The 60,773-nt window shown below is 34.2% G+C and overlaps 5 protein-coding genes across 12 annotated transcripts; 1 reads left to right on the forward strand and 4 right to left on the reverse strand.

Moving 5' to 3' along the window:
* The first annotated feature begins 1,392 nt into the window (after positions 1-1,392).
* On the forward strand, positions 1,393-3,846 carry LOC110637518 (probable WRKY transcription factor 53). 2 transcript variants are annotated; one of them, XM_058139586.1, is made up of 4 exons: positions 1,393-1,487; positions 1,782-2,134; positions 2,262-2,390; positions 2,987-3,846. In XM_058139586.1, the coding sequence occupies exons 2-4, from the start codon at positions 1,809-1,811 to the stop codon at positions 3,624-3,626; spliced, it is 1,095 nt and encodes a 364-aa protein (XP_057995569.1). In that variant the 5' UTR covers positions 1,393-1,487; positions 1,782-1,808; the 3' UTR covers positions 3,627-3,846. The 2 variants fall into 2 exon arrangements, with proteins under 2 accessions (XP_057995569.1, XP_057995568.1); XM_058139585.1 differs by lacking the exon at positions 1,393-1,487 and adding an exon at positions 1,494-1,706.
* Positions 3,847-7,034: 3,188 nt separating this feature from the next.
* On the reverse strand, positions 7,035-10,434 carry LOC110637519 (transcription factor SPEECHLESS). Its single transcript, XM_021787659.2, has 3 exons — positions 9,568-10,434; positions 8,248-8,778; positions 7,035-7,409 (listed from the first exon to the last, which is right to left on the reverse strand). Exons 1-3 carry the CDS (start codon positions 9,973-9,975, stop codon positions 7,344-7,346), a joined length of 1,005 nt encoding a protein of 334 aa, XP_021643351.1. The 5' UTR covers positions 9,976-10,434; the 3' UTR covers positions 7,035-7,343.
* Positions 10,435-17,070: 6,636 nt separating this feature from the next.
* LOC110637511 (dihydrofolate synthetase) lies at positions 17,071-23,741 on the reverse strand. Of its 7 annotated transcripts, none has more exons than XM_021787651.2 (11): positions 23,713-23,741; positions 22,958-23,261; positions 22,759-22,856; positions 22,441-22,591; positions 21,899-21,961; positions 21,526-21,687; positions 20,923-21,114; positions 20,644-20,743; positions 18,176-18,307; positions 17,888-18,019; positions 17,071-17,542 (listed from the first exon to the last, which is right to left on the reverse strand). In XM_021787651.2, the coding sequence occupies exons 2-11, from the start codon at positions 23,255-23,257 to the stop codon at positions 17,190-17,192; spliced, it is 1,683 nt and encodes a 560-aa protein (XP_021643343.2). In that variant the 5' UTR covers positions 23,258-23,261; positions 23,713-23,741; the 3' UTR covers positions 17,071-17,189. The 7 variants fall into 7 exon arrangements, with proteins under 7 accessions (XP_021643343.2, XP_021643337.2, XP_021643342.2 ...); XM_021787645.2 differs by having other exon boundaries at positions 22,958-23,595; positions 23,713-23,733; XM_021787650.2 differs by having other exon boundaries at positions 23,708-23,732.
* Positions 23,742-26,579: 2,838 nt separating this feature from the next.
* Positions 26,580-31,139, reverse strand: LOC110637524 (mitochondrial carrier protein MTM1). Its single transcript, XM_021787668.2, has 10 exons — positions 30,766-31,139; positions 30,425-30,514; positions 30,177-30,305; positions 29,812-29,871; positions 29,546-29,716; positions 29,235-29,334; positions 28,516-28,607; positions 28,227-28,376; positions 27,872-27,930; positions 26,580-27,195 (listed from the first exon to the last, which is right to left on the reverse strand). Exons 1-10 carry the CDS (start codon positions 31,018-31,020, stop codon positions 27,063-27,065), a joined length of 1,239 nt encoding a protein of 412 aa, XP_021643360.2. The 5' UTR covers positions 31,021-31,139; the 3' UTR covers positions 26,580-27,062.
* Positions 31,140-38,212: 7,073 nt separating this feature from the next.
* Positions 38,213-38,698, reverse strand: LOC131175481 (uncharacterized). The gene has a single exon (XM_058139895.1). The coding sequence runs from the start codon at positions 38,696-38,698 to the stop codon at positions 38,213-38,215; it is 486 nt and encodes a 161-aa protein (XP_057995878.1).
* Between the last annotated feature and the right edge of the window lie 22,075 nt (positions 38,699-60,773).

Below are 60,773 nucleotides of genomic sequence, written 5' to 3' on the forward strand. Positions count from 1 at the left end.
TTTTAGAGAATTATTAACATCATCTAGTGAAATACTATCTTTCCCATATAACAAAGTATCAATAAAAGTCTCATAGGAGAGTGGCAGAGAACATAACACAATAAGGGCCTAATCCTTACTATCAATCTCAATATCAATATTCTTCAGGTCCATAATGATTCAATTAAATTCATCCAAATATTCTTTGATAGACGTGCCTTTGCTCATTCTCAGATTATAAAGCCTTTTCTTCAAATACAGGCTGTTGGTCAATGATTTGGAAAAGTACAACTCCTCCAATTTCTTCCATGCTGCAGATGCTGAGCTTTCACCAGTAATTTCACGTAGGACATTATCAGTTACACTCATAAAAATTTCACTCAAGTCTCTCTCATTCATATTAGCCTTCTCCGCCTCTTTCATACCTTCTGGAAAGTTATTCTCGATTGCCTTCCATAGACTTTGTAGGATCAAGAAAGATTTGATTTTAATCTTTGATAGGCTGAAACTCGATCCACCATCAAACTTCTCCATCTCATACTTTGTTATAGATGACACCATCTGTAAACCCTAGATTTTACGCACAAAGTTCTGATACCAGTTTGTTATAACAGGCACACAAATCTAAGGTATACACACAAATCGCACAATCACACAGTATAGAAAATAGAAGAAGAATAATACAAGATTTAACGTGGTTCAACCGTAAGGTTTATATCTACGGGCAAGGTAAGAGAAAAAATTTCATCATGATGAAAAGACTAAGATACAATTACTCAAAACTCTCAAACCCTAATCCCAGTATGTTTTCTGAATATCTCACAACTCTACTGCAAATGATAGAATATTACAATATTTATACCGGTACATACCGCGAGGGCATTGCCCCCTTATCCCCAAAGAGATCAGTGGTGGGCTTCGAGTCCAGGCATATCGGCTTGTACCCTTCGCTACCACTACAAATCTCACTTTTTATCCCAATCGGGTTACAGTATAAAACTTTCGGGTTGGGTCATAATTTGGATCTATGAAAAATATATCTAAATATTGAAGTCATAAAAAATAACAATAATAATAATAATAATAATAATAATAATAATAATAATAATAATTAAATGTATAGAAGATAATTTTTGAAAACATATATTAAATGTAAAAAAATACATTTTAAAATTTATTTAGAAACAGATTAGTCAGAAATATGTATAAAAAATAATTTATATATATGGTAACACATCACAAAATGTAAAAGCATTAAGGAGAACAAAAATGGACATAGATAGGAAGTTGAAATGGTCAGCAATTGGACTTTCCTCAGCCTTTGAACCATGCACATTTCCTACGACCAAAGACCGGTCTTAATTCTGGAAAAAAAAAAAAACCAGTGTGATATTTTTCTCGGTCAAACATCTCTGTTATGCCTTTCCCTGGTCCCTCCCACCTTTCTTCATTCATCAAAAAGAGGGTTTCCTTTAAAATCCCACGCCACCTTCTCCTTCATTCCTCAGGTTCTCAATCCTATTATTTCTTTTGCAATTTCAAACCCCAAGAAACTCAGATTATTACTATGTTTGTTATCTTTTGTTATTTTGGTCTTTTTTAGTTAATCCATTTTCCTTCATTAGCTTCCAAAATTTTCCACTTTTAGAAGAGCTTCTCATCATTTATATATATACTTGCTTTTTCATATCACAATATGATCTTTATCTAGTCTCGTGATTTATAAGGTTGAAAATTTGCACCCTATATTTCAGAACTTTTCAGCAACTTTATTACCCTGATCAAATCATTGATTGGTGTAGGCCTTTTCTGGGTGTATTTGTATAAAAATGGAGAACATGGGGGATTGGGAGCAAAAGACTCTTGTAAACGAACTAACGCTAGGGAGAGAGTTAGCAAGGCAACTCCAAATCCACCTCAACGTCCCATCATCTTCTCGAGAAACCCGTGAAATGTTGGTCCAGAAGATCCAAGCTTCTTATGAAAAGGCACTTTCGATGCTAAATTTGAGCAGCTCAATAACAGAGCCAAATCCCAGAGGATCGGTAGCCATTGGATTGTCTGAGTCCCCGCATTCCCTTAGTGGAAGTCCCCGGAGTGAAGACTCTGACCGGGACTTCAAGGACCTCGACCCTAAAGATGGGTCTAGGAAAAGGTGCATACTTTTTTTTTCTTTTGACCAGCAAAGGTGCATACATGTTGCATTGTTAGTGTTTTATTCTAACTTTGGCTGGGCTCTATCTAAATTGCGGGTGCCGTGTTTTTGAATGCTAATTCTGCAGGAAAGGCACGCCAAGGTGGACACAACAAGTGCGAGTTAGCCCAGCGATGGGACTAGAAGGGTCTCTTGATGATGGCTTTAGCTGGAGAAAATATGGCCAGAAGGGCATACTTGGAGCTAAATATCCAAGGTGCGCTTATTATTTCCATTTAGGGATATCGAATGCATAGTATTTAGTGCAATACAAGTTTTTTGTAACAAGGGTATGCATAAGAAATGTTAGGGAAAAGCTAAAAACATACCATAATACTAACCATCTAAGCAGCAGCTAGCATACTAGAAACGATCTCCTCAAGTTGCTTGCTATATACTTTGAATATTGGTGCCTGAAAAGGAACTTATTGTAATATATGAGAAATCGATAATTGCACTTAAATGTTTCCGTAGTTTCTTCTTGTGGCTATTAACTAGACTACGGTTCTCTCCCAAGCCGTAACACCCTCTCTAGACTTTACTGCATGCCATTAATTAATCCAGGGTTCTAACCTAATAATGGCCACAGAAAAATGCATACCAAGAATTTAATCTTAAAATCCAATAAGAAATTTTCCGTTTAGTAATACCTACATTAATCCACGCATCTATCCCAACTGTCACGATATCGACGATACAATTTCGTCACAAATTATGCTCCTTATCATTATCCTTCTGCTTATAATTAATTATTGTATCACCCATAAAATACCTCTCTGCTCATAACAAAAGAATATAAATTTGCATCTGCAGGGGCTATTATAGGTGCACTCATCGAATTGTCCAAGGATGTTTGGCAACAAAGCAAGTGCAACGATCAGATGAAGACCCTACCATCTTCGACATTACCTACCGTGGAAGGCACACTTGCACCCAAGCCTCCCATATGCTCCCTCCTTCACAGCCACTCGAGAATCAGGAACGAATAAATACCGGTATGGAGCCCCAGCCACCCCAACAAAATCTACAACAACAATCGCAAGATCTCTTGTTGAACTATCGTTCGGGCCTTAAAGTCATAACCGAAGGATTGGACTCGCATCAGCAATCAGTTATTCCTCCCTTTCACTTCCCTTCTGCATCAAATGTTAAGGTAGAAAACCAAGTGTTTCCGCCTTCTATGGTGGAAAAGAGCTTCATGGGGAATTATTCTCCCTCTTTCCTATCTCCTTCGACGTCCGGAACACACTATTTCTCTGCATCTTCAAGTGGGATGTACCAGTACAGCTTTGGAGGGAATCAGAATTTTCGGACTTCTGCTGAGTCTGAGCTGACTGACAAAATATCTGCTGCCACTTCAACTACCGACTCTCCCACTGTTGGTTTGGACCCATTTAGCAATGTAGAATTTGATCCAAACTTCACATTTGACAACTCAGGATTCCTTTCATAGTTCCATGCTCAGCTTGGGAATCAAGTAAAGTGAAGATACCTAAAGCATCTGATCAGCAACTTGCACCCTGGTGGATAGTGAAAAATTGTCTTAACAAAGAAATAGACGAGTTAGTTGATTTGTTGGCCAAGAAATTTTTTCTTCGGCGGTTTTGAATAAAAGCATGTTGCAACAGGTTTTGAGTTTTTTTAATTTTTAATTAGGATTTTTTTTGTCTGGTCTATCAGATATATGGTGAAATTCATTTATTAATATTTAAGTATCACATATTTATATATTAAATCTATAATAAGCCGAGTCAAAACAAAAATTTTTCAATTAATTGGTGTCCATTATAATAGTTCCACTTGTTTTCATGCCGTACGTGAAGGGTAACTCATATCAATGTCCTACGTGCATACTTTGATTTGTAATTTCTTGTCAATTTTCTGTTAAAATTTTTCGTGATCTCAAATTTGAAACTTCATAGTTCATTATTGTATGATTAAGTAGTCTATTCTAAGCATTTCCACTCATTTTATTTTTCTTTTGGGGGCATGTTAACTTGCCTTGCAAGGCTGAGATAATTCTATATAGATTATTAAAGAAATAAGCCATAAAATTTATTATAACTACTCTGATAATAAATATATTTTAAAATTAAATAAAATTTTGAGTATCAATATAATTTTCTCTCCCTAGCTTCTCTCTACAAAACAAGAAAAAAAAAAAGGCCATAAATTGCTTCGGGATTTAAAGGTTTTACAAGTTTAGGTTTTATGATAATGCATCAAATGGCTGTACATACCACTTCTTGAAATTTGGGGGCGAAAAGAAAATAAGAAGAAGAGAATTTATGTGGTTGAGTTGTTGAGAGCCTTGAAGATATATATATATCACTAAAATGTAAATCATCCATTTATATAAATATCAATTAATTGATAGATCAGTGAATTATTGGGTCAAGGTGAATTTAAACCAATACAGTCTGTTTCTTTAATCAATCAAATCAATAATTAAAATTTATAATTTTTATAATTAATGACAGGTAAATCACTCTTATTGTCAGTTTACAAAATTGTAAATGAAATTTTCATTTCATACTGCTCTCGTTAAATTCTTTCTGAAGCGATTGAATTTATTAATTTTGTTAATTAATTTTATAATTTTCTTATAATCACGTGAATTTCAATAGCACTATTAAGACTTTCCTTTAATTTATATTTTATACATTATAATATTGTTATGCCGGTCCAGAACTAGTAGGTCCAAAAAAGGCAGCGAGAAGTGCCCCTTGGATTCGCCAACATCTACATCAGGAGACAAAACATTCTAGGGGTTTCACTATAGTCAACGACTTTGGGGTTCATTATCCAGCGAGATTGTTTAGTACATTTAGTGTATATTCAACGAAAAACTTTTTGGTTTTGTGTAAAATAATTCTCTTCATTTCGGAGCCGTTATTAACTGTTTTTTTTTTTAAATATAAATTTATTTTATTATTAAAAATTATAAAATAAATTCGTTTAGATGGGATTGACACTTAGAAACTGAGAATCAATCAGTCTCTTTAAAGTTCCACTTGCATGCCTAAATTCTACTCTCATGGATCATGGTTGGAGTTGTGCATCACAGATAAAAGACTGTAAGTGAAGCTTTACATCTCATATATAAGCTTTTGCAATACTTCTCTATCCTCAGGAATCAAAGATCTCTAATCAAACTACAGTTGATGAGAGGAAAGAAGGAAAGGGATCTGGAGCAGACTTACCGGCAGCCCCTCCCCTTAAGGTTTGAAGCTTGAAAATTTTAGTTATTAATTTATTATCAGTGTTTTAATAATTTAAAAATAAGATGAAGCATATCTTCATTATAATATTTTAAATTCAAATTTAAATCAGAATTAATATTTAATTTATAAAACTTAAATTAATTATGAGCCATTTTTTAATTTTTAGATTCCTATTTATGTATTTTGGAGTATTTAATTAATTATATATTGGATCAATTAAAAAACTGTTATATGATAAAATGATTATTAAATCTTTTAATATAAAAAATAATTAAATACATATTAAATAATATGTTAATATTTGGATATATAATTAATTTAGGTCTTATTTAATTGGGATAAGTAAGTTAGGAAATTTTAAATTTTTAGTGTAAAAAATTGACTTGTTTAATTTGAAATAATTGTACACTTTTTGGATAATGAAAGATATTTTTTTCATTATTTGTCAGGAAATAAGTTATTTACCGTAAATTAAATAATTACTTCTTAAGAAATAGAATTTTCAAAAATTATTTATTTGAACAGATATGAAAATAATAATAAAAAAAATTGAATTCATCTGTCCATTGCTCATATTGCCAAACAAGGTCTTAAATATTGATAACAATATATATATATATATATATATATATATATATATATACTGGGAAAGGTACCCACGTGTTTCATCCACAGAAGGCCGGAGCCCAAATAACATTGTCGTCAAGTGATGGCATTCCCACTTGTGTATAGCGTTTCCTTCGACTAAGATTCTTGGACCTGAAAATTAATATCCTTATTAGTGGTTAGGACCAAGGCCCTCTCCTTCAAATCTTGAAGTGATAGCTTAGTGAACCCACATTTTCAGACCCACTTGCATGGTCCATCAAGGTCTTAAACATGAACCAGAACTACAATAAATGGAAACAATTTCACCTGTGGTCCAGGCCCCGCTAAGCGCTCTCTTTCATTCTAGTTTGTCTGCCATTTCCCCCTGGCCACCTGAGGTTACAGGGGACCATTAGTGGTCCATATTGCCCTAAATATGATGTCCATTCAATTCAAGTTTTCGAAATTATAAATTAAGGAATAGAAATTGAAGAAAACCGAATTGGAATGATTTGAAACTCGGAGCAAGTTCTTTCAAAAGTTGCAAGTAAGTTATGGTAAGTTGAATAGAGTAGTAGATGGTTGAACTGTAAGTTTTGGTTAGTGGTCCATTTGGTTGCTTCTTGCATGCTTCCTTCCTTCAAACATGCCACTTCTGAATACTTTGAAGGACCCATCTAAAATTTGTACGGAAATTTAAACCTAATTTATTGATCGATGTACTACAGTTGGTTGCATGGATGATCATAAGATACAAAAGATGATTTGCCTAGGGAGGTGGGTGTATGACATTAGGTTTCTGATTCCCATGGCATTTAATTTGAGAGTACCCGTATTTCTATCAAGTCATTGAGTAGTTTTATGTCTTTCAAATTCATATATATATATAGAGAGAGAGAGAGATTCAAATGTGAGTTTTCCATTAATTAACTAATAGTGATAAAATTTAGTAAAAGGAAATTATATATTATGTTTAGCTTAATAAGCAATAATATTAATTATCCTAAATAATATTTGCAAAAGCCTCTTTGCTAAAGAGAATATATAAATTGGACTGAGAAATTAGAAATTGAATTCATACATTAATTTAAATAAAACTTAAGAAATTGAGAATGCTCAATTACAAAGGATTATATTACCCTAGCTACTAGCTAGCTAACTACTTACTACATGGCTTGTCAAAAAAAAAAACTTACTACAGGTCATGAGACTGATCTACAATAACGCTTGTTAATAGGAATGCTGGTAAATGCCTCCCTATATTTCTTTATTACTACATGCATGCATCTTTAGAGCTAAAGAGAGAAATTAAAAGGGGTTTTTAGGTTCGGATTTGAAGGTTGAATTAAACCTACTAATTAGCAGAATGTTTGCTGGATTTGTTGAGCGAGCTCCTCTGCACTAAGTTGGCATTCAATTCCAATCTGCTAAAAGAAAGAAGAATTAATAATGGTCCAGTTAAATAAATCTAATTAGAGGAAAATAGAAAAGAAAAAAAAAAAAAACTTCTTACTGAATTTAAAACTCAATCAAGAGATATTAACCTGCCAAATATCCTAAAGAAAAAACTTTCACAGACAATAATGGAGTTATGGTTGTCGAGAGATCAAGCAAGCTACAATATTTCTATTTCTAATTTGCTCTTTTTTTTATATATAAGCAATCAATTTTATTAAAAAAGATGAGAAAAAAATTAACATTAGAGTTCGCATTAAATCCTGAGTAGCAAACCTCCCCAGGAATATTTCTACATTACATACAGATGCATCCTTGTAGTTAATAAGTGGGCTAGTCACTTGCTAATTAATTATGCCAAAAAAAGGGAAAATTCTATCTCATGGAAAATGAGATGATCATTTCATCAGTGAAAACCCCGCATGGCGTTGTTCTTCTATATATATGTGTGTGTGTGTGTGTGTGTGTGTGTGTGTGTGTGTGCGTGCTTGTGTGTACTTCTGGTCAGTTGGTTTAAAGGCAAAATTTGAACATGAAAGAAAAGGGCAAATGTAAGAGAAAAGCATGTCTGTCTACCTAAAATTTAAGAGACTTGCTTGGGCCACACTAATTTAATTTGTTGCACAGAATTTAAGTAAGAATTTAATATGCACAATTCTTTTTCTTTTTAAATTATCTCCTTTTTTATTTTACTCCGAAAATTATTAAAAGAGATGAAATTGTTAGGGCTTGAATGCAGATACTCCACCCACGTATATGACCAATACGTAAAGAATGTGTAATCTGGCATGTTTCTTCAAGTGTTACCTTGATGGTGAAGGATTTAAGCATGGTCTCGTCTACAGTGTTCATGCTCACTTGAAGGATCTCTAGCGAGAGATCTTCCAGGGCAGAAATGATCTTCACAGCTTGACCAGGAATCCTGGGAGATACTGTTTTCAATAGAACGTTTGGGCCAGAGAATTTAACCTCCACAGCGGCAATGGCAGACTTGGAATTTGCAACCAGTTCGTTGATATTGTCATTTATGGAGGAAGAAGACGAAGTTGGAGATGGTTCCAGCGAACTGACCATGGTGGGGGAGAGGTAGCCTTGCTGTAACCTAGGTCTGTAGGGGCTGCCTGGTTGTGGGGTTCTTGGGCTTATAGGTAAATTGAGTCTAGGACTCAGTGGTGGTTTTCTAGGGCTAAGTGGTGAGGGTCTTGGACTTGAGACTAGCCTAGGGCTAAGTACTTCACTGTAAACTTTTCTTTGCTTCTTGGCCTCAAGGGATTGTAGAACTTGCTGCAACTCATTGATGTAATCAACAACACCTCCAATTATTGATGCTTGGTCTCCCTAATCCATGATAGAAGAGGGAAATAAAGGGAAAATTAATAACATAAAAACTTGATTTAATCATCATGGAATATTTTTTTTAAAGAAAAGGAAAATGAATTTCAAGTTTCAATTTAAGGGATTCAAGTTTTGAACCATCGTTAACAAGAGGTGAGAGGTCTACCCAAATAGAACTTGGCCCAAAATATATCTTTACAAAAAATAAAGACGAGAAGAGGAAGACATAGCAGGCAAAGAAACATTTTTTCCTTATGCTTTTTCGGTGAAAGAAAATTATTTCACTGGTAACTTGATCAAAAAATTATGTTATTGACAAAACACTGATATACATAGTTGGCACTGGGAATTATTTTGGAAACAAAGTCGAGAGACCATCAAGCAAACTATAATAAATGGAAGAAATTAAATTCATGTAGAGGAAAAAAAACAAAAATCGATAATACCTGTAATGGGTAATATTAAGAAGGGCCATTATAGTTTATAGAGTTGGATTGAAGCCATAAATAGCTCCTTCCCTTTTTTTTTTTTTTGGGAACTCTTTTTGTTCTCTACTCTTCTGCAATTAGCCATAAGATCGAGTCTATATGTAATACCAAAAGAAGAGTAAATTAAGAGAAAAGCTTCTATATCCACATACATATACCCTTCTCCAAAAGGAAAAGAAAAAGTTTCAAGTTGAAATTCTTAGGTATGTTTCACGGTAAACTATCTTGGTGAAGTTGAGAGGCCTGGAAAATAAGCTGAAGCAATTAATATACCTCAGGAAGAAGTAGAAATAAGAAGACTTACTCTCTTGACATAGAAGCATGGCATGAGTGATCTTAAGACAGACAAGTGCTCGTTCATTTGTTTTCTCCGGTTGCGCTCCACTGTAATATGAGACATCTTTTGTTGCCCGTCTGGGTTTACCACTTCCTCTGAAGAAGCTGCTGTGGTCTTTTGTCTCTTGCTCTTTGGAGAAGTTTCGATCTCAGTCTCAGACTCGAGCAGAGCACTAGAAGATGATGACTTCTGAGACACCAGCCTCGTCCTTTCTTCTCTTTTTTTTGAGCTTACAACAACTTCATCCGATGGTGTAACTGGGGGGAACTCGGTTACGCTATCTAAGCTCTCAAAAATAGCGAAGAGATCGTCTCCGTCCAAGTTAGTGTCGGCAAATTCAGGTTCTTCCAAAAAATCAGAAAAACTGTCACTCATTGTAAACCTCTTCTCTTTCTTTGTTTGCTTTATTTTCCTGGGTGATAGAAAAGTGCAGGTTAATGGGAGGGGAAGGGATCGGTGAAGTGGGAAAAAGACCCTGATGATGTACCAAAAAAAGTAAGAAATTGTCAAGATAAAGAAAAAAAATTCCAAAATAAGTATATAAGAGCTGGTTTGACGTGGTCTAAGCTATCACCATCAACTCTTTCCTAAGGGTGTTTCACATGAAGTTAGGTTGAACTTTGCCATTAGTTGCTGGGAAACTTTCGAGTATTCAGGGAGGCAGTGAGCACTGAAAACCAAGGTGATAGAAGCCACAAAGAGTACTGTGAATAATCGAAAACCCCGAAAATCAAAAGAGAGAGAGAGAGAGAGATGAGAGAGGAGTTTTATAAAGAAGGGGACGTCAACAAAGAACTAGGGAATTCGTATTGAAGAAATACTGGTGGGCTGATTACTATTCTTGTAGCCTATCATGTTCCGTGGAAAGCGAGAGGTATTTTCGTTTGCATTTAAGGACTGCCAACAATACGGATCGGATGCTTTTTTTTTTTTTAATGGAGTTCAGAATACACAGATGCTAATTAAATAAAATTTTAATATTTTCTGTGAGATGCATGACTAGTCTATTTATATATTTAATTTTTCTTAAAATTTATATTTACACTGTCTTTTTTGTTTTTTTTTTTTCTTAAACAAAGACTGCAGCTGAAAACTACACAATCCAGCAAGTTGATACATTATTCCACGTATGGAGAATATGCACACTGTTTAATTAATTGGTAAAATTTTTATATAAATCTTATAGATATAAGATACAATATATAAGATTTATATATTTAATAGGTGAATTTCATGCATTTTATATTTTGAGTTCATAATAAATCGAATTTAAATAAAAAAATTTTATTAATCGAGCTCATGATACAGTAATTTTATTTTATGCATATGCATTAATTAGTTATATTTAGAATTATTTTCAGTATTCATAAAACAGAAACGATTATCTATTTGTGAAAAAACAAAAGTTCTTGTAGATGAAAACTAATAATTTTCTTGACCAATTGTACGTTAATTTTGCTTTCAGGCACTCTTAAAGAAAATTAGGGGAAAAAAAAAAAAGAAGTAGTATAAAGTCAATACTGCTCACTGCTCAATGGCTCAACATAATTATATAATATAGTTAATTAGAGTTTGAACCCTTTGTTAATAGAGAAGATACTCCCTTTATTTATCAACTAGACTAAACTTTATTGATGGGTGTAGAAGAGCTAAGCTTAGTTTCATTAATATGGTGTCCTTTTTTATTGAGCAGTTGACAGCATAGTGCTTGCACTGTTGAAATTTTAAGTTTTTCATGACTTGAATTGAAGTTTTTTCAATAAATTGAAAATTTATAACTCGATCTACCCATTAATCAATTCAGTTTGAAATGATGTTTCAGGAGATCTGGAGATTGTAGTTTTGATGTTATTGTTAGGTTTAAAAAGAAGATGAGGGATTCTCAAATTTAAATGTGGTGTGTGTCAGATTGTAACTGACAATATGGGTTGTGGGTATTGGTTAGTATATTGATTGAGCCGCCTAGCCATATCTTGCACAATTGTAAAGCTGCATTTCTATGATCTATCAACAGGGCCCACTAACAATTGATGAATGAATTTCTTAGATATATCTTGCACAATTTTTCAATTGATGAATGCACTCATTAATATATACTATATGACATTTTATTTTTATAGTACTGTAAATTCTTCTTAAAAGTTTCAATGGCGTTCAATACAAGGAAATATATATATATATATATATATATATATATATATATATATATATATATATATATTTCAAATTAAAAAATAAGCGTTTACAATGTTTATAAGAGCTAGTACTTGAATCATTCTTTTATTATTTTATACTTTCATTTTATCTAAAGGATAGAATTTATTTGTTTGTTAAAAGAATTTGCAATTTATTTGGTTTACATTTAGGATCGTTAATAAATAGGTCAAAAAATTTTTATAAATATTAATATTTTGGGATAAAATTGATAAAGTTAAAAGAATATGATAAATTTTAAAGAACATGTAAAATTTGGATTTTTTTTTGTCAATAAGCCATTTAATTATTATTATTATTTTTTTTTCTTTAGAAGGCAGTGAAACAAATTTAAAGAGTAAGGAATGACATGATTTTAGAGCATATATAGGCTAGCTAGGGAGAAAGGAATCCGCCATGAATGCAATACAAGAAAGCCGTTTTATAAGATGCAAAGCTCAACAAGTGGAGAATGTTCTCAGGAAAAATCTCAGTACCAAGAATGCAGCTCCTATATGAAGTCTTTTCTCTTTTTACATACACAAGGAAACAGTTTTGAAGATCATTCCAAACGTAATCTCTCATTTAGTAAGTAATCTATTATATCTCTTTTTCTCAGAATAAACGATAAAAAATAAAATCTGTTTTCTTGTGTTTTGTTTTCCTTTTTCTGTCTCTGTTTTTTGATTATGCTGTTTTGCTTTTCTTTTAGTTTTGGGTATGTTAGTGTTCTTTCTTTGGCTTGCAGTGTGGTCTCCGTATGTTGGTTTCGTTAAATTCTGATTTTTTCACTTAATATGATTTTATAAATGAGTTTGCTGATGTATTTTAATTTAATATTCCTGTACTAAATTTTTTTTGAATTAATTATTAATGAAATATTTCACTTATAAAAAAAAGATAAAAATAAAATCTAATATATGGTGGAATATCATTTTGTTATTAGGCTTTTATTGAATATACATGCAATACTATAGGAAGAGAAAATTAAAAAAAAAAAAAGAAAGCTGGGTTGCTTTATCACAGCAATCCTGAAGACGTCGAAGTGGACAAATAAGTGAATTTGAGAGAGAGAGAGAGCTAAAAGTCGGAGAAGATGACGACGGAGGAGGGGGTACTGGTCTGCAACTTGTCTGATAGCGAGTTTGATATAATAATGTTATAAATTATAAACAAACAAAAGAAGGCTTTCAATGCGCAGACACGGCATCTCCGTGCCTACTATGATCATCAATATATATATGTGTGTGTGTGAATTTCAATTGTATGTCTTTTTTTTTTTTTTTTCTCAGTGGTTTTTGGGGGTCACCACCGTGGCAATACATGGCAGAGTGGAAAGAGTAATTGCGGATTCAGCATAGGAATGCGTTTCCATTTAAAGGGCAACCATTATTTCGTTTTTATCGCAATCAATTTTCCTTCTAATGAATACAACTTTTCCTTCTCACCTATCAATTTTCACATTTACCATCTTCAACCACCATCTCTCTCAGCAAGCCAAAAGAAAAAACCACCATCTCTCTCTCTCTCTCTCTCTCTCTCTCTCTCTCTCCATTGCTTTCTGTGCTTCTAGACTCACAGTTGCTAACGGGAATTTAGCTGAACCAAACTTAATCATAATGTAACTGTGTATATATGTTCCAGTTATCATGTACGTAGTTCTGTTGCTTGCTTTTTGTACTAGTCTCGAACCCAAAGTTTAAGTTTTCCAATGTTACAATTGCTAGAGATTCCGTTCTCCTCACATCCACAGGAGCTGACTTCAGGTGCTATTATGATGTATCAGCTTCAGCCTCCATATTAATCTCTCACTCTCATCATTATCTTTCCAAGGAACTTCTCTCTTTTGTTTAACCGGTTATTTTAACCTGCCTCCTACTCAATTGCATGTCAACCGTGGACAAGGTATATATATGGACATCAAATAAATGAATGATTGTCACATATTATGAGTGTTTTATACTTGATCAATGAATATATTACATGTATCCCTAAATGCGCTACACTTGTGATACATAATTGTTATTAATTTTTTTAGTGCGATGCTCTATATGTAGCAAAAATCTTTCCAACACATACAGGCTTCAGGTCTTACGTGAAATAGCAAAAGCCATGCAGCATTCCAGTTATTAGCTAGTATATTATCCTAGTGTAGCTCATCTAGCTGAACTGCATTTGACCATAGCTATATATATATATATATATATATATATATATATATATAGCTGAAAATGAAAGTTAAGCAGAAAGGATCCATTTCATTTTGGACAGATTCAAAAGAATTCATGATGGTTTTCTACACACCATCTAATAATCTTACTTGGATAATGGATGTTGTAGCCTGAACCAATTAATGATGGGTTATATTGAGTATCTTTATGTGCATAAATACATATAAAAGCAGGCAACTTCATATCATTTAAAGCATACTAGGCCATATATGTGAATGTGAATGTGGGACAAAATTTAAAAACAAATATTATCAGGAAAAAAAAAAAAAAAAGCAAGGAAGAAGAAGAAAAGAATTAATACGCTGGGACCTCCACAGCTTCATTTAATTGTCAATCTCTGAAACATCATTTACTAGCACCACGAAATATATGAGCAAAACATTACTCCACATTTACGTTCCTCATTCTCTCTCTCTCTCTCTCAGTACCCCCATGGACTCCGTCGTCTCATTCGTCGGTTATATATTGTCAAAATTATAGGCGCAGTCTCGGGACTTATGCAGCCGGAGCACCGATCGGACGGATGAATAAGCAAGAATTAATGGGGACCCACTAACTTGATTGCATTATAGATTTCTATGTCCCATTCTTGATGTCATGTCCCCATCCTGCCCTAGACCCGTTGGGGGGCTAGACTTTAGTGCAGCTCCCCCTTCCCACCCTCCATTTAATTCACTTTGTATGCAAAATCTTCTAGTGCTATCTATTGCTGGCCATTGAAGTAAGTGTCAAGCATATTGTTGTTTCACCAGGTCGACTTCATCATGGTCCCTAATTCAAGGGTCCTACTCCCCACAATGCAAATTCGTTTGTTTTTTTCTTTTTTTTTTTTTTTGTTTTGCCTTGCTAATATTATATATAATGAATTTTAGATATTAAGTTTATAAATTAACTATAATAGTAAATGGCTAAAATTCAAATGAAATTATGAAAACTGAAAAAGATCAAGAGTTAGCCTGATTCATAGATGGGATTACTTTCTAGCTAGTATCTATGTTATATTGGGTTCCATTTTAGTGGACAACACTTAGAAGAAGTAATTTGAATGCACAAATTATTCGTGGAGTGCTTTTTTCACTTGTCTAAAAAGATGATGAAATAGTTAAGGTGCATACAAAATTGGCCTAAATATTATTTAATTGTAAATGAAAAATATTTATCCATTAAATATAAAACCTGTTCAATAAGGCTTAATTTGATTTGGCCCGATTGTTGAAAACATATCACTGACAAATTCAAGTTTGAATTCCCACCCTAAATTCTCTTACTAAAAAAACAGCCAATAAGAAGTATAATAAATAGCAAAGGTGTGTTACCAATGACTGTTGGAAAAATGGAAGAAAAAGAGAAAACAATGACTTGAAATATATATATATATATATATATATATATATATATATATATATATATATATATATTCTTTATTACAAAGCAATGAACTGAGGAGCCCCTCAACATTGGTGCATGGAACCTCCCAATAGCAAGAAGTTGGAAATTTGGCGGCAAAGTTTCGAAGTCCCATCCCAGGACTAGCGTTGTTTTTTGACATTTTCACTCAATGGCACAAACTATAGTCACCCTGGTTAGCAAGTTTTCCCTCGTTATTTTGGACGCAGAGACAGGGTCTGGCCTGGCCCCTTTAAGGTGTGCCCACCATGGCAGAATAGTCTTTGTCGGAGTTTTGCATGGTTGAATTAATAAAATGGGACAAAGTTTGTTGAACCTATTTTCTCTCAAATGCGCAACATGCATGCGCCCTACACAAACGCCCATAACTATATGCTGCAAATGCGGAGAAAAGATGCCCACATGCATACACAGCTTCTCTCCAATACAGAACAAATTTTAGAGTCACTTGGCTTTTTGGTGATGCTGACCTATGAGCTTTTTGAATTGGTTGGCAAAATGTAAATGCTTTCATCTTCGGCTCCTGTAGGTCCACTTCTTGATTCAGGAATGTCTGGACATCTGGGACCTTTATATATATATATATATATATATCTTTTTTTTTAGACACATGCTAATTCAAATCACATTGATTTTTCCTTATTAAACTGCTTATTACTTGCCAAACTTTATGAAAATGGCATCATGAATTAATCACGGCTTATCATACAACGTGCCCGTTAAACACTTGAATTGCTCAGGCCCAAGAGACAGAAACAAGAAGTCCACCCACCCAGCCAGTGAAGAGAGGATATTCTTTGTCCTTTTTCGATATTCTTAATTTTTGTTCTTTCAATAAGCTTATGAGCATATTGTTTTTCCTCAGATATTAGAGTAAATTTTGTGGGAGAAGCAGAATGAGATTTTCTCAAATATTACTCTTTTAATGGAGGTGTTACGTTTCTTTTCGAGTGAACTGAGAAGAGAATTAAGCTTTATATCTGTGCACACAAATTGGAGATGGACTGCTCCATTCAGTTGTTTAATGACAATTCTTTATTTTCATTCCCCTGCCCTGGTTACACAGGCCACCATCTAGATAGCCCAACATTTTAATTCCAATATGTAGTTCTTGAATTTGGACCATGGACTGAATTCAAACCGTTCTTCATATTCATGCAGCCGTAACAATATCCTTCCATGTCTCTTTTTTCTGTGTTTGTAGAAAACATTCAAATGCAACTTGAATGACAATTTAATTTTTCAATTAATCATTAGATTAATAGCCATATAATTTAACTAACGACTTTTGATGTAATAATATTAAAATTATCATAAGACTATAAGGTTTCGTAAACCAAATCAACTAAAAATAGCTAAATAACTACTTTTAAAAGAGCTAAATAATTTAACTATTAATATCAATGATTTGATATCTACCACACACTCTTCCCCGGTTAATTAAAACAAAATCAATTTATAGTACGCAAATAGCAATCCAGACAATCCAATATGCCTTTTTTTTGAAAAAAAAAATGCAGGCGTGCAAGCAGGCTTCTCATCTCTGGTAAGTCGACCAAGCAGAACAGGGTTCACTTCACTTTTAATTATCCTAACTTTAATAAAAAAAAATAAAGTTTTTTATTTTTATTTTTTGAACTGAATAATAATTATAATGAATTGCAGAGAGATAAAAGCATCACTTCCATTTGACACACTTCTCGCTCAAAACAAATATTTAGAGGGGAAAAAATCGAAGACCAAAAAGTGCAAGACATTTTACACAAGGAGACGAGCTAATACTGATGATACAACATGCAGAGATCCTGTCACCACGAGAACACATGGGTGGTTCTCTGTTTTTCCTTTGAGAAACTCATTTGCAACTCTCAAGGAAACCCCTAATGATTTCTCAGCTGCTAATATGATTCTGCCATCTAGTTTCCTTGCAGGATAGACAAATCGATTCTTGAATAGTTCTTGGTACTCTGCCGTTCCATCATGAAGGGTATTGATGCCCAATTCTTCAGAAGCTTGTACCCAGTGGTCTCTCAACAAGGACGCCGTAGTTGTTCGGGATTTCCCTCCAGCAATGTCAGCTTCTGTTAGGAAGACAGCCTCTAATTGTTCATCTGGAAAAGGAGATGAATCCTAATCATAACATTCCAAAAAACTGCATGCTTGCTTCCCTACATTGGCAACACCCAACAAGGGTGTCCCAGATAAAGAATTGAGATGCCAAAGAGCTTGTCCATTCAGGAATAAATAGAATTTAGGTATCTGGTATGATATCATTTTAAATAGGAAAACCTATGGGAAGAAGAAAAAACATAAACACAAGAAATTAAAAGTTAAGAGCCCTCGACTAGGGTTGCATCCTGCACTTCTAGAGATTGACCAACTCGCTAGCATAACTCTTTCAGATTATGATTGTATGTTCTCAATTTTATTATTTAGACTGCTTCAGGGGACTATACCTAACAGAAATTCTCTTGCAAAAGCCCGATGGTCTTTGTCACTAGCCATTGCAACCACAAGCACCAATCGTGCCTCTGGAAATGCCATCCGTATTGTGTCAACCAAAGCTTTTGCAGATTCTTTAGTGTGAGCTGAAAAGGAATTTACAAATGCAATTAACATACAATATAATACCACCTAGGAGAACACGACTAAAGTGATAAAAATGGACCATAGAATTTACTATCTGGGGAAGGTTACACATTTAGGACATCAAGAAGAAGCAATAGCGGAAAATAAGAATTAACCTCCATCAAGCAGTATTGTAGCTCCAGGAAGTCCTAATACCTCAGCTTCTTTGGATGCTAGAAATTGACTTCTTCCAAGTAAGTAAGTGTTCTCTAAACCAACTCTAATAGATCCATCTGAAATTCCCCATCCTGTGCCATCCACAGAGTATGAAAAGAACTAAGTAGTAGTACACGTTAATAAAAAGCTTGCCTTGTCCATAAAGTATCCATTGGCAATTATTTACACCTAGCTGGACAGATTTATTTTCATCATCTCATAGTTTGCTCACAGTGCCAAATGAGCTAGGAAGCTCTTTTAAGGTAAATTCCGATTCAAAATGGAACAATAAAGGTCATTAACCTTGAATGGCCACTGCTAAAGTTCTAATAGTGGGCAATTTAAGGATAAAGCAGTATAAGCGTCAAATGACTAGGGCAGAAGGACCCCAATTATGTAGAAAAACCCAAATCAACCACTATTTTCCCAGTCATGTAGTTCTGTCCATTGTAATAGACTTCACATAAGTACCAAGGTCAAAGAAAACTTTGAGCTAAAGAATAGGCTAATAGAGATAAGCATCCTCCAGGACCTCCATCCAGAAGCAAAATTCAGATTGATTATCGATAGAATTCTTGAATGCTTCAACAGTTACAGTTCCAGAAAAACCGGATCCATTCTCAGGGTAGTCTTAAATGCAGTGCTATCAAGGCGAAAGGCGCTAGTAAGGCGACAGGGTACTCTGTCGCCTTAGAGGAGAGGTGAGGGGCGAGGCAAGAGCCTTTTTGAAGTGAGGCGCCCAGACATAGCATAGCCTAAATTATATATATATATATATATATATATATATATATATATATATGATCATTAAGAATAAACTGGTTAAAAGTATGATATTTCATATTAAAAGCGTGCGTGTGTACACACACACATACTTTTAACATAAAAATATCATACTTTTAACTAGTTTAATAAATAAAAATGCATACTTTTAACTAATTTATTCTTGATGGTGGCTTTATATATTGTCTTCAAGAAAAAAAAAAAAAAAAAGCATTCTCAAGGAGAAGAGGCAGAGTGTTGATAAACAAAAAAAATTGGGCAGCATAACGGCACGACACCATGAATTCAAGTGGTGAAAGAAGTATTTAAAAAAAAAAAAAAAAAAAAAAAAAAAAAAAAAAAAAAAACCCAAATGGGTGGGAGAAGGAGAAGATAGAAGGATGAAAAGCAAAAAATAAGTACCTGGATGCTTGGGAGTAATGGAGCTGACTCAAGAAGTAGAGATTTCATAGCTGGAATTGGAGTAAAAGATATATATATATATATATATATATATATATATATATATATATATATATATATATATGATCATTAAGAATAAACTGATTAAAAGTATGATATTTCATATTAAAAGTGTGCGTGTGTGTGTGTGCACACATACTTTTGACATAAAAATATCATACTTTTAACTAGTTTAATAAATAAAAATGCATACTTTTAACTAATTTATTCTTGATGGTGGCTTTATATATTGTCTTCAAGAAAAAAAAAAAAAAAAAAAAAAAGCATTCTCAAGGAGAAGAGGCAGAGTGTTGATAAACAAAAAAAATTGGGCAGCACAACAGCATGACACCATGAATTCAAGTGGTGAAAGAAGTATTTAAAAAAAAATAAATAAATAAAACCAAATCGGTGGGAGAAGGAGAAGATAGAAGGATGAAAAGCAAAAAATAAGTACCTGGATGCTTGGCAGTAATGGAGCTGACTCAAGAAGTAGAGATTTCATAGCTGGAATTGGAGTAAAAGAACATAGAAAACTTACCCGAGATAGTGAGATGTCATGGCTGGAGCTGGAGCTGGAGCAGAGGAAACACTAAAGAAAAAAGCAAATTTGAGCTTAAAATGAAAGAGGCGGTGCCTCTCTCGCCTCGGCGCCTAGGCGAGAGAGGCGCTCGCCTCTGTCAATCAAGGCGAGGCAGCGTCATCTCACCTCGCCTGATGCCTTTTTGCACCTTTAACAACACTGCTTAAATGTGATATAAGCATGGGAAAAGTAAGAGGAGTTAGTTAGCTATTTAGTTAATATCAGTAGTTATTTCTAAATACGAAGTCCTGCATTTGCTATTTATGAGCTGACTAGGAGTTATCATTTTTCTAAATAGGAAGTCCTTTACTGTATATATAGGGATTTTATGAGAATAAATTAAAAAAAAAAAGGGTTGAGCTCCTTAATGCTCATAGATCAGAAGGCTCTTTCTAAGGAGCCTTCACCATTTTGTTACCATACATGATAAAGAGAAGGGTAGGAAAACTAATAAACCTCAGTCAGGATTATACTTCAACTTCTGATTTCACCCTACAGCGCCCATGGATGCGATCTCAGACCAGAAGTTTTAACATCAACTATCAAATGAAAACTTCTGGTTTTACTTCAGAAAAGCTTAAAATAAAGCAAAATATAACAAACACGAAGATAAGAGTACACCTTGGTTGCGGACGCACAGTGCTGCACATGTTGCAGTAGCTGCATTTTGGAGTTGGTGACTTCCAAGCATGCGCATTTTCAAGTCAGATATCTCAATAAACTGCATACGTCAATATAATCATTATTTTGTAAAAACTTCAACATTGATAGATGAAAAAAGGCACAATTTACCAATGGCAATCTAACAAGATTAGAATAGATAAAGGTTTTAGTAATAGCGTTGAAAGAGTTAAAGATGTAAAAGCTTTAGGATGCCCAAGAAATAGTAATCTAACATACCAGATGGAAATCCCTCTCGACTTGAATCCTTATGTCACACAACTGGCATAGTCTACCATCAAACATCCTAAAGCCTTTAATGATAGTTTGGATTGCAGAATCAGATGCTGATATTACAGCAGCACGCATCAATGATGCCTTATTGCAAAGAATATGCTCAATATGAGGAAGAAAAGGCCCACCAAGTACTACCTGAAGATTCAAGCCACTTAAACACTGCAGAGTGTGATACAAACTAAAACAAAATAATGAAAAAGGTCCACAAGACCATTGAATTATGCAACAACAGAGTGATTTGCTCAATCAACAGTCAAAGATTTGCAAAATCTTTGCTACTCTAAGGTATGCACGAGTGAACACTATCTCATTGCTCTGCCACTTTAAGATACAGCATTTATTGATCTTATTATTTCAGTTATTTTATCAACCATAATATTTGGATGAGGAATACTAATAAGCCAAATTTGCTTCATCTACGAAAGCATTTATACATCAGGTTTTTATTAGCAAAAGCATGAGGGAGTTCCAAAAAAAGTATAAATATCAACAAGCTGCCACCAATTAAATCAGCACTAATTATAAGTGAGAGGAGAATCACCTAACTGGACGACCATGCTTAATTATTCCAGCCTTTGCCATTGCAATGCTTTCTAGAGAACCCCCCAGTGCCATCAAATGTTCCTGACCTATACTAGTAATGACTGATACAGCAAGTCCAGAACTACAAATTATATTTGTAGCATCTCGAGCACCTCCAAGACCAGCCTGTTACAAGAAAAAAAAATGTATTGACATTAAAAAGATACACAGGAGGAAAGCAGCCATCCAATTACAAATTAATATGAATGAAACATATCATATGACTTAACATTCCAAGAAGCACAATGATATCGCATGACACATTATTCAAATACAAAAACATTTACTTTAAAATATAATTACTAAAGAAGAAGACTAGGAAGAGAAAACTAATAACCTCAATAACTGCAATGTCAATATTCTCTTGAGCAAACAGGGAGAATGCAATGGCAGTAAGAACCTGAAAAATTAAGTTCAGATAATACATCATAAGACTGCATAAAGGAGAATTTCACATCATTCGCACGAGTCATTATGTATAAACTAAACCTGAAACACAACACAAAACGATCAACTTTCAAAGAATAAACTTCAAACTTAAACTATGTTATGGTTGTCACAATGACCACAAAATGCAGTATGAAATTAAATGAACGGAAAAATAAGTATGATAATTGCACATAAAGAAATTAAATACGCTAAGCAATCCAGGCCCAAGTCTTCAAGGGCAATTTGACATCTAATTAATGCATCAGTATGATAATTATTCCATTATGTGCTCCTTTTTAACTACAGTATTTACCTAATCTATCTCTTAGTCTCTTCAATAAAATAAATAAATAAATTTCCACCATAAAGGACAAAGGGGATGCAACCCAAGTACAAAAGACCAGACCTTTAAGCATTATAATAACAAAGAATGATTAGGCAAGTGGATACCTCAAAATGACTCAAACATCCATTTTCTAGTTGGATAGCCTCATCAAGCTTCTGCCTAATCTGATGGAAATGACAATTTAATGCCTTTGCTGACACCGGCTCACCAAATTTTCCCATTGCAATCCGCTCCCTTATAGTTATAATATGGGGGCTGCATATACAAAATGAAGTTTGTATGAACATAAAAAGCTGCAATAACACATGTAGTTGACTCCAAAATGCAACAAAAAATTTCTTTTACGCTTTTCATTACAATTCACTAAATTACGGTCCACGCACAAAACTAAAGAAAACGCAGGTGTGGTAGGAAGCTCATACCTAGAGTAACAACCAACTGAATAGCCTTCTGCCCGTAAGATGTTAGAGAGAAAGGCGGCAGTTGATCCTTTTCCTTTGGTCCCGGCAATGTGGATGGCCTGAGTTCAAAAGCAAAAAGAAATTGCTTCTTTTGTAAATAATTGAAAGCGGAGTCCAATGAAAGAAATGCAATATAAGCGGAAGGAAAAGAAACTGGAACCTTAAACTTCGACTGCGGATTCCCCAGACGGTCCATAAGCCGCCGCATGCGACCAAGATCAAAGCCATCGTCTGAGTCTGTACCCGCGTCCTTGGGAACGCCTGATTTCTCATAGTTCTTGAGAGAATCCAAGTAATCAATGAAGTCCTTGAGCTCTGGCTCCTCTCTGTACGAAGAGAATAACTGCTTAAACCCTAAACTCCATAGACTCAGAGTTCCTCCACCATTCGCATAGACCAAGGCTTCTCTCCTAGTGTAGGCAATGTATTGGCACTGGCTGAGCAGTTGTAGAAATCTCATCTTTCTGTTAGGGCATCGTTTTTGTTCATCAAATGAACAAATATCAAGGGTTAATAAGTTTAAATCACCTACCCCATAAATGGATTTTCTTTAGAATTACAGAGACTGGGCGCACAAGAGAATAATTATAGGGGAATTACAGCTAGGAAATGACTTTTAGCGACAGAAAAGCAAGTGCCTAATGTTCTGCTACAGAAACCGACCTTCAACGATTCAAAATCGCAGAAATTTTACCGCACTAATAATTCCATTGCTCAGAAATCCATAAGGTACAGAGTATGCATTTATTATCCTAAATCAAGAACTAGCATCTTTGTCCATGGAGGTCACGGCAACCACTAGAAATCAAGCAAATGCATCTCATCATCATCAACAAGCATACAACTAAAGCCAAAATCCACGGAAAGCAGGCTGTATACAGGCAAAAATCTATAATTAAAAGAAAAATACCGTACTTGAACGACAAGGAAGACTGACCGTCGTGGTCGACGAGAGGTAGATTGCAGCACGGGAGGGGGCGAGAAAGAGGCGGCTGTGGAGGGAAGGGGAAATAATTAAATTATTTTTTCATCCTTATATTATTATATAATAAATTAGAAGAACAGGAAAGGAAAAAGTCTAATCATCAACAGACCGAGTTATTATCAGCGAGTTACGAGTTAGGTGATTAGCTTGATGAGATAATTTTGTCTTATTTCAACTCGATTTTATAATAATTAAATATTATTTTTATTTAATAGTGTAATAAATGATGCAAGAAATTATCTAATAATCCATTCCATTAAAATGAAAAAGCTACATTTTATTTATATTTGTATATTTTAAAAATTTATAAAAGAAAAGAAGACTGTTAAAATTTAAATCTTAATTTTTTAAAGATATAAAACAGTGGTTCAATCACTGAACTATTGGGAAGACGTCCTTGAATAGGTTGCCAGATAGAACCAGCAATAGATATATATTCCTTAATCACCATTTAGCATGTAATTAAAAAGAAATTGAAGAAATAATAAGAACAGGCTGGTCTTTCATTTTCTTTTGTACACCACAGCTTGGATTTACAAGGAAACTTAAAAGGAAATTTGAAGGCCACATGGGTTTGTGGGTCCTCTAAAGTTGCGGGTAGACCCCACATTTTCACCGAGGGAATTTTATATATATATATATATATATATATATATATATATATATATATATATATATATATATATATATATTAATTATAGTAAAGGCTATAAATAACACAATGTCCTCTCATCAACAATATTCACCAGCAATCCACAACTCTAGCTGTCGTCTTCATTCTCCTATTAATTATATAATTTACTCACCTCTCTCACTTTATCCTTTTTCAGACACAGAAGAAATGGCCTTTTGTAGGTTTTCCTTTGGAGTTTTGGTCACCATTGCTGTTCTTTATGCCATTATCTTGCCTTTGGCTCATGCCCAATCCCCTGCTTCTGCTCCTTCCCCCACAAGCGACGGTAAGCCTTTATCTCTTCTTCCAATTACTACGTTAAAGAGGAAAAAAAGTTCAGATTTTTGGGGAAAAAAAAAAGTGAAATAGGAAATAGAAAAGCTAACCAAGAAGTGGTGGTTTTTTGGTAATTTTAAATGCAGGCACCACGATAGACCAAGGAATAGCATATGTTCTAATGCTAGTGGCATTGGTGCTCACATACCTTATTCACTGATTCAACCTTCAAAAATGGTCATAATTAGCTAGCTAGCTTCATTCGATTTTTGAGGTTATGGGTGTACGCCTAGCTATTTGGGCATTGCATTAACTCTGTACTTTTGATTTATTATATTAATTTTCTTATGATCATCTCCTTTTTTGTTTTATTTTTTTAATTTCTTCACTCATATTATCCTTTAATTAATTATTTAAAGTTTGGTTTTGCCATTTACTTTGTTATTATTTTTTAAAATAAATTTATTTTAAAAATTACATATAATAATAAATGGACTATTAAAGTTTATATATTCAACTTGTAGATTAATGGTTGAAAAACAAAAACAAAATAATGATTTCAAGTATTTATATAAAAAATTCTAATATATAATATAATTTCTCCACTTTCATGATATAATAATATTTGGAAAAATTTAATAAGTAAATATGTAAATATGTGGGTTTATAAATTTATAGCCATTTTATAATTCTTTTAAATATAATCATATTTATCTATTTATTTAAATTTTATTTATTTATTTATTATTTAATGTTAAATTTCTAATATCTAGATTTTGGGTTGGACCTAAGGTAGAACTGACTCAATCCGTGAAATGCAATTATTGGCAATTAAAAAAAAAAAAAAAAAAAAAACCTGGCTCAATCAAATTTAAATTAAATCGATCAAATTCACAATTGATTCAAACTGTCTTTAGCTGAATTAAAAATTGAATCAGACTGATTTTGATTCAATCTAACCTACTTTTAAATTAAAACAAAGATTTTCACCTTTAAAAAAAATAAAAAATAAATAAACATTAAATTTAAACAAATTAAATGAACTAAAATGGTAATCAAACCCAACCATTCGAATTGAAACTTTTTGTATGGTATACTTAAGATTATGTTTAGTAGAGTGCAACCATTTATATAATAAAATCAAAATTATAATATAATGTAATTATTATTACATTATTATGTTTTATTGTAAGATAAAAATATAAATAATATAATAATAATTTTTATTTTAATATTTAATTTATTTATAATATTAATAATAAACGATAATAATTGTAAAATAAAAATTTAAAAGTAATATAATAATTTTTATTTTAATTTTAATTTATTTATAATATTAATAATAAATAGTAATGATTACAATGTTCGACGACTAAATGGTGATACCAAAGCAAAGTGAGAGTATAAGTAATGCCCATCACAAATACTAGTTGTAGTGATAATCACAATGGCAAGGTGAAAATAATGATAGCAATAGTGGTCAAACAGTAATAATAAAGATAGTGTTTATATATATATATATATATATATATATATATATATATATATATATATATCAAAACTAATAATCATAATTGCATCCAAAATCATCACATTATCTTTAAATATGATTAATACATTATATAATTATTGTTCTACTATCATAAAATATTTTATGTTACTAAATAACATAATCAAACTTGTAATATAATACCAAACATAATTTAACTTATTCGGAAAACACTACATAATTATTTATAAATCTCCTATACATAAGAAATTACTCTTCTAAAAAGGTCACTTAATTTTAGTGCGCACAAATTAACATGAGAATACTCTTAATCGGACAAAAAAGGGTAAGAATAAAAATGACACAAAATTGCAGTCAGTCAGATAAAAGAATTTCTGAACAAAATCCCGATTAAGGCTATCCTTGTACGTCAAAATCCATAACAAGCCTAACCCTAACTGCAAAAATGGAGCCACCAAAACACTTGCAAAAACTTCTGTTAATGTGAATTAAAAATTAAGAAAAAAAACTATTAAGGGAAAAAAAATTGTGAACTATCAGAAGTCACAGAAGTCCTATGTTAGGGAAATCTCCCAAATTAACAAAATTCCGGATCATTCCGAGCTGTACATTGGAAGTTCCCTGGAAAACAAAACTGGACAAAGATCCCAGACTTCCATCGTGCACTATCAGAACCCAACACTATCAGAACTGTATTCTCTTCTTTGCTTGCCACATTATTCATATGATATCCAGTGGCTAATTCTTCTCGTATACTTGTCACCAAAAATTGATTCAACAGACCCCAAAAAGAACGGATAAAGCAAAGAAAGCCCCTTCTGTTAGGAAGTTGCATACTGACGATGCAGAACATACTTCACAACTTCATAAAATGAAACCACAATCCCAACAGATGGGCCTGCACGACCAACTCGAGGACCAACACCTGTGAACAGTGCTTTCACTCCTCCATCCCTGATCCAAACAAAATTCAAAAATCACGTCATCTAAGAGATGTATGTAAATCCACAATGTTCAACAAAATAAATGGGAAATTTGGTTTGAGTGCTAGTTCAGCACTAAAATATTACAGGCAGCAGATTCAAGATAGAATATGCGAGTCAAGACAGTGGCATTATTATTATGATCGTGTAAGTGAAAACTCAAATACCATAGGGCACTATGAGGGGGTCAAAGAAATCATGTACAGGAGGATAGTCCATCCCTATTGCAATTTTTGTTCCTTTTTGGTACCTGCAACTGGAATAGAGAGATTCTGAATGTAATCCATCTACCCATGAATCGGATGACTAAAGCATCTGACTTTTAGTATTGTCCAAAACCTACATGGTAATATCCCAAACCCTTGCCTGCTCCAACGAATAACCACACTCAACATGGTTACCATGACAACCCAAACAGTTGAGCCCTCAGTTCCAGTTTTAATCTTAGGCCTTTATTTATAAAACACTTCATGTAGAATATAAGACAGTCTTTAGTATGTCTCATGCACGAAAAATTAAATGACTGAACATCACAAGGTCAGTTGGCCGATTTGATCAGGTGTCTTGCCCAAGTATGAGCCTCCGTGGAAGGAAGGCAGACATGAAACAATAGAATTCATATTCATAAAGTGAGAAAGGAAAGGTACCTCCAAATGTCCAACAATACTTGCCGTGTTGTCATCCTCAATGCCCTTACATGATCCTTCTGAAATCACAAGAAAGACATAAAACTTGTCAGATACTATCTGTCAAGAGAGAAGCTTATCAATCTCCATTTTCAATCACACTGTGATCTGGTTTGATCTTACTCTGCTTTTATAAAACCACAAGGACAAGAAATAATTTCTTACTCCATTCAAAATATCATAGAAAAACAATATTCAATGGGCCTTAAATTACAAAAAGGATCATAAAGAGCATCTTAAGATTCTTAACAGAAAAAAATGTTGGTGAACATCAATCCTAAATTTGCATGCCAAATGAGAAGGGGGAAGTTATAACCTCTATCTGTCTTCGCGTTTTGGCAACATCTAGAGGACAGGTAGCAGCGGCAGCAAGACTACCTGCAACAAAACCAGCAGAAAAGTTCCCTCCAAGAACACTTGCCACATTGGATTCGTCACCAGCCAAACTTAATAGTCTCCTCCTGATCTATATTAGCAACAAGAAGCAAATGTCATTTTTCGGCAAATACACAGCTTGCGAACACTAAATCATCTAAACACTAATAGCAGATTAAGGTAAACATCTAAAGTTTATTTACAGCACAGCCAAATAGTTAGGTTCTCACTGGCTCAAGGATTGACCAACAAATTGCAGAGAATGGAACATCACGAGCAAGCTGTGCCCCCATGCCTGTCCATAGCACGCGGTAACCTCCCACTGTTGCAAGCAAGTGTGACAACTAAATAAGTAAATGTTAACAACTTTTCATATATAAACAAGGAAGTGTTCTGATCCATAATCCCTCACTTTATGTTCTTCAATTAAAAGTTTAGCATCACAGAGAAATTCACAATTAGTTGACGTGTTTTGAGCTGCAAGCCTTTTTTTCTGTTTTTCTTTACCAACATAAATTAGCATGCATTTAGCTACAAACTAGTTTAAAATGACAAATTGGCTTTGCATATATTAACATGGATGCAAGATGTAATCTACATTCTTCCCAATAGCCACAGTCTGAGTCCTAGCCGAGACCAAAGCTTTTACTGGAGAGAAGGCCCTTTTCGCAATTATTTTTCTTTTCTTAGTGGTAGGAAATTTGATATAAAAGTTTATATTTTGGTAGAGTTGTTTCGCCCATTAGATATCACGCCATTATAAAATAGCCAGATGGATCAAAAGCCACACTAATGATAAAATGTCCTGGATGATAATAACTGTTATCTGTGTATTCATAATACTAATACCAGACATCTCAATTATTTACTTTTATTTCAAAGTCCAAACTACCCACAAGATGCAATACAAATAAGATCCAAAGCTATACTGGTAAAGGAATCAACTTACAGTTGTTTTGGACATTATTTGTGCTCCTGACATTGGAGAGGACCTCCAACAGAGTTTTCCAAACTCCGGGAGGTTTACCAATTTGGGCTGCTTTAAATGCCTACAATTGTAATAAAGTTGCGAAATAAGAAGCTAACATTATGCCATAAAAAAGAAAATAGAAAAGCGAGATATAGCAAAGATAGACAGGGATCAGCAACAAAACAAAGATGTTCTAAAACCATCAAATCAGTTCTCATACATAATGTATAGCACTGGAAACCACAGAATAAATCTTGAAATCATGGGAATTGTATTTTTGGTTCACCCACCTGCATGCGAGTTCTTGCAAGTTCAACAGGGTAACAAGTTGCGCAAGCTAAAGAACGTGCCAATGAACCTGCTACTAAAGGCACATATGGTGTTGCACCAGGAATATTCTGGGAGGAAAAATCCTCCATCCAATTACGAAACACATCATAGCATGGTAGGTAGATTCCCACCTGTTTTTACAGAAATAGGAAAGATGGTCAATAAAGGCATATCTAGCACATACCAATAATGCCACCTCTTGGCCCACACAGATCAAGAAGTTTACCGTTGGTACGGCCAAGGCCAGAGCAGCATTTGTGCCTCTCCATAGCCTAGCAATTCCTTCCTGAAAAGCACCTCCCAGTAAATAGTTGAGAGTGGACCAAATCTATAGGAAACTCAAATACAATGACTACTATGGCAAATAAAACCTAGAACAGAAAACACATCACAATCTTTTCGAGTCAATAGAGTATGTTGTGCTTGCATCTGTTCATTGAAAAATCACAACGCATGTCATCTGATTTGAGATGAACAACTCCCCACTTGCATGAAACATGTAGAAGCATTTCATCTTCTTGTGAAATGTGATTAACTGGCATGATCAAAATGATCCGCTTTAACATGTCACAGAAAGCAAAGAACACCAACCTGTCGTATGATTTTGTGGAAGACATCAAGAGTTCCTTTGTACTGAAAACAATCAGGGGGGCAAATTGATACTGTTCCATGAATTCCAGCACGGGTGCATGATGGTGAACACCTTAAATCAGCAAACATCTGAGACCAACATATGGCATGCAGCCACACGAAGTTAATGGAAAACTTGGGTAAAAGACAAAATGACAGCATTTGCCAACATAAACGGAAAAAAATATAAATAAATAACAATTGCAAACCATGTTAGGGCCAAAATATGCCATTCGACTGGTGATGTTACTTAGTGGGTGGGAGTAAGGAACCCCTGCAGCCTGCGCTTGCAACCTTGTCTGTAAATTGAGGAAATGAAGATGGTTTCAGCCTATTTTCAGAGCCTGAGAACAATTTATCTAGGCTATTCACAATATAAATTGCAATGCAGCGAAAAGAGTTAACAGGATTATCCCACAATCAGAGAACAAAATTGCATATAATTAAACAAAAAGAAATAACATACAATCAGGGAATAGATTAATAGCACAAACATTTATACAATTAGAGAAAAAAAAAATTCTACACATGAATATGGCATCGTGAATACCTTGGCAACATCAAGAGGGTTAACAATAATAGCCGATAAAAAGGCAGCACCAGCAGCAGAGAGAGCTCTTTCCCCAAGCCCTAAATTGCCATCGGTCTTACTGTTTGATTGTTGAGGCTGAGAAGCAGAGAAACCAGGCTCCGCTCCATCTACCACCAAGGATTCCGACATGAACAAATCGTGACCGTTGATTTCGACTCTTGATATTTGCTCTGCACTTACCCATGGATTCTGAGTTCTCTCTACCTCCACCATCTCCTTTGATCCAAAGCGGCCAAAGAGAGGATCAATCTGAGACAGAGAGAGTTTTCTTAAATAAAAGGAATCAAATATTTAGGTTTTAAAAGCATATAAAGCATTTTTCCAGATTCCTTGGAGAAGAGGGAAACATAAAGCAGGAAACGCTTACCAGAAAAAAAAAATAATCTTCCAGAGGTACGACAACGTTTGGTCACTGGTGACGTGTTGGTGTGATTTTGATTAGGGAAAAGGAGAAACGGATATTTCCTTCTATATTAAATCAAGAATTGATTTTATATATATATTTTTTATTATATTTTTTTAAATATATTATATATTTTTAATATAATTATATATTTACATATAAATATAAATTAAATATAATATAATATTATTTTAAAATTTTTTATTTATTTTAATAAATTTAATTATAAATACATTAAAACACTTTATAATTTTTAATTATAAGTATATTATTATATTATATATATGATTTTTAATTATATTTATATTTTATAATTAAAAATTATATAATTAATAAATAATAAAAAATATTATATAATATATATTTTATTATTATATTATATTATATAATATATTTAATTCTAAATTATATATATACTTTTTATAATTAAACGTTATATAATAGCTAAAAAAATGTATTATATAATATATTTTGTATAATAATATGCTTTTTTTTCTTATTGAACACTAATAATCCACTTAAAACTTAAAATATTAATTTAAATATTTTTTTTAAATAATCACATAAAATTATTTAAAGAATCAAGTGTGCATCAAATCAAAAAATTAATAATCAAACTAAATCAGAATTAAAATAATAAAAAAATAAATTAAAATCATACTTAAATTTTAATTCAATTTTAATTTTTAGATAAATTCTAAATTAGAATTAGAACCAGACACCCCCTAGTTAAAGCCACTAAGCTAATAAGCAAAATCAGTGCAAGTAGGAACTTAAGCCTTTCCTTAAATCGTCGAAGGTAAACAGAGCCCTAATTTCATACGTGGAAAAAAATTGGACATTGAATTTTGGAATAAAGTCTAATTTCTTTGTATTTATTTGAGAAGTTCAATTTAACTCAACTTTAATTTTTGGTTCAATTTAATCTATAAATTTTAATTTATGACTAATTTAACTTAATTTTGAGAAATATGTAACTCACTCATAACTTTAATACGTAAGTTAATTTTTTTTTATTTTTTAAATATTTATAAATTAATTATTTTTTAATATTAATTGCTTAATTAATTGTTTTTAATCTTAATTAACTAACTATAAGTTATTTTTATATTTTATTTTTTCAATATTAATTAATAATATGAAAAAAAAATTATATTTTTACTTTTATTTAATTATAATTTTCTAATTTTGAAATAAAAGCATGAAATATAAAATTCATATTTTTTCATTTAAATAATTAAAATTAATTATATAGAAATTTACAGATATTTTTTATATTTTTTAATTTAATTAATAATATTAAATAATAAAAATAATATTTTTATTTTTTATTTAAATAATTAAATAATATAAAAATAATATTTTAATATTAAAAAATAATTAAATATTAAAAAATAACACATATTAATTAATTAAACTAATTTAAACATAAATAAAAATTTATAAATTAAATTAAAATTAAAAAAAATTAAAGTAAATCTCTCAATAAGCACGCGCAAATTAAACTTATTCCGTTAAATTTTATTCTCCTAGGGCTTTTGTGGCGCTCATGACTTGGCGCGACTATCGGTGTGGGACCGTGCTGCAATACCACCGAACAGCTGCACTAATTTTATTTTTGTTTATTAAAAATTATTATACACTATTTATCGTAATAAATTATTATATTTATTAAAATTACGAGGAGTATCTATTTTTATAACTTAATATATCCCACAATTAAAAAAAAATAAAAACTTGTAAATATTAATTATTTATAAATAAAGTGAAAAAATTACCGGAATCTCATTTAAAATTACTTTCATATTTATTTTCTATATTTTTTACCATACTGTGTCAACCTTAAAGATAGTAAAATTTTAAAAATATTTTAATTAAATTAAAAAAAATTTGCAGAATAAGAATTTTGCACTTTTATTAATAAATTAATAATTTTTAAATAAATTAAACCTTTTTATTTAAATTACCACAATTTGTTAAATAACTTATTAATATCAATAAAAATATAATTATTTTTAGGCAAATAATTTTATAATAATCTTTAAAAAAAAATAATAAAAAGCATTAAATCATTGAAAATTTTAAATATTTAAATAAATATACATAATCAGCAATATTTTCAATGATTTAATGCTTTTTATCAATTTTTATTTATAAAAATATTTTAATTTTATTATAAATTATTTGATTGAGTCCTATAAATTAGGTTGTGGATAGATTCGCTCAAATTCTCAAAATTATTATTGCTTAGCACTAGGCCATATTCTTATCTCATTGCTAACGCCGATTCTAATTTCTTTCCCTTTGTAAATGATCTTTCCCTTTTAATACCTATTGATTTATTGACTTGTCAATAGGATTAAAATTTATCTATAAATATAAACTGCATCACAATGATTTATTGTAATTTATTCTATATATTATATTTTTTTCATAACATTCGTAATTAATATAACTAGATTTAGATGGCTAATTAATTTTGATTCAACATTATCCATTAATTTATAATTTATGGTCATTATTTTGTAACCTATGGCTTTAAATACCCAAATTTCGAATGTAAATGTAACAACCCTTACTCGTCTGCAGTGTAGTCGAGTAAGATGTGCTACATTCGGTGTTAGAGTACCATATCCTGTCTTGTCGTGTACAATATTAATTTAATATTTATTTAATTATATTATCTTACATGTAGAATTTTTTTTTTATCATATCTTATTTTCATGGAGACCCAGACAGAGTCTCTTTTATTTTATTAAGTGCATAGCGGGTTCCACTATTACCTATTAAAAACATTTTATATCTATTTTATATTCTCATACATTATCTCGTTGCTCATATCAATTTCCATGCATTATATTATATCATAACTCATATGATTTTTAGGAAAATAAATTTGATTTCATTCATATAAACTTCATACATTCATAAAAAATTTGTATACAATAACATACAATTTATTAACATTAACAAAATGATTTACATCGTTTACTCACATACAATAACCAAAATACAAAATTTAACTATACATGAACCTTACTAAAATGGACTGCTGAGGTGACAATCTACACTGTAGCAGATCTGATCAAAGTTCTATCTAAGCTCTACTGTGGCTGCTGGTGGTCCCAGTACCCACGCGATGGAAAAACCAACGCACTAAGCATAATGCTCAGTGGTGCATAAAATAAAGGAAAAATAACTAAATAATTAAAATAATAATTCTATGTGTAATTTCATAAACTTCTAAGTCATTTACATATTTTATAAAATTTTGAGAGCAAATAAATTATTAGAATATTCTTTTTTCATTTATTTCATTTTTAATCTTATCGTTCATATCCGTAATCTCTTCTTGTAATTATTTAAATTTTAAACTCATTACTCATATCTGTGCCCAAGTAACCTATAACAAGCTATAAAGACTATATATACGGGAGTATATTAGTTAAACATCCGTATGTCTAATATGTATACATCTGTCATGTTAGGTACAAGGCCAGCGGGCAGGCATAAAGCCAGAAATAAAATCAGGTACAAGGCCAGCGGACAGACATAAAGTCATAAATAAAATCAGGCACAATAACCAACAGGAATACATAAAGCCAGTAGAACAACCATCTTAGACATATATTGTCTATCAATGATTATTCCTATGGGCAGTACTGCAATCTGTAGTCCCTAATTGGTATATCAATCGATACATGCTATATAAATAAGTCTATGTGTACTTTGGGCAAAATAGAGTTATTAAGTATTTATAATTTCATATTATGTGCTAGTTGTATTTAATAACATTTTCATATTACTTATGATGAGAAACATAAGTCCCACATGCATATTCATGTCACTTTTATGTTTAACAATTTATTTTGATTAACTTCATATCATATAACAAGTCATTTTATAAACCTTTTTCAAGGTCCAGATTTGATGTCTTAAGTTTACCTAACAAATTGATCAAGGTGTGGCTACTGTTTAGCCCTACTTCCTTCATTGAAGTTGTTCTTTTATATCTTATCTTTGTTTTCCTTTTTGATTCATTTCATTTGAAGTTTAAAACTCAAGTTATGGTCAAATAACCACAACTGGTTTATGGTCTCATTCTGGGTCTAGATTCAAGCATATTTTAGAGTAAATCTTTATCTAATTAATTGGACATGTTATAGCCACTTTTAAGCCTAATGTTCTTCATAGAAGTTGTTACCCTATGTCTTATAATTATTAAGAATTTTGAATTACAATTTTTCAAATCTTGTAGAATTAATTATAGCAAATTAACTAGCCTAGAGTCAGGTACCCTGTGTCTACAAGATTTCAGGTTCAAGTCAGTGGCTTTGACTCCCATTTTAGGGTTCTTACACTCATAATTTGAGGAAAGTTTCTAAATAAATGTTGAAGCCCTATCTCTTAGGTTTCCAGAACAGTTTAGTTCATCCCATTTAGGATTTTCTAGTGAGAGATATGCTATAAAAATTATTTTAGGGTCAAGTGGTGGTTTAGTCAAATTCTAGGTTTTGATATGCTAACTTGTTCTAGCAATTTGGCCTAGTTTCCTTAGGTTATGGGTTTTGGTCAAAACACCAATATTGTAGATTTATATATTATAAAAATTTTAGCATTAGTTTCATTACATTTGCCAATTTGTAGACCAAGTTATGATATTTTTACCAAAACTGGTCGAGTAGGCCTATGTCCAGTAATTTCTGGACAATATAGTTTTGGACAGTTTTTGTGTCCCAACTTAGACCAGCAATTTGGTTTGGTTAGGGGCATTTCTGGGCTCTGTGTTCTTCATGACAATTATAGTCCTATGTCTAAGCTTTCTAATTGTATAAAATTTAGGTCATTTTGACCAATCTAGAGGGAGTTATGAGCAAATGAACATGTACTATTCATTTAGTTATTTTTCTGGGTTTAGGGTATGGTTAGTCAAATTGGAGCAGTAATTTGGTCAAGTTTTGGACAGAATTTGGGCATGGTCTCTTCATAAAAAATGGGGCATTTTGACCCTAGTTTCATCTCCAATTGGTTTCATACCAATTGGAGCAACACAATTCAAGTTATGGTAGTTCAAACATTCTGGACCCATAGGTCCAGAATTCCTACATGAAAAATTAATACTCCCAATTCAATTTCTCCCAACTCCCAAACTTCAATTGACATCCATAGCACTTCTAATAGTTAACAATTCATCTCAACATCATCAATTTCAAGCCATACACAAAATTTCTAAATTGAGATCAAAACCCTAACTTCCATGTTCATTTTTCATGCAACTCATACCAAACTCGTACTAGATTAACATATCTATCATATATGGTAATCAATAACAATCATATACAATTTAATTCAATCAAAATTTATCAAATCCTAAACACCCCCATGGCTGCCGAAAATTAGGATTTCAAATTCCTTATCCTTTTCTTTCAATTTCATGCAATATCAACTCCTTTCCACATGCTTACAACAAGTAGAGAAGAGAGGTAAAGAAATTCTTGCACTAACCTTATGTTGACCAATTTCTTAACTTATAAATCTTCAATTTTCTCTACTTTCTTGGCAACCACTAGCTTTCTCAAGTTGTAAGATCAATTTTTTGTGAAGTAGTCTAAGGGTTTTATGGTGGAATGACATGGAAATTCAAGCTTGGAAGCTTGAAGAAACATGAAAGAAGGCTTCCATGGAGGTTCAGCCAAGGCTCCCAAAAAGAAGAAGATGAAGACCAAATGAGATAAGATGAATATAAATAAAATTGTCTTATATGTATACATGTTTTAGTTTAATTGGGCTTAAATTTTAATTATGTCATCCCTAGGTCATATTTACCTCATAATTCAATTTAATTTTTATTTCTTTCTTTTCCTTTTCTTTTCCCTTTTTCCATTACATAAATTCATGTTTTAAATTTATTTTTGCAGTTTAATCTCTCTCATTTTAATTGATATTTAAGTCAAAATTCAATGTGGGATTGAAATGACCAAAATGCCATTTATTAGGCTCATCGGGTTATTTTTTGTTTGTACCGATTAACTAATTTTGCTGAATTTTCTTTAATATTTTTAATGTCATTTAATAATCATAAATCCTTTAATTTAGTCCCGAAAATTATTTCTTAGGGTTCCTCGCGAGTCTGGGGTCAGCAACTGTCTTCACAGTCGCTTTCCCGTAAGGTTACTCATCGCTATGACTCAGGCTCGTTTAACTCATTTGCAATTCATTTCTTTTATTTTTCCTTAATTTTTCTAGGTCTTTATTCGGTTAATTTATGGCTCTTCACTCTAGTTTGAGTATAGTTACAAACATTCTAGCTGTCCGAATAAACATTAATCGTCAGAACAGTAGAATATACGGACTACCTAAAATGAGGGTGTTACAGTAAAAATTAATGGTATAACGTTTTTTCAATTAAAATTATTTGATGATTGAATTAAATTACTTTATTAATTTCCTATAATATTAAAAAGCAACCGTTGAATCTAAAACCAAAATTCAAATAGCATCAATTTTATATATATATATATATATATATATATATATATATATATATATATATATATGAGCATTTAATATTAGATTTGCATATATTTTCTTTTATCTTTTTTTATTTATTTTTAATGCTTATCTATTGATTGTCATGAAGAGTATTGTCGAAGACTCTTTTATTTTTTTAATCTTTTCAATTATTGATTTTATGACTAATGTTATATTTAAAATATATATGTTAATTAATTTTTTTTTATAAAAAATGAATCATAAAAATGATAAAAGATGTAATTTTATTAAAAATTTAAATTCGATATATAAAGATTAAAAATAAAATATTAAATGAAAATATTATTGTTATATGTTATAAAATTTAATAATTAAATTTAAAAATATTTAAAATGATTTTAATAAAAAGTTAAATATTAAATTTAAATTAAATTTAAAAAATTCATTTTTATTAAATTTATGCATATTATAAACATTTAGTTTTTTTCATTTATAACCAACGATATTTTATTAAACCAAATAAAAGCAAGATACATCATTACTGAAGCAAAGACATGTCAAGGGCAAGAACAACAGAAATAGCATTAAAATATCTTCAATCCAAACATATTCTTGCTTCGCATAAGAGAAATCATCCAACTCAGCTAAAGCAGGGGCAACAAAGTTGCCAGATCTTTTAGTGAATGACCAAGAACAATGGTTCAACAGATGAGACCATTCAATGCAATCTTGAATCACATACCCAAGGGGACTGTGAGGAGTCTCCTTAGCTTGTAATAGCCCAATAAGATGCTGACAATTTGATTCTGCAATTATATGAGGAAAACTCAATTCCACCACCAATCTTAGGCCAAAAGCTATGGCCAAAGCCTCAGAGATATCTGATATCCATGAGCCAAAAATGCATTTGATGGCAGAAGCTAAAACATTACCAATTTCATCTCTAAAAACAACCCCCAGTTGAACCAGACCTGAAGAAGACATTACAACATCCATATTCAAATTGAAGAAATCTAGAGGAGGAGGGCACTATCTGTCAGCTAGAAACCTTTGGGATGGAAGAGTAGTAGCTATGCACTGGGTAGCAGTTTGGTAAAATTTAGCTACAAGAACATCAGCACAATAAATAATAGCATGAGGGGACCATTGAAGATTATCAAAAAATAACTTATTTCTAAACCTCCAAATGTAGTAACATAAACATGCAATGCGAAGCAATAAATGAGCATCAGGTTTGGCCAAGAGACCCAATCACCAGAGCTTGAATGAGTGTCCATCAACATCAGACACCCAATGCAGACCAGTATGTTGCCAAATAGGTTTAACCTGAGAGCAATCCCGACAGAGGTGAATAATTATTTCTTCCTCGATGCAGAGAAGACAATTGGGAACAACAGATGGTAAGTGACCACTTAGGAAGCTTTGCGAAGGCAAAATATTTAGTGCTACATGCCAAACAAAGTTGATGACCTTTGGCGGACCAGGCATTTTTCAAATGGAATTCCATATGTGGTTAGCAGTGGAGGAAGAAGATGAAGGAGCAAAAGCATGAAAATTATTAGATTAGAACATTGAATTCAATAAATTTTCTTTTAGGGTCTCATGCATCATGCAATATTCAATTTTTTACCTATTGATTTCAATGTTCAATTGCATATTAAAACACTTTTAATATATATTTGGATCTACATTTGCCATTTAAGATTTTAGAATTAATAAATTAATTCATTAGAACCCTAGATTAATTCAATAACATGTGCAATAACCTTTTGATGCACTGTAGATGTGTTTGGTACCTTTGAGAAGCACTTAGGACTCCAAATGTTATCCGTCTAGTTTGTCCACACTAAGATCACCAATCACAGACCCTTAAACAGCTTCTAAAGCCTTACCAACCAATTAGAAAATAGGGATTTGCCTTTAGAGAGGTTGTAGATGTATACAGGATACTAGAAATGTTTTTTAGCAATTTTAATTCAAGAGAATATGGGCAATTCTCTTTGAATTGATGAAAGAAGAAGAAGAAGAGAGAGGAGAGCCTCTTTGGGTGGCGGCACATTGAGAGAATAATCATATTGTTATGTTATTCTTTCATAACATCACATTATATAATTAGGTCATCACTTAAAACCCTTGTCACATTTTATCTTCTGATTGGCTCAGAATTTTAATTGACTTAATCACATTAACCCAAGTGTCAAAGCTAGGTTTAATCTTGACTTTGATCATCTTGCATGATAGGAAGACAAATGACAAACCATGATGCCATATGCCATCATCTCGTGGTGCCACATGTCACCATGTGAAATGACAAAATTACCCTTGTGTTGTAATTTTGAGTTCTCAACTCAAAATAATTATTTCTCTTCTTCTAATCAATTTATATCAAATATAAATTAATTAATTAATCTCTATTAATTAATTTCTCATAATTAAATTCATATTTAAACACTTTAAATATAAATTTAACTTATACTATACATCCAATAACCTAGATTTGGTTTCAAGCCATGCTAAGGACTTTACAACCTAAATGCAAACCAAGCCTATTTAATTAATCAATTAAACTCTTTAACTAATTAATTAAATCACATTTAACTTGGTGATTACTTATGTATGTGTGTGACTCATTAGGCTAATCACTAATTGGCAATGAGATATGATATTAACTCTTAATATCATTAGAACTCTTTCTTACCATAAATGATTTCTCTAAGTTATTTTAGGCATCTCATGACCATGGTTAATACCTAGCATAGCATGCCATGGCCACCCAATTAGTAATAAGAAATACCTTAAATGAATCTTTTATCATATGTTACCATGCACTAGAATCTCTCTGTTACAAAATCCCAATTCGAGCTAGAGTCATTGTTTATGTCAAACCCCATTTGCTATGAATATTATGTTCTCTTTTAATTCTAATTCCTGATTAAAAAGATTTTCTCATCAGAAATTCTTTTCTGATTAAATCTGTCTGTTTTGACCAGGAACTTGAAACATCAAGAACAATTAAATGAACATAGGATTTTATCCCTATTTACTTAGGGTAACAGATTCCATCTTGATCAACACTTACCTCCATATATAACTAGTAGGAGCCAACACATGCCCATATACCCATACACAGTACAAGCATGAAAGCAGTATAAAACTCAAACCAACCTATATACAAGATAACTGTATTATATCAGGTCTAAAGATTATATGCACTGATATAATTTATGATAATGCATTAACAAGAGTAAACACCATGTGCTTGTCATAAGTATTACTGGTTCGACCTACTTATTATGTATAAGTGTCTATTATGTTTGTTATATGACATGAGATTCACAATTTTATCTTATTTATATCTCATATAAATACCTTGGAAACAAACATGAATATAATATTTCCGGATAAGTCATGTCCTGTGTGAAGTATCCTCGATTGTGAACCAATTTATGATACTTTATGCTAGAAATACTGTCACTCATATTCTTAACAACTTAAGAATAGAATTTCTAACAAAAGATCAATGGACCTTTTCTATTACACATAAATATATTATGTAAACGGAAAAGTGAAATTGACTTTTTATTAATAAAACATGTACAAGATACATACTAAATGATATGCTCTAGGGCATACTACTAACAATCTCCCACTAGCACTAGAGCCATTCATTACAATACCTTAGACCCATCTTTTCAAAATGTTAGTCTAACCGAGCTTGTGACATAGGCTTAGTGAATGGATCAGTTAAATTTTCAGTTGATGCTATTTTCTGTATGGCTACATCGCCTCGCCCAACTATCTCTTTGATAATATAATAGCGCCTTTCTATGTGTTTGGATTTCTGATCAAACCGGGGTTCCTTATATCCAAATAGCTTCTTTTACAGTATCTGATGCAGCAATATACTCGGCCTCTGTAGTGGAATCAGCAGTCGTACTCTGTTTGAAACTCTTCTAACTGACTGCACCTCCATTACAAATGAACACAAACCCAGAGGTAGACTTTCTATCATCGATATCTAATTAAAAATCAGAATCAGTATAACCATCTAATTGCAAGTCACCACCTCCATATATCAAAAATAAATCTTTAGTTCTTCTCAAGCACTTAAGGATATTCTTGACAGCTATCCAGTGTTCCAAACTTGGATTGGATTGATACATGCTAGTCAAACTAACAGCATATGCTATATCCGGCCTAGTACACAATATTTCATACATCAAACTTCTAATAGCCGAAGTATATGGAATCCTGACCATTTTATCTCTTTCTTCAGGTGTCTTTAGAGACATCTCTTTAGAAAGGTGGACATCATGTCTCACTGGTAACAATCCTCTCATGGAATTAAGCATGTTAAACCTCTTTAACACATTTTCCAAGTATAGACTTTGGGATAAACTAATTATTCTTTTCGTTCTATCTCTATAGATGTGAATCCCAAGAATATAGGTTACCTCTCCTAAGTCTTTCATGGAGAATGTATTTGATAACCATACCTTTACATCTGTCAAGATACCTGTGTCATTACCCATCAATAAAATGTCATCCACATATAATACAAGGAAAGTGACAGCACTATCACTAACCTTCTTATATAGACATGGCTCAACCTCATTTTTTATAAAACCAAATGACTTAATGGCTTCATCAAAATGGATGTTTTAACTCCTCGAAGTTTATTTCAACCCATAAATGGATCGCTTTAGCTTGCATACTTTGGAACCATCTTGGGATTCAAAACCCCTAGGTTGTTCTACGAAAATGTTTTCGTCAATGTATCCATTGAGAAAAGATGTCTTGACATCCATCTACCAAACCTCATAATCATAGTATGCAACTATTGCTAATAGAATCATAATTGATTTAAGCATGGCAACAGGTGAGAAAGTCTCCTCATAGTCGATTCCTTGCCTTTAGCGAAACCCTTTTGCTATTAGCCTTGCTTTATAGGTCTCTACTTTTCCATCAGAACCAATTTTCTTCTTGAAAATCCATTTGTTCCCTATAGGTATAATACCTTCAGGTGGGTCAACAAGATCCCAAACTTGATTCTTATACATGGAATCAATCTCGAATTTCATAGCATCAATCCATTTTGAAGAGTCTATATCTGATATAGCTTCTTCATAGGTAAGTGGATCATCTCTATGATCTACTTCTTCATGAGTAAACAACTCTTGTTCTTTTTCACGAAGAAAACCATATCTCACTGGTGGGGGAGATATCCTGGTTGATCTGTGAAGAACAGCTGTAGATATTTCATCAATAGGTGTAGGTTGACTAGATGGATCTATATCCATCTGATCTGTTGGTTGGTCAGAATTCTCTAATTCTATTTTCCTTCCTTTGCCTCATTCTTGAACAAACTATTGTTCAAGAAATGTGGCATCTCTACTTACCATAACCTTTTGTGATGTAGGCAAATAAAAATAATATCCAAAACTCTCTTTTGGATATACAACAAATTGACCTTTTTCTGATCTGATTTCCAATTTATCAGTGTTCAGTTTTTGATATAAGCTGGACAACCCCAAATCTTAACATGTTTAAGACTTGGTTTTCTTCCATGCCATATCTCATAAGACGTGAAAGATACTGATTTTGATGGAATCCTATTCAGAATATGCAAAGCTGATTTTAATGCAAATCCCCAAAAAGAGATTGGCATATCAGTATAGCTCATCATACTATGTACCATATCTAATAGGGTACGATTTCTCCTTTCAGATACACCATTCAGCTGTAGTGTTCCTAGAGGAGTCAGCTGAGAAACAATGCCATGCTCTTTTAAGTATTCATCAAATTCAGTACTCAAGTATTCACCTCCACGATCTGATCGAAGAGCTTTAATACTTTTTCCTGTTTGATTTTCTACTTCAGATTTAAATTCTTTGAACTTTTCAAAGGATTCATGTTTGTATTTCATCAAATACAAATACCCAAACCTTGATTTATCATCAGCAAAGGTAATAAAGTAATGAAAGCCATCTCTAACCATTTCTTTAAATGGACTACATACATCACTATGTATTAGCTCTAAAATATTTTCAGCTCTTAGTCCTTGTCCAACAAAGGGTGATCTAGTCATTTTTCCCTGAAGGTAGATTCATAAGTTAGAATAGGCTCAGAACCCAATGAGGATAAAATTCCTATTTTCTCCAGTTTTGCAATCCTATCTTCTGCATTATGACCTAATCTTAAGTGTCAAATATGTTTTGAACTTGAGTTGATTTTTACCATGGCATTACATTCATTTAGATTGCTTGCATTAGATTTGTATTTAACATTATTATCTAAATAATAAAGTCTATCATGCATATAACCCAAACCAACATATTTATTTCCAAAATAAATATTGTAAACATCATTTATGAACTAAAATTCATAATCATCTCTAGTCAAACTAGATATAGAAATAATATTCTTAAAAGCATCAGGTACATGCAAAACCTTATTTAAATACAAAACATGTCCATATATGTATAAAGATTTAGATCCTATGGCTAAAACTTCAATATTTGAGCCATTGCCTATCCGGAGTCTAACATCTTGAGCATGCAAGCTGCTACTGTTTGCTATACTCTGGGCAGTTCCTATTTCAGTACCCATCCTTCTGGCAGTGGAAACACTTTCCCTTACCTTTGTCAGCTTTGGTCTTTGTTTTTTATTTAGCTATCTTCTTGGAAGGTCTAGGAACCTGAGGTTTCCTTTTCTTATTGCCCTTCTTCTTGTTGGACTTTCCAGCAGAAGAAGATGCAATCAAAGCTACCTCTTGTCCTTCATTACCCGGCATATTCTTTTGGGCAATAACAAACATGTTAAGTAAACCAGCCAAGGTATATTCCTGCTTAGTTATATAGAAATTGTCACAAAATTCCTAAATGACTCAGGAAGAGACTGAATGATCAAATCCATCTGTAGTTAGAAATCCATGTAAAAGTCAAGATGTTCCAACTGTTCAATCAGCCAAATCATCTTGTGAACATGATCCCCAACATTCTGTCCCTTAGACATCCTCATGCGAAATAACAGCCTAGATATCTCATACCTGGCATTCCTGCTATGTTCACCATACAACTCTTGTAGGTGAAGGATGATATCACTTGCATATTGCATGTTCTCATGTTACTTCTGTAACTCATTATTCATAAAAGTAAGCATATAACACTTGGCTCTCATATCATGCTCCTTCTACTTGTCCAAAGTATCATGTTCCTCTTGAGTGGCCTCTGGAGGTAAGGGACCAGGAACATTTGAGTCTAAAACATATCTTATATGTTCAAGGTTCATGACAAGTTTCAAATTTATAAGCCAATCAGAAAGATTAGGTCCTGTCAACCTATTGTGATCAAGTATGCTCGCAAGGATATTGGATGGTGGTGGTTGTGGTGTGCTCATTATTATCAAAAAATTAACTGCAAAAAATAACTAGATTAATTAGTAAATGTATCATGTATTTAACTAAAATGATTATGATCTTTTAATCAAATTAGTCTTCCCACTAACTTAGCGAATCCTACACTTCAAAAGTAGAAAACGGAAATCCTAGTTGGATGGATTTCTAGTGGGTGATTGAATTATTATAGTCTTATTGATCATCCTCAGGCACATCCATTATTGGAATTACAATAAACTGTAAGTGAGCAACTCCTAGCCCATCACATCTCATGTGAGGTTCAATCCTTTTACCTAGCCCCTAATGCTCAAAAATCTTAGACACATCTATTATTGATTTATCTTGCATTAGTTAAGTTGATCCCATTGAGCCAGTAAATATGCAAATAATTTTAATATCCTCAGGCACATCCATTAGTAGCCACTAAACCATTTACATATTTACAACATCTCATGCTTAACAATTATTCTTAAGAAAATCTCTTAAATTAATTGCATCATATGCAAGTATTTAAAATTTATTAAAATAATTGCCTCAATGGATGGTCCATGATATAATTAACTTTAATTATACCATTTTCAACTTAATTATTTGTTTTGAAGATTTTATGGTCGGCCTAATTACTATTATGATCTTACTTTGCATATTATCCAATAAACATGCATATATCATACACTTGCATACATTCCCATACATCTCATGCATACGTGGATAAACAATAAATATGGTATGATCATGGACTTTCTAAGGGATTCAATTCTGAGCCACCAAGAATTGAATCATGGCATTCCTAGGTGCATTTCATTCATTCATATTACAAAAGTTGCTGAAGGAGTACATAATCAACACTTGATCTTAAATTCCTCCCACTGGTCCCACCAATACTCTTGACCTCCTTGATCTTCTTGTAATCCATTACATTGTAATCCTTGGTATACTAAGGCGAATTTACAAGAACCAAATAAATGAAATTACAACCCAAAAATATTACAATCTTTATAATACATGCCACTAAAATAAATTAATTAATTTACAACCCAAAGAAACATAAAAAAAAAAATCAAATCACATTGGTTTTTTATTGTCCATGATCATCCATCATGCATATCACTATTTAACAATTAAATAAAACATATATACTAAAATTAAATTGAATATCTCATATTCAACTTAAAAATCCAAGTTTGAATTTCATTCAAACAAATTTAAAAATTCAAATTTGAATCACATTCAAATAAATTTAAAAATTCAGATTTGAATCGCATTCAAACAAATTTAATTGTGTGATTATAATTCTAATTAAACAATTTAATTAGACATAAACATAATTATGGGCATCAAACATATAACAATTGCACAATTGAAGTCCATACCATGCGCACCATTGAAGTGCTCTTGAATCCGCCACCTATGGTGACTCCACCATGTGTGCCGCCACACATGGATATCCAACCAGCAATGAATCAATCATCTTATGATCAAATCACACAATTAAATCATATATTAAACAATCTAAATGGCAAATATAGTGACTCTGATACTATTTGAATGAGCAGAAGCATGAAAATTATTAGATTAGAACATTGAATTCAAAAAATTTTCTTCTAGGGTCTCATGCATCATGCAAGATTTAATTTTTATCTATTGATTTCAATGTTCAATTGCATATTAAAACACTTTTAATATATATTTGGATCTACATTTGTCATTTAAGATTTTAGAATTAACAAATTAATTCATTAGAACCCTAGATTAATTTAAGAATATGTGCACTAACCTTTTGGTGCACTGTAGATGTGTTTGGTACCTTTGGGAAGCACCTAGGACCCCAAATGTTGTTCCTCTAGTTTGTCCACACCAAGATCACCAATGGCAGCCCCTTGAACAGCTTCTAAAGCCTTGCCAACCAATTAGAAAATAGGGATTTGCCTTTAGAGAGGTTGCAGATGTATACAGGACACTAGAAATGATTTCTAGTAATTTTAATTCAAGAGAATATGGGCAATTCTCTTTGAATTATGAAAGAAGAAGAAGAAGAGAGAGGAGAGCCTCTTTGGGTGGTGGCACCTTGAGAGAATAATCAGATTGTTATGTTATTCTTTCATAACTTCACATTATATAATTAGGTCATTACTTGAAACCCTTGCTACATTTCATCTTCTAATTGGCTCAAAATTTTAATTGACCTAATCACATTAAGCCAAGTGTCAAAGCTAGGTTTAATCTTGACTTTGATCATCTTGCATGATAGGAAGACAAATGATATATCATGATGCCATGTGTCACCATCTCATGGTGCCACATGTCACCCTGTGAAATGATCAAATTATCCTTGTGTTGTAATTTTGAGTTTTCAACCCAAAATTATTATTTCTCCTCCTCTAATCAATTTATATCAAATATAAATTAATTAATTAATCTCTATTAATTAATTTCTCATAATTAAATTCATATTTAAACACTTTAAATATAAATTTAATTTATACTATACATCCAATAACTTAGATTTGGTTTCAAGCCATGCTAAGGACTTTACAATTTAATTGCAAACCAAACCTATTTAATTAATCAATTAAACTCTTTAACTAGTTAATTAAATTATATTTGACTTGGTGATTACTTGTGTATGTGTGTGACTCACTAGGCTCATCACTAATTAGCAATGAGATATGATATTAACTCTTAATATCATCAGAACTCTTTCTTACCATAAATGATTTCTCTAAGTCATTTTAGGCATCTCATAGACCATGGTTAACACCTAGCATAGTATGCCATGGCCACCCAATCAGTAATAAGAAATACCTTAAATGAACTTTTTATCATATATTACCATGCACTAGAATCTTTCTGTTACAAAATCCCAATTCGAGCTGGAGTCATGGTTTATGTCAAACCCTATTTGCTATGAATATTATGTTCTCTTTTAATTCTAATTCTTGATTAAAAAGATTTTCTCATCAGAAACTCTTTTCTGATTAAATCTGTCTGTCCTGGCCAGGAACTTGAAACATCAAGAATAATTAAATTAATATAGGATTTTATCCCTATTTACTTAGGATAACAAATTCCATCTTGATCAACACCTACCTCCATATATAACTAGTAGGAGCCAACACATGTCCATATACCCATACACAGTACAAGTATGAAAGCAGTATCAAACTCAAACTACCTATATACAAGATAACTGTGTTATCTCAGGTCTAAAGATTATATGCACTGATATGATTTATGACAATGCATTGACAAGAGTAAACTCCATGTGCTTGTCATAAGTGTCACTGGTTCCTCCTACTGATTATGTGTAAGTGCCTATCATGTTTGTTATATGGCATGAGACTCACAATTCCATCTTATTTATATCTCATATAAATACCTTGGAAACAAATATGAATACAATCTTTCTGGATAAGTCATGTCCTGTGTGAAGTATCCTCGATTGTGAATCAATTTATGATACTTTGTGCTATAAATATTGTCACTCATATTCTTAACAACTTAAGAATATAATTTCTACCAAAATATCAATGGACCTTTTCTATTATACATAAATATATTATGTAAACGGAAAAGTGAAATTGTCTTTTTATTAATAAAATATGTACAAGATACATACTAAATGATATGCTCTAGAGTATACTACTAACAAAAGATGCAACAAGAGATAGATGATCGGATTGGAGCTGAAAGGCAATGCGGTATCCACTACGAACAAAGTAGAGTCCAGATTTCTCAAAATGCCAAAGCAGAAAATTTGGTCGATTGAAAGAACTCAATAGAATTAATCGAATGCGCTCAACATCAATTGGGAGGAAGACCGACTTAAGTAAATCCTAATTCCAAGACCGAGATTGTTGGTCAATTAAGAGAGAAACTGTGGCATTTGCAGGCAATATAGTTGGGGGAGAGATGATACTAAAAGAAGTTGATTATGGAATCCATGGATCATGCCAGATTTGAGTAGACTCTCCATTGTCAATATGCCACCGAATACCCTTTAATAAAATCTCTCGACCATGTAATATGGTCCTCCAAGTAAAGCTAGGAATTGAACCAACAGAGGCGTGAAGAAAAGTACTTTGTGGGTAATAATGAGCCTTTAATACTCTAGCAAGCAAGGAAGTTGGAAATTGAATAAGCCTTAGTTAAGAGAGCTTTGTTGAAGCATTGGAAATCTCTACACCCCAAACTGCCTTGATATTTTGGAAGATATAATTTCTGCCATGCACATAAGTGCATTCGCTTTTTAAGTCTACGCTGACCCCACCAGAAATGGCTAATCTTTTCACTATTAAATTAATCTTTATCAATGTTAAGCAAACTTCATTTCATAAAAGATAGCTATGTAATAAATTCTATTAATATATTTTATTTATAAAATAATTTATTAAATTAATTAGTTTAATTAATCGAATGTTTTCGTTAATTGTACTATTAGATTAATTTGAAACCAAATAAATTAAAATATCAACTTAATGATGCGGTGCAAAAAAACTATAATATTTATAGATAAACCTTCATCTTTATATTTATTTATATAATTTAATATTTCAATATTAATAAAAGAACAATGCATCTCATATTTATAATATTTAAATTATTTTTCGGTGAGATATAAAATTTAAATTATTTTTTAAAACATGAAGAATAAATCTCATACACATATCAAGAAAAATAATAATGTGCTTCAAAAGGAGAAATTATATATTAATAAAGTTGTTGTTTCATGTGCAGGTTTCTACATGAAAGTAAATCTTATAAATAAAAAAATGGATCCTAAAAGAAATAACTACTAAGTCATTCTTTTTTTTTTCTAATAATTAGTAGTTTATCATTTCACATATAAAACCTGTATAGAATCACCAAATTATTATACAATTACTCCTTCTGAAGCTTTGAATAATGAGAAAAATATTATTTTTTCTATTCATTTTTATTTGTTATTTTTTAGAAATTGATTTGTTCAAAATTATTTGTTGTTTTTAAGAAGATTAAGAAGTCTTTTTTTTTTTTTCAATTTTACTCTTACATCTATTAACACTAGGGTCTATTGGAATAGGTTAAGAAAATAGTAAGTAATAAAAAGATAAGAAAATGTAATGATGGGGAATGACAAGAAGAGTTATAATAAAAAAAACTTCATATTTAAAAATGGGTGAATTAATGAAAAGATAAAAAAATGATAAATTTAAGGAGTATATAAATAAAAATAATTATAATCTTTATAATTCTCTCCTTACACCCAATGATAAAGCTTACCTTTACTTACCCTCCCTTTTCATTAATTCACCACATAACTCACTTTACCCCTTCTTATTTTTATTTACCCTTTCATCTTTATCTAAACAAACCCCAATTGTTTTTATAATTTTTTAAAACTCATTTTATCTGTAACACCCCAAATTTTATTATTTATGAGTATTTTTGATATTTTAATTTTATTTAAATTTTAGGAATTTTTTTGAGATTTTTCGGATTTTAAAAATCGGGTTCGATTTTCTGAAAATATAAACTTTGATGATTTTTAAAAATTAATTTAAAGACCACGTGGCAAAACTAAAAATATATTTGGAGTCTACGTATTTTTCTGAGTTTTACGGAATTTTTCGAATTTTTGACCTCGCTTTTCCCCGAGGCGCAGTAAAAATTCAAAATTTTGTATTTCGAATCGAACCGGACCGGATCGGACCGGTCGAATCGAACCGGCTCCCTTTCCTTTTTCTTCTCCGCGTCGTCCCTCTCTCTTTTCTCTTTCTTTTCTCTCTCCTCCTCCTCGCTGCCGCTCCATTTCTCGGCCAACCGGCCGATCCGCCACCGATTGACCGGGTCTTGTGTCTAAAATCATCTACTCGGAGAGCTTTCCATAGACACCAAGAACGCCAAATCCATCGAGCGGTTTGTCCGATTTTTGCTCGGGAAGATTTTAGCCCATTTCGACTTTTGGGCTAGATTTCTCAAAACCGTGAATCCCACGAGGAAACCGAGGCCACCAAAGACGCTCCATTCGCCGAGAGCTTCGCAACGACATAAATTTCGAATTTTTCCGACACCGTTTTTCGATGGGTCCCACGGAACTTCGCAGTGTAATTTCGAGCATTAAATGAGCTTAGAAAATTCTGAAAAATTTATGTGCTAACCCCCGTGTTATGGGCTTCGTGTAGGTATCCTCGATTCGCGGAAATTCGGCGATTGACCGGTTCGCAAATTTCGCCGCATGCACTGCGTGACCGAAAAGTCTCCGAATTGGGCCGAGGTTTTGGCTAGCCCCCCATTGTCAGACGTCCCGAGCGCGTCCCCGAAGTCGGAATCGGCAAAGGTAAACCCGAACCTAGTTTTTACGTAATTTTCTAGTGCTTAAATAGGATTAAAAATCCATAAAATATTCATGGTAGCTTAGAAAATTACGATTCTTTTTGCAATAGCTTAGTAATATTGCTAAGGACATGGGCAAAGTTTTATAATTTTTAGAGCTTGTTTGGGCGCTTTTGCAAAAATGATCAAAAATAATGACAAAATAGAAATTATGAGTATTGTGATGGATGATTGATTTGATGGGCCCAGAGGGGCCGTGTGATATGATTGAACTGTTGATGTATGGATTGTGAGTATAGAAGTGCTTTTAGCCCTTTTGCAGTTGGGTAGGTCTTAGGTATAGGGAGACTCACGGATTTTCTGCACGACTTAGGACGTAATTGGTCTTTTTCTTTATTTGTATTGAGTCGATTGTATTAAATAAATGTAATATGATTGTCGTGAGCCGATGCCTTTCTTCCTCCGCCCAGCCGCCACAGTAATTTGTCGTCAAGTCTGTGAGTAAAATATTAATTTTAATTATAATTTCGATATTATTATATGTTCAGCATGCCCATGCATCACTTATATGCATATATTTATGTAGTTAAACTCTAGGCACGATTTATGTTGCATTCATAACTGTTGATGTACCATGGATGTTGTTGTGGTAATTTGGAGCAGTGTGCGTGCGTTGGCGTGCGTGTGATGTGGTGTGGACTATGGATAGGACGGGGTAGTCACGGCTTGAGTAATTCGCTGGGACCCGTTCCTTCGAGGGGTAGTCACGGCTTGAGTAATTCGCTGGGACCCTCGATTTGGTTATTAAGTGGAAGTCCGAGCTTGAGTAATTCGCTGGCACCAGGTTGGATTTAAGAGAGTCAGATAGGGGATCACCCCATATGTTATGATTGATACTACAGGGTGTGTGAGTGCTCCAAATTACCTTTTGATGTTATGATGTGAAAATGTTGTGTATGTTGCATTTCACTCTACAGGTTGCATTAGTTTCAGATAGTTATAGAGATTATAGTTAAGATTGATATTTTACTCTCTGAGTCGAACGCGCACTCCTGTTCAAAAATTTTTACAGGCCACAGGAGGATATTTTGTTCAGGTTAACTCGCTTTTTACCTCGCAGTTGTTTATCAATATTGTGTAATTTTAATTACTCCTAGAATTTTCGCATGTGTTAGCGTGAATTATTTGAAATTGGTCCGTAATATTATATTCATGTTGGACCCGTAAACTTAATATTTTAAGTCTGCTTGATGGATTGGAGGAGGAGCCGAGCTCCCATTTATTATTATGTTGATGAGTATGTGGAGGGTGAGCCGAGCTCCCAATTGACTATATATTGTGTTTACAGTGTCGGGTGAGTCGAAAACTCCCGCTGGTAAGTCCATTTTATGGCCGGACTCTGTCCGCTTGTTTTCTGATATTGGGCCCAAATGGGCCTTAGAGTTGGGTTAATGAACAGTTAGGCTTACTACGGGCCTCGGGGCTTTAGGTCGCCTGTGTCCTAGTGCTGGTCCGCCCATAGGTTGGGTCGTGACAAATGTGGTATCGAGCTTAGGCTCCATTCTTAGGGAATGTTGTTTAAAGTGTTGGGAAGAGTCTAATAGAGTCACATGCGAAATATAGGGTCCACATTCGCCTTGCATTGTCATCTTTGCTTCTAGTTTCTGCTCCATATGTTATGTATAAATATGAGTCTATAGAGCTGTATAATGTGCAGTTTTGAATTTTGTGGGCTAATGCTGCTGAATTTCATGAAAATGCGTAGAAGGTGGAGAGCGCCATCGCACTGTAACTGCATGTGCCCGACGAGGTGTCGACAGATGAGGCGCCGCCCGAGGAGGCGGGGTAGGAGGCCTAGAGTCGCTCAAGTAGAGGAGCAGCCAACCCAAGACAGAATCCCTTATGGCACAGTGGTCCCATGGACCCCATGGCGCCTACTCTAGCCGGTTCGCAGAGAACCATCGACATGATGGCGCAAAGATATGGTCCACCCTCCACAAAGCAGCAGATCCACCGCACCAAGAGAGGAATCTTACAAATGATCATAAACTTCAAGAAGTTGGTGCGGTACTTATGATGTGTCGACGACGCATATCGGTTTTTGGATTCTCGCAGACAGCAGAATGTAATTACGCTTGATCGATAGAAGATTGATAGAGTGTATGCAAAGACGTCATGGGGCCCATGCCAAGGCAATTGATGAATGACTACGTGTTACCCGGATGGAGGGTTTGACATGGGCTCGCTTTGTGGAACTTTTATCAATCGGTTTGTGCGTAAAGTTTCAGAGATCGAAGCGTGGGCCTTTGAGGCCTTAAGACAGAATGGCGTGTCCGTAGATGAATATGCTACTGCACTTCGAATTGAGCAGATATGCCCCTAGCAAAGATCTACAGAGACTATGAAGGTGAAAAGATTCCTAAAGGGGCTTGACAGAGGTATGCGAACTCGCCATGATGTCGGATCACTTTTGATGTGGTGGTTGATCGAGCTGCATGATTGAGATTAGCTATGTGGATGACAAATGAAGAGCAAAGAAAAACAGAGCGTAGGGTTCTCGTGTGTCCCTTCCATGGGTACTCCGGACAGTGGTGGCCAGGGTAATTACAGAGGAAAGGGTAGGAGCAAGAGAAGTGGTTTCAGACACCGACCACGAGGATTCAGACCAGGGTACGGATCCAGCAGTGGTAACAGTTCGGGGTACAGTAGTTCTGGGTCTGGTTCAGGATCCTCCTTGGCACCTTGTGCACAGTGTGGAAGAGGACATTCAGGACCTTGTTTGATGGGATCGAGTATGCTTCTGTGTGGCCAACCGGTCACTTTGCTAGAGAATGCCCCATGTTCAGCGAGCCACAGATGGGGTCACAGGGTTCTGTTGCGAATGTTCCTCGACAGTTGTATCCGGGTGCTTCCAACATGGCAGGCAGTCAGTTCAGTGGCCAACAGGGCCGAGGACAAGGGGGACGTGGATTTGGAGGCAGATCAGGAGGTAGAAGTCAGTATCAGGGTTCTGCCACTCAGGGTAGGGGTCAAGCTCGGGTTTTCACCCTGACCCACCAGGATGCTCAAGCTTCAAATGCAGTTGTGGCAGGTATTCTTCTGGTCTGTTCTTATGAGGCTCGTGTTTTGATAGATCCGGGTGCTACGCACTCATTTGTCTCCCCTGTGTTTGCCATGAGGTTGGGTAGAAACCCTACAACCTTAGAATGCCCTTTGTCGGTAGCTACCCCACTTAGTGACAACATAGATGTAGATATGGTTTTTCCGGGTAGCCCAGTGGTAGTGGATGGAAAGATCCTCCCAGCAGACTTGGTTCCTCTACCAGTAATGGATTTCGATGTAATCCTGGGGATGGACTGGTTGGCAACTCATTATGCCACCTTAGACTGCAGGAACAAAAAGGTATACTTCCACATACCTGGTGTGGAAGAGTTTAGCTTTGATGGTGACAGGAGCGTGGCTCCATATAATTTGGTGTCAGCAATTAGTGCCAGAAAAATGTTGAGGCGTGGATGCCAAGGGTATTTGGCATTGGTGAGAGATACATCTGTAGAAGGTGTCAGTATGGAAAATGTTCCTGTTGTCAGAGAATTCATGGATGTCTTCCTGAAGAGCTTCTGTGGTTGCCACCGTAAAGGAATAGAGTTCTGCATTGATGTTATTCCGGGTACAAACCCCATATCGATGCCACCTTATAGGATGGCACCAGCAGAATTGAAAGAGCTGAAGGAGCAACTACAGGAGCTTTTGGACAAAGGTTTCATACGTCCGAGCACATCACCCTGGGGTGCTCCTGTTCTATTTGTGAGAAAGAAGGATGGGTCATTGAGGTTGTGTATCAACTACAGACAGCTGAACAAGGTGACTGTGAAGAACAAGTATCCACTTCCTCGGATCGATGATTTGTTTGATCACCCAAGGAGCTAGATTCTTTTCAAGATAGACTCGCGTCAAGCTACCATCAATTGAGAATCAGGAATGAGGACGTGTCCAAAACGGCTTTCAGGACAAGATATGGTCATTATGAGTTCTTGGTGATGTCTTTTGGACTCACTAATGCACCAGCAGCCTTCATGGACTTGATGAACAGGGTGTTCAAGCCATTTTTGGACCGTTTTGTCATCGTATTCATAGATGACATTCTGGTATACTCTCAGACCGAGGAAGAACACGTGTGGCACTTGAGGATGGTGTTGCAGACTTTGAGGGAGCACCAGCTATACGCCAAATTTTCGAAATGTGAATTTTGGCTAGAAAGCATCTCATTCTTGGGACACGTGGTTTCAAGTGACGGTATTCAAGTGGATCCCAAGAAAATTGAAGCTGTAACTGATTGGCTTAGGCCTACAACAGTCACTGAGGTGCGAAGTTTTCTGGGTTTAGGCTACACAAAGCGCTTTTGTGCAAGATTTCTCCAGGATAGCGGCTCCCCTAACTAAGTTGACCAGGAAGAATGTTCCATTCATTTGGACAGATGACTGTGAGGTGAGTTTCCAGAAGCTCAAGGAGTGTCTAACCACTGCCCCTGTGTTGACACTACCTGTGAGTGGTGAAGGATACGCCGTGTACTGTGACGCCTCCAGAGTTGGCCTAGGGTGTGTTTTGATGCAGAATGGAAAGGTAGTGGCTTATGCTTCAAGGCAGCTGAAGAGGCATGAGCAGAACTACCCCACCCATGATTTGGAAATGGCGGCTGTAATCTTTGCACTAAAGATCTGGAGACACTATCTGTATGGTGAAGTGTGCGAGATATACACCGACCACAAGAGCTTGAAGTACATCTTCCAACAGAGGTATTTAAACTTGAGACAGAGGAGATGGATGGAGCTTCTGAAAGACTATGATTGCACCATCCAGTACCACCCTGGAAAGGCCAATGTTGTGGCAGATGCCTTGAGCAGAAAATCTTCCGCGCTTGGCATTACATTTCAAAGAGAGAAGAGACCATTGATTCAGGAGGTACATGAGTTGATGGATCAAAGTTTAATCCTAGATCTTTCAGATGAGGGGTATTATTGGCTCACTTTTCAGTGAGGCCAGACTTGAGGGACAGAGTTAGAGTTTCCCAGCACAGAGACCAACAATTGATGAAGATCATAGAAAGAGTACAGCAAGGTGAAGGTGGTGAGTTTGGATTTGCCAATGATGGCGCCCTAGTGCAAGGTTCTAGGATATGTGTGCCCGATGTGGACAACCTCAGGAATGAAATCATGCAAGAGGCACACTATACATCAGACAAGATTCACCTGTGTTCCACCAAGATGTACCATGATGTGAAAGATAGCTACTGGTGGAATGGCATGAAGAGAGACATAGCAGACTTTGTGTCCAAGTGCTTGACTTGTCAGAAGGTGAAGTTTGAACACCAGAGACCGTCAGGGAAGCTGCAAGAGCTCCCTATCCTGCAATGGAAGTGGGAAATGATTACTATGGATTTTGTGGACTGGATTGCCTCGCATCACGCGAGGATATGATTCGATATGGGTAATTGTAGACCGCTTGACCAAATTAGCTCACTTCTTACTCAGAAGACTACATACTGTGGGCACAAGATGCCCGCTCTACATTCGAGAAATAGTCGATTGCATGGAGTTCCGCCCATAATATCCGATGAGGGCCCTACTCACTTCTCGGTTTTGGAGAAAGTTGCAGGAGGCACTTGGCACACGCTTGAACTTCAAGATGCCTTCCACCTCGCATGCACGGACAAATTGAAGGACGATCCAAACATCGAAGACATGCTTCGCATGAGTGTCTTGGATTTTGGAGGTCAATGGGATGAGCAGCTAGCTCGTGGAGTTTGCCTACACAACAAGCTTATCACTCCAAAGATAGGGTTGGCACCCTATGAGGCATTATATGGAAGAAAGTGTAGGTCTCTCCGTGTTGGACAGAAATGGGGAAGCGAAAGTGCATGATGTAGACCTAGTGCAAGACACTTCAGAGGTAGTTCCTTTAATCGTGAACGATCGAGGACATTTTCAAAGAGGCGTAAGAGTTATGCACTCTGACGGAGGGATGTGGAGTTTGCAAAGGCGACTATGTATTCTCAAGGTTTCTCCAATGAAGGGAGTCATGAGATTTGGAAAGAAGGGCAAGTTGGCACCCGGTATATCGGACCTTTGAGGTTACCGATAGAGTTGGAGCAGTTGCTCACGGCTGGAGCTACCACCCAACCTTTCTCACGCTCATCCCGTGTTTCACATCTCCATGCTCAGAAATACATTCCCGATCCTTCTCATGTAATCGCAAATGATGTGATAGAGCTAAAAGAGAACTTGACATTTGAGGAGCAAACAGAGCCATAGTGGACTACCAAGTGAGACAAATGAGATCCAAACAGATCCCTATGGTTAAGGTTTTGTGGAGGAGTCACTGCTGGAAGAGTGCACTGGGAGTCGAGCGGGATATGCGTAGCAAGTACCCTTACTTGTTCAATGCATAATCATGTGTTTTATTCTGCTTGTGTAAAAATTCGAGGACGAATTTTCTCTGTAAGGGGGAAGAATGTAACACCCCAAATTTTATTATTTATGAGTATTTTTGATATTTTAATTTTATTTAAATTTTAGGAATTTTTTGAGATTTTTCGATTTTAAAAATCGGGTTCGATTTTCCAAAATATAAACTTTGATGATTTTTAAAAATTAATTTAAAGACCACGTGGCAAAACTAAAAATATATTTGGAGTCTACGATTTTTCTCGAGTTTTACGGAATTTTTCGAATTTTGACCTCGCTTGGCCCCGAGGCGAGTAAAAATTTAAAATTTTGTATTTCGAATCGAACCGCCGAATCGAACCGGATCGGATCGACCGGTCGAATCGAACCGCCCTTTCCTTTTTCTTCTCCCGCTGCCGTCCTCTCTCTTTCTCTTTCTTTCTCTCTCCTCCTCCTCTCGCGCTGCCGCCCAGCTCCGCCAACCGGCCGATCCGGCCACCGATTGGACCGGGTCTTGTGTCTAAAATCATCTACTCGAGAGCTTTCCATAGACACCAAGAACGCCAAATCCATCGAGCGGTTTGTCCGATTTTTGCTCGGGAAGATTTTAGCCCATTTCGACTTTTGGGCTAGATTTCTAAAACCGTGAATCCCACGAGGAAACCGAGGCCACCAAAGACGCTCCATTCGCCGAGAGCTTCGCAACGACATAAATTTCGAATTTTTCCGACACCGCTTTTTCGATGGGTCCCACGGAACTTCGCAGTTGTAATTTCGAGCATTAAATGAGCTTAGAAAATTCTGAAAATTTATGTGCTAACCCCGTGTTATGGGCTTCGTGTAGGTATCCTCGATTCGCGAAATTCGGAGCTTGACCGGTTCGCAAATTTCGCCGCATGCACTGCGGACCGAAAAGTCTCCGAATTGGGCCGAGGTTTTGGCTAGCCCCATTGTCGACGCCCCGAGCGCCCCTCAAGTCGAATCGGCAAAGGTAAACCCAACCTAGTTTTTACGTAATTTTCTAGTGCTTAAATAGGATTAAAAATCCATAAAATATTCGTGGTAGCTTAGAAAATTACGATTCTTTTTGCAATAGGTTAGTAATATTGCTAAGGACCTCGGGGCAAAGTTTTATAATTTTTAGAGCTTGTTTGGGCTCTTTTTGCAAAAATGATAAATAATAAGGAATAAATAGAAATTTTGAGTATTTTAATGGATGATTGATTTGATGGGCCCAGAGGGGCCGTGTGATATGATTGAACCGTTGATGTATGGATTGTGAGTATAGAAGTGCTTTTTAGCCCTTTGCAGTTGGGTAGGTCCTAGGTATAGGGAGACTCACGGATTTTCTGCACGACTTAGGACGAATTGGTCTTTTTCTTTATTTGTATTGAGTCGATTGTATTAAATAAATGTAATATGATTGTCGTGAGTGAGCCGATGCCTTTCTTCCTCCGCCCACCGCCACAAGAATTTGTCGTCAAGTCCGTGAGTAAAATATTAATTTTAATTATAATTTCGATATTATTATATGTTCAAAGATGCCCATGCATCACTTATATGCATATATTTATGTAGTTAAACTCTAGGCACGATTTATGTTGCATTCATAATCATGATGTACCATGGATGTTGTTGTGGTAATTTGGAGCAGCAGCGTGCAAGGCATGCGTGTGATGTGGTGTGGACTATGGATAGGACGGTAGTCACGCTTGAGTAATTGGCCGACCTGCCTTCGAGGGGTAGTCACGGCTTGAGTAATTCACTGGGACCTCGATTTGGTTATTAAGTGGAAGTCCGAGCTTGAGTAATTCACTGGCACCAAAGTTGGATTTAAGAGAGTCAGATAGGGATCACTCCCATATGTTATGATTGATACTACAGGTGTGTGAGTGCTCCAAATTACCTTTTTGATGTTATGATGTGAAAATGTTGTGTATGTTGCATTTCACTCTACAAAGTTGCATTAGTTTCAGATAGTTATAGAGATTATAGTTAAGATTGATATTTTACTCTTCGAGTCGAACGCCACTCCTGCTCAAAAATTTTTACAGCCACAGGAGGATATTTTGTTCGGGTTAACTCGCTTTTTACCTCGCAGTTGTTTATCAATATTGTGTAATTTTAATTACTCCTAGAATTTCCGCATGTGTTAGCAAGAATTATTTGAAATTGGTCCGTAATATTATATTCATGTTGGACCGTAAACTTAATATTTTAAGTCTGCTTGATGGATTGGATGAGGAGCCGAGCTCCCATTTATTATTATGTTGATGAGTATGTGGAGGGTGAGCCGAGCTCCCAATTGACTATATATTGTGTTTACAGTCGGGTGAGTCGAAAACTCCCGCTGGTAAGTCCATTTTATGGCCTGACTCGTCCGCTTGTTTTCTGATATTGGGCCCAAATGGGCCTTAGAGTTGGGTTAATGAATAGTTAGGCTTACTACGCCCTGGGCTTTAGGTCGCCTGTGTCCTAGTGCCGGTCCGCCCATAGGTTGGGTCGTGACAAATGTGGTATCGAGCTTAGGCTCCATTCTTAGGGAATGTTGTTTAAAGTGTTGGGAAGAGTCTAATAGGAGTCACATGCGAAATATAGGGTCCACATTCGCCTTGCATTGTCATCTTTGCTTCTAGTTTCGCTCCATATGTTATGTATAAATATGAGTCTATAGAGTCGTATAATGTGCGCTTTGAATTTTGTGGGCTAATGTCTTGAATTTCAGTGAAAATGCGTAGAAGGTGAGAGCCGCCATCGCACTGTAACTGCATGTGCCCGACGAGGTGTCAAGACAGATGAGGCGCCCGCCCGAGGAGGCGGGGTAGAGGCCTAGAGTCGCTCAAGCAGAGGAGCAACAACCCCAAGACAGAACAGTCCTTTATGGCACAGTGGTCCCATGGACCCCATGGCGCCTACTCTA

Source organism: Hevea brasiliensis, chromosome 17 (genome assembly GCF_030052815.1).
Source record: "Hevea brasiliensis isolate MT/VB/25A 57/8 chromosome 17, ASM3005281v1, whole genome shotgun sequence".
Taxonomy (NCBI): Eukaryota; Viridiplantae; Streptophyta; class Magnoliopsida; order Malpighiales; family Euphorbiaceae; genus Hevea; species Hevea brasiliensis.

Coding starts and splice junctions, on each gene's coding strand:
- LOC131175481 (XM_058139895.1), bottom strand. CDS start 38,698: ATGGATGTTGTAATGTCTTCTTCAGGTCTGGTTCAACTGGGGGTTGTT.
- LOC110637524 (XM_021787668.2), bottom strand. CDS start 31,020: ATGGTGGAGGTAGAGAGAACTCAGAATCCATGGGTAAGTGCAGAGCAA. Junction 29,717..29,811: donor TGGCCTTGGCCGTACCAACG/GTAAACTTCTTG, acceptor CTGTAAAAACAG/GTGGGAATCTACCTACCATG. Junction 28,608..29,234: donor AAATAATGTCCAAAACAACT/GTAAGTTGATTC, acceptor TGCTTGCAACAG/TGGGAGGTTACCGCGTGCTA.
- LOC110637518 (XM_058139586.1), top strand. CDS start 1,809: ATGGAGAACATGGGGGATTGGGAGCAAAAGACTCTTGTAAACGAACTA. Junction 2,135..2,261: donor AAAGATGGGTCTAGGAAAAG/GTGCATACTTTT, acceptor CTAATTCTGCAG/GAAAGGCACGCCAAGGTGGA. Junction 2,391..2,986: donor CTTGGAGCTAAATATCCAAG/GTGCGCTTATTA, acceptor TTGCATCTGCAG/GGGCTATTATAGGTGCACTC.
- LOC110637511 (XM_058139303.1), bottom strand. Junction 21,962..22,440: donor GATGTTTGAGTCATTTTGAG/GTATCCACTTGC, acceptor TTAATTTTTCAG/GTTCTTACTGCCATTGCATT. Junction 20,744..20,922: donor TCGAGAGGGATTTCCATCTG/GTATGTTAGATT, acceptor TGACGTATGCAG/TTTATTGAGATATCTGACTT.
- LOC110637519 (XM_021787659.2), bottom strand. CDS start 9,975: ATGAGTGACAGTTTTTCTGATTTTTTGGAAGAACCTGAATTTGCCGAC. Junction 8,779..9,567: donor CATGCTTCTATGTCAAGAGA/GTAAGTCTTCTT, acceptor ATCATGGATTAG/GGAGACCAAGCATCAATAAT. Junction 7,410..8,247: donor TTAAATCCTTCACCATCAAG/GTAACACTTGAA, acceptor TTCTTTTAGCAG/ATTGGAATTGAATGCCAACT.